At 44.8% G+C, this 52318-nt stretch overlaps 2 protein-coding genes, 1 non-coding gene and 1 pseudogene across 8 annotated transcripts; 3 read left to right on the top strand and 1 right to left on the bottom strand.

Annotated features, from left to right (window-relative positions):
• Positions 1–4817: 4817 nt before the first annotated feature.
• Positions 4818–6239, top strand: Abhd16b (abhydrolase domain containing 16B). Its single transcript, XM_004669463.1, has one exon. It carries the CDS (start codon positions 4818–4820, stop codon positions 6237–6239), a length of 1422 nt encoding a protein of 473 aa, XP_004669520.1.
• Positions 6240–10340: 4101 nt separating this feature from the next.
• Positions 10341–11650, top strand: LOC101596748 (annotated as a pseudogene).
• Positions 11651–13085: 1435 nt separating this feature from the next.
• Positions 13086–37395, top strand: Tpd52l2 (TPD52 like 2). Of its 6 annotated transcripts, none has more exons than XM_045157238.1 (9): positions 13086–13219; positions 20485–20630; positions 21944–22092; positions 22898–22957; positions 28723–28824; positions 32121–32147; positions 34111–34155; positions 36019–36067; positions 36701–37395. In XM_045157238.1, exons 1-9 carry the CDS (start codon positions 13201–13203, stop codon positions 36791–36793), a joined length of 690 nt encoding a protein of 229 aa, XP_045013173.1. In that variant the 5' UTR covers positions 13086–13200; the 3' UTR covers positions 36794–37395. The 6 variants fall into 6 exon arrangements, with proteins under 6 accessions (XP_045013173.1, XP_045013174.1, XP_045013176.1 ...); XM_045157239.1 differs by having other exon boundaries at positions 34114–34155; XM_045157241.1 differs by having other exon boundaries at positions 20554–20630.
• On the bottom strand, positions 18754–18860 carry LOC123463131. Its single transcript, XR_006638740.1, has one exon. It is a non-coding gene; the product is annotated as a U6 spliceosomal RNA (small nuclear RNA).
• Positions 37396–52318: the final 14923 nt, after the last annotated feature.

Raw genomic sequence — 52318 nt, forward strand, 5'->3', positions numbered from 1 at the left:
AGAAGGCAGAGGTCGAAGGATCCCTGTGAGTTTGAGGCCTCCCTAAAACTACATAGCGAATTCTGGATCAGGTTAGGCTACAATGAAACCCTAACTCGAAAAAACAAAATAGAGATGTTGGGGTTGAGGAGATGGCTCAGCAGTTTAAAGCCCAGATTTGTTTCATAGTTCCCGAGCACCACATAAAGCTGAGTGCAAAGTAGTGCATGTGTCTGGCATTCATTTACAGCAGCACAGGACCCTGGTGCACACACACATGCAAATAAATAAATTTATATATATATATATATATATATATATATATATATATATATATATATATATATAATTTCTTTTAAATTTATTTGGGTCGGTTGTCGTGGTACACAGCTTTAACCTCAGCACTTGGGAGACAGAGGTAGGAGGATCGCCATGAGTTCAAGGCCACTCTGAGCCTGCATAGTGAATTGTAGGTCAGCCTGGGCTAGAATGAGACCTTACCTCAATAAACCAAAACAAAAAAAAAAAAAAAAAATACACACACACACACACACATACACATTTGAGAGAGGCAGATGAGAAAGAGGGAGAGAGATAATGGGCATGCCAAGGCCTTCAGCTGCTGCAAATGAACTCCAGAAGTATGCACTACCTTGTACATTTAGTTTATATGAGTCCTGGGGAACTGAACCTGGGTCCTTTGGCTTTGTAGGCAAGTACCTTAGCATGTAAGCTATACTTCCAATCCTTTTCTTTTTAAACACTTGTTTTATTTATTTATTTATTTATTTATTTATTTATTTGAGAGCGACAGACACAGAGAGAAAGACAGATAGAGGGAGAGAGAGAGAATGGGCGCGCCAGGGCTTCCAGCCTCTGCAAACGAACTCCAGATGCGTGTGCCCCCTTGTGCATCTGGCTAACGTGGGACCTGGGGAAGCGAGCCTCGAACCAGGGTCCTTAGGTTTCACAGGCAAGCGCTTAACCGCTAAGCCATCTCTCCAGCCCTTTTTTTGTTTTTTTGAGGTAGGGTCTCACTGTAGCCCAGGCTGACCTGGAATTCACTCTGGAGTCTCAGGGTGGCCTCAAACTCACAGCAATCCTCCCACCTCTGTCTCCCGAGTGCTGGGATTAAAGGCGTGAGCCACCACACCTGGCCAATCCTTTTTTTATATATTTTTTATTAACAACTTCCATGATTGTAAACATCCCATGGTAATGCCCTCCCTCCCCCCCACTTTCCCCTTTGAAACTCCATTCTCCATCATATCCCCTCCCCCTCTCAGTCACTCTTATTTTGATGTCATGATCTTTTCCTCCTATTAAGATGGTCTTGTGTAGGTAGTGTCAGGCCATGGATATCCAGGCCATTTTGTGTCTGGGGGGAGCACATTGTAAGGAGTCCTACACTTTCTTTGGCTCTTACATTCTTTCTGCCACCTCTTCCACAATGGACCCTGAGCCTTGGAAGGTGTGATAGAGATATTGCAGTGCTGAGCACTCCTCTGTCACTTCTTCTCAGGACCATGATGCCTTCTGAGTCATCCCAAGGTCACTGCCATCTGAAAAGAGAAGATTCTCTACCAAAAGTGAGAGTAGCATTAATATATGGGTATGAACATTAAGAGAAGTGCCTACTGGGCAGTTTGATAAGCATAGTATATACATTTAGCCAGACAGAAGCAGACATTACACCCCTAGGGCTCATGACTACCCCAGTTTTAGGTTTTCAGTATCAGGAATGTATTCCCTCCCATGGAGCGTGCCTCCAGTTCAATTAGAGGACAGTTAATTTCCACCATGACAGACATGCCACTATTGCACTCATTGGCTCAGTTGGCCTGGCTAGCAAAATTTAAGATTTGCAGTGTCCATCATTGAGTATTTTCACTGGTGATTTCTCTTTCTCCCGTTGAACTGCATACAGAATGGCTTCTTCTAGCTTTCTGTCAGCTGGTCTACATGGAGGAGGTTATCAACTCAATTCCAGCAGGATTTCTCAGTGGCCTTGCAGCCCAAGTATGTGGAGTCTTCAGCAATAGAGGCTTACCATCTATTCCTGGTGGGAAACCAAGGGCCTCGGCAATGTCCTATAATTTTTTTGTTTAATATAGGATCTCGCCCTCGCCCAGGCTGACCTGGAATTCACTCTGTAGTCTCAGGGTGGTCTTAATTTCATGGCGATCATCCTACCTCTGCCTCCTAAGTGCTGAGATTAAAGATGTGCACAACTATGACTGGTTAAAAAAGTAAATTTTTAAAAAAAGGAGAGTGGAAGCCAGGCATGGTGACACACGCCTTTAATCCCAGCACTCAGGAGGAAGAGGTAGAAGGATCACCATGAGTTCAAAGCCATACTGAGACTACAGAATGAATTCCAGGTCAACCGGGGCTAGAGTGATACCCTACCTGAAAAAAAAAAAAAAAAAGAAAGAAAGAAAAAGAAAGGAGAGAGAGAGAGAGAGATGCTGGAGATATGGCTCAGTGGTTAAGGCTCTTGCCTGTGAAGCATAAGGACCCAGATTCAATTCTCCAGTACCCATGTAAGCCAGATGCACAGAGTGGCACATGTAGTCAGGCGGGGTGGTGCAAGCATTTAATCCTAGCACTTGGGAGGCAGAGGTAGGAGGATCACTATGAGTTCGAGGCCACCCTGACTACATAGTGAATTCTAGGTCAACCTGAACTAGAGCAAGACACTACCTCAAAAAGAGAGAGAGAGGGCTGGAGAGATGGCTTAGCAGTTAAGCGCTTGCCTGTGAAGCCTAAGGACCCTGGATCGAGGCTCGACTCCCCAGGACCCACGTTAGCCAGATGCACAAGGGGGCATACACATCTGGAATTCGTTTGCAGTGGCTGAAGGCCCTGGCACACCCATTCTTTCTCCCTCTCTCTATCTGCCTCTTTCTCTGTCTGTTGCTCTCAAATAAATAAATAAAAATATTTAAAAAAACAAAAGAGAGAGAGAGAACAGCAGGCATTGTGGCACATGCCTTTAATTTTTTAATCCTACCACTCAGGAGGCAGAGGTAGGAGGATCATCATTAGTTCAAGGCCAGACTATGACTACATAGTGAATTCTAGGTCAGCCTGAGCTACAGCAAGACCCTACCTCAAAAAAAAAAAAAAAAGAAATAAAGCAAAGTCATGGGGGCCACACTTGGAATACCGACTGAGGTAGGAGGATTGAGAGTTTGTGTATAGCCTGAGCTATGTATTGAGACTGTCTCACAAACATGAAAAACGTTTTGCTATTTATCTAAAATTCAACTTTAACTGAGTGTCCTGTATTTCATATGAAACTCCAGCTGTGTATGTAAGGAATACTCAGCATCCACAAATCATTCAGTTGATTGGACCTGCCCTCCTGCCCCCACTAAAAGAGAGAAGTATTCCTCAGCTACGTCCAAAGCTGCTGGGCTACCTTGGGCCAGGCAGTACCCTCAACCAGAAGTAGGAGTGCAGAAATGGTTTCTGGGGCCTGGAAACCACCTTCGTTAAAAACTTGAGGCCTCTCAGGTAGGCCTGGTCCTTGGGCTCAGGGTATCTGATTAGGTTTTCCTGGTCTTGGCATTTGTTCCAGAACTGGATCACTGTTAAACAAGTGCCTGAGCAATGCCCTATGCAGCCCCTAACTCTGTCTGCCCCTTGACCCTTAGATAGTCAGGCCCTGTCCAGTGCAGAAGAAAAAGGGGAACCCACTAGAATCCTAAAAAAGAGGAAGGTAGTTTGTGGGTTGGTTCGTGGTGGCGGGGTGGGGGGAGGCAGGGGCTCAATCAGGGGCTGAAAAGAGGAACTTTAGTTAGGAAGGATCTACCTGGAGAAGGTCATTGCTGCAGCTGGCCCAGTGAAAAGAGGATCCAGAAAAAGGTAGGAGGTAGTTGTGGGGATTCTGAGTCTACCTTCAGTCTCTTCTCTGAAAAGGCAAGGGTAGAGTGGTAGGAATCAAGCTATGAGAACATGCTACTATCCTTGTGTTGCAGTCCGGTTCGCATTGCTGGTAGAAATCACCCAACAAGAGTAGCTTCTGGGAAAAAGAGATTTATTTTGGCTTATAGGCTTGAGGGGAAGCTTCACGATGGCAGGGAAAAACGATGGCATGAGCAGAGGGTGGACATCACCCCCTGGCCAACAGAAGGTGGACAACAGCAACAGGAGGGTGTGCCAAACACTGGCAAGGGGAAACTGGCTTTAATACCCATAAGCCCGCCCCCAACAATACACTCCCTCCAGGAGGCATTAATTCCCAAATATCCATCAGCTGGGAACCTAGCATTCAGAACACCTAAGTTTATGGGGGACACCTGAATCAAACCACCACACCTTGTTTCAGTAGCAGCTCTGTTCTGACCTGGGTTCTTGCTGTGAGATGAAAACCAATGGATTCCAAGGCTGAAGATAGGTGTGTACTACCCAAAGCAAGCTTAGCACAGGTGTGGGAAATCCTGCTTTTGTAGTGTCCCTCAACCCCAATATGGGAATGGTCAAGGTAGTTCATTTCTGGCCCGCTTGGCTGTCTATCTTCAGTCAATGAGGTAGTAGAGCTGCATGTGCTAAAAAGATTGAACCCTTTGTGAGCCCATTATCCCAGCATCACTTCTCCCAGCAACAGTGACTCACAAAGCCAATCAGTACTGGAGAGATGCAGCCTCCCCTCAGCCAGGAAAGACCCAGGTCATAAAGGCCACTGGGGCCTACCCAGAGGTGGCATGTCACTAGATAGTGTGCACAGCTTTCATAGCTGCCCGCTGGGCTGGGCCTGCTGTTGCCACCCCAGTCCCTGGACTGGGCCTCTGAACTTTGGAGCTAATGTGTAGTGGCACAGACCCTCAGTGCCCATGTGTGTCATCTGCTTTGTGAAGGCACTGGTACATGTGTTCAAGATCTACTTGACAGCAAACTACACCTACAACTTCCGCAGCTGGCCAGTAGACTTCCGCTGGGATGACGTGAGAGCCACAGGAGCAGGTGGCAGTGGTCACCGTGCACTGACATGTGCAGCAGCCGCAGCAGGAGTGTGGCTACTGCATGATGCTGCGTTGGGTGGGGATGTGCTTGGGAGGCCACGCAGGGCTCGTAGCCAGGTTCAGTGCCTCCTGCAACAGATCCGAGAACTGCCTAGCCAGCTTGCCAGCTATGCACTAGCCCACTCGCTGGGCCGCTGGCTTGTGTATCCTGGCTCCATGTTCCTGATGACACGTGCCCTTCTGCCTCTGTTGCAGCAGGGCCAAGAGCGCCTCGTGGAACGCTATCATGGGCGTCGCGCCAAGCTGGTGGCCTGTGATGGCAATGAGATCGACACCATGTTCATGGATCGCCGCCAGCACCCAGGCAGCAATGGCCGTGGCCTGCGCCTGGTTATCTGCTGTGAAGGCAATGCTGGATTTTATGAGATGGGTTGCCTATCTGCGCCACTGGAGGCTGGCTACTCGGTGCTAGGATGGAACCACCCAGGCTTTGGGGGCAGCACAGGTGCACCATTCCCTCAACACGATGCCAATGCAATGGATGTAGTGGTCAAGTATGCACTGCACCGTCTACACTTCCCCCCAGAGCATGTGGTGATTTATGGTTGGTCTATCGGTGGCTTCACAGCAACCTGGGCCACCATGACTTATCCAGAGCTGGGTGCACTAGTGTTGGATGCCACCTTTGATGACCTCGTGCCACTTGCACTGAAGGTAATGCCCCACAGTTGGAAAGGGCTGGTGGTACGCACTGTACGGGAGCACTTCAACCTCAATGTTGCTGAGCAGCTGTGTTGCTACCCAGGGCCAGTACTGCTGCTCCGTCGCACACAGGATGATGTGGTCAGTACCTCAAGCCATCTGCCCACCCTGCCATCCCAAGACATGGAGGGTGATGTGGAGGGCAACCGTGGCAACGAGCTGCTGCTGCGCCTGCTGCAGCATCGATACCCATCTGTGATGGCCTGTGAGGGCCGTACAGTAGTGACACGCTGGCTACGCACCAGCAGCCTGGCTCAAGAGGCTGCTTTTTATGCCCGCTACCGTGTGGATGATGAGTGGTGCGTGGCAATGCTGCGTTCTTATCGTGAACGCTGCCAGAAGGAATTGGTGGAAACTAGGGCCTGGGGTCCACATGGACCTACTTTTCCCTGGCTTGTGGGCCAAGGCTTGAGCTTGAGGCGTCGCCGACAACTTGCACTCTTCTTGGCTCGCCGACACCTCAAGAATCTGGAGGCAACACACTGCAGCCCACTGGAGCCAGAGGACTTCCAGTTGCCCTGGGGATTATAGCCAGTGGTCCATGTAGCTCATGTGTTTGGGCACTTGCACACCTTCCAGGCCTCCTGTCCATTTTCCTCTCTATACTCCCACAGAAATGCTAGCCCTGCTGGAGATCCTGATCTGGTGTTCAAGAGGGTGGGCTGTATATCTGGATTGTGTTCCTCTTCACTGCAGCATTAGGACCTTCTCTCTATTTTCCCCTTCTTCCTTCCTTTCTCTTCCTCTGCTTTTGGATTCCTGTGCCAGTTCCCAAAGGGAATGTAAAGATGAACCTGACCCAACTTATGTCATGCTGTGTTATGGTGTCTGATCATGGGCAAAGGCTGTGTATCCACAGGGAGGTACTCTTTACCTGGCCTGGGTTCCAGAGTGGTTCCTGGGCAGAGGAGTGTTCAAGTCAGTCTTAGTTGGGAAAGGAGAGCCCTGGCACTCTAAGGCCATATTGTAGTTCTCAGCAACTGCTACTGTGCAAGTTTCCCTTCTCACTTCCAAATTCTGTGGAGGAAAGGGGTTGAATCTCAGAGGTACTGCAGATTTGCGGGAATAGTAAACAGGGTGGTCTGGGTCCTAGAGACCTTGATCACATGTTACTGAGTGTCTCCTTGGACCAGGCCATAGCTTTGTTCATGGATCAAGAGTAAAAAACAAAATAAGACAAGTCTCTAATCACACTGTCTGCAATGTAGTCATTTCATGAAGCAGGGACTACTGGTTGTCCCTACCATTTCCAGCCCTGGGGACAAGGGTTGGTGAGGTTGGGATGAGCAAGCCATTAAGTGAAGAAGACATTATCAGGGAGCTTGAAACAGGATACTGTCATACTGGAAAAGATCCCCTCCCCCCTTGGGAAAGGAAACAGCAGGTTTCTAGAAAACAGTACCTGTAGGAAACTGTCTGGAAAAGGGCAGATGTGTGTGTGTGTGTGTGTGTGTGTGTGTGTGTGTGTGTAAAATTACTTTAGCCTCAGTTTCCTTACATGTAAACTGGGAGTGAGGCTACCAGTGCCGGCTCACTTGTTGCTATGAAAAGTGAGAAAACATCTGGATACAAGCACAGGTTTGGGTTAGCAGGCACATGAGGGCTCTTGGCAAAGTCCAATGCTACTTAGTGTGAAGTTTGAAAACAGTGGACTGTTCATGACCTCAGACTATCAGCGTTCCAATCCACATGCCGACTATCCCAACCCTGGACCAAGCACATTGCAGCCCCAGAGCAGCATGGGATACTCAGCTACCTCCCAGCAGCCTCCACAGTACTCACATCAGATGCATCGGTACTGAGCTGCGATGGAACATTGTTGATGCACTGTTGCTAATGCTGCAGGGCTGATGTGCAGCTTGCTTCGGGAACCTGGTGTGGCGGTGAGAATGTACTGTACCACCACATCTTCAAAATGTCCAGCAGCCATGTGCCACCAGCTGTCACAGATTGGGATAGTAGCTTCCAAGTTGTCCCTCATTTTGGAGTTAGACTTGAGAAGAAAGTGCTAGCACAGTGTGTGTTGTGGATTCGCTGCTTCCCTAGTTCACTAGACAAGGCTCAGACTAACCAGTGCATCTCTCTCAGTGACAGTCTGTAGCAGTGAAGCTGTGAGATGTACTGGGGGCGAGCATTTGTCCTCCGCGTGCTGACTTTGAGTGCAGCACCCCCATCCAACCAGTAGTACAGACAGACACAAAGTTGAACTGGTACTTGAAACATACAGTTTATGTTAGCTCAACAGAATAACTGAAACTCAAAGATTATTTGGTACACCTTCCTTTTTAGTGTCTTAACAGTGGCCTGATTCATTTTCTACATTAATCAGTGTTTTTTGAGCAAGAATATTGCTTGGATTTTTTTTTAAGTACAGAAAAAAAAAAAAACACCACATAGTTTTTACTGAAAGGTTTCAAAACTCCCAAAGATTAATTTCAGACTTACAAGTTTGTTTTTATTTTTAATTTATGACTTGACTGGTATTAAAGCTGCTATTTGAGAGTAATTAAATATGTTGTCATTGATATAAACCCGTTTGGTTCAGCAAACAACCTAGAATGATTGTAATAGACGGTGTTTATTTTTCCGGTTGGTGTTGCTGATTTGTGAGCATGCTTTAAGGTGAAGAAAGCATGAATGATAAATTCCTTAAAAAGGTGCGGCATCCAATTCAGATTTTTTTTGGTCCTGATTTTAAAGTTGGTTAGTGTAGTGCTATTAAAATTTTGTTCCGTCAACTTTCTTTCTTAAAACTTGTCCGCACGATACTTAGGGTGCCCTTACTTCAGCAGAGGAGAAGGAGTAGGAGAGCCTTAGAATTTTTGAGGGAAAAAACCCTATAACATACAATGTACTGTATCAAACTATTTTACATGAATGACACAAGTATTCTGAATAAAAAAATTAATCAAAAATTGTTAAAAACAAGCTGTTATGTAATAAATTTTTTTTTCATAAATCAAAAAAAAAAAAAAAAGAAAGAAAGAAAGAAAGAAAGAAAGAAAGAAAGAAAGAAAGAAAGAAAGAAAACAGACTTGGAAGCCCTGCTCAGCAGTCAGAAACTTGCTGGAGGGCAGCGGCGCCTGCAGGGCAAGAGAAGGAACCACAGTATCTCTTGTTTTTCTTTCTTTTCTTTTTCTTTCTCTCTCTCTCTCTCTCTCTCTCTCTCTTTTTTTGTTTTTGTTTTTGTTTTTGTTTTTTTGAGGTAGGGTTTCACTCTAGCCCAGGCTGACCTGGAATTCACTATGTAGTCCCAGGGTGGCCTCAAACTCACAGTGATCCTCCTACCTTTGCCTCTCGAGTGCTGGGGTTCAAGGCATGCACTACCACGCCCGGTTCCTTCCTTTCTTCCTTCCCTCCTTCCTTCCTTCCTCCCTCCCTCCTTTCTTTCTTCCTTTATTTCTTTCCGAGGTAAGGTCTGTAGTGTAGGCTGACCTGGAATTTACTATGTAGTCTCAGAGTGGCCTCGAGCTCATAGCGAGATCCTCATAACTCTGTGGCATCTTGTGCATTTGGCTTTATGTGGGTAGTGGAGAATCAAACTGGGGTCATTAGGCTTTGCAGGTAAGCACCTTAACCACTAAGCCATCTCTCCAGCCAGGTATCTGTTATTTTCTTTCTTTATTTTTATTTTTTGGTTCTTCGAGGTAGGGTCTCACTCTGATCCAGGCTGACCTGGAATTAACTATGTAGTCTCAGGGTGGCCTGGAACTCACCACGATCCTACCTTTACTGAGTGCTGTGATTAAAGGTGTGCGTCACCACACCTGGCTTCTGTTGTTTTCTAAGTGTGACCCTCAGACAACAAACTCTCCCATGAAAAAGGCATTGGGAATATAGTTGTTGGTAGTGCGGCCTCCTAGTATGCTTGAAGCCTTGGATTTGGGCTCCAGCCTGTAATACCAGCACTGGAGAAGTGGAGGCAGGACAGGTCATCCTCTGCTACACAGGGAGTGTTCTCTCTCTCTCTCTCTCTCTCGCACACACACGTCCCCATTAAAAGGGCAGACTATATATATATATAACCAGGCCTGGTGCGCATGCCTTTAATCCCAGCACTTGGGAGGTTTAGGAAGGAGGATCACTCTAAATTCCAGGCCAGCCTGGGACTACAGAATGAGTTCCAGGTCAGCTTGGGCTACAGTGAGACCCTACCTACCTTGAAAGAGAAAGAGAAAAAGAAAGGAAGGAAGGAGAAGGGAGGGAGGGAGGGAGGGGGAAGGAAAGGGAAGAGAGGAGTGGGAGAAGGTGAGGGAAAGGGAAAGAGAAAGGAAGGAAGGAAGGAAGGAAGGAAGGAAGGAAGGAAGGAAGGAAGGAAGGAAGGAAGGAGGGAAGTTTAAGCGCATGCCTTTAATCCCAGCACTTGGGAAGCAGAGGCAGGAGGATCGCCGTGAGTTCGAGGCCACCCTGAGAATACAGCGTGAATTCCAGGTCAGCCTAGTCTAGAGTGAAACCCTCCCTTGAAAACAAAAAGTGTAGCGATTCTGCTTAGAGGTTAAGACATTTGGCAGAGCCGAGAATGGGAGCCGAGCGCAGCGTCTGAACCGTACACCGATCTCCTCTCCGCGCTTTCTCTCCACCTCGCTCTCGCCGCCTGCCCACCTTCCTTCCCACCGGCCCACGGCTGCCCAGAACGCCTTCCACCATGGCCACCTCAGCAAGTTCCAACTTGAACAAAGGCATCAAGCAGATGTACATGGCCCTGCCTCAAGGCGAGAAAGTCCAAGCCATGTATGTCTGGATCGATGGTAAAGGAGAAGGGCTGTACTGCAAGACCCGCACCCTGGACTGTGAGCCCAAGTGTGTAGAAGAGTTGCTGGAATGGAATTTTGATGGCTCTAGCACTTTCCAGTCTGAAGGCTCCAACAGTGACATGTACCTCCTCCCAGTTGCCATGTTCCGTGACCCTTTCTGCAAGGATCCCAACAAGCTGATGTTCTGTGAAGTTTTCAAGTATAATCGGAAGCCTGCCGAGACCAATTTAAGGCACACCTGTAAGCGGATCATGGACATGGTCAGCAACCAGCACCCCTGGTTTGGAATGGAGCAGGAATACACTCTCATGGGGACGGATGGGCACCCCTTTGGTTGGCCTTCCAATGGCTTCCCTGAGCCCCAAGGCCCGTATTACTGTGGCGTGGGAGCTGACAAAGCCTATGGCAGAGACATCGTGGAGGCTCACTACCGGGCCTGCTTGTATGCTGGAGTCAAGATCACGGGAACAAATGCCGAGATCATGCCTGCCCAGTGGGAATTCCAAATTGGACCCTGTGAAGGAATCCGCATGGGAGATCACCTGTGGGTGGCCCGCTTTATCACATCGTGTATGTGAAGACTTTGGCGTGATAGCAACCTTTGACCCTAAGCCCATTCCTGGGAACTGGAACAGCGCAGGCTGCCATACCAACTTCAGCACGAAGGCCATGCGGGAGGAGAAAGGCCTGAAGTACATTGAGGAGGCCATTGAGAAACTCAGCAAGCGGCACCAGTACCACATCCGTGCCTACGATCCCAAGGGAGGCCTGGACAATGCCCGGCGCCTGACTGGCTTCCACGAGACCTCCAACATCAACGACTTTTCCGCCGGTGTTGCCAACCGCAGCGCCAGCATCCGCATTCCCCAGTCTGTTGGCCAGGAGAAGAGGGGTTATTTCGAAGACCGGTGCCCTTCTGCCAACTGCGACCCCTTTGCAGTGACAGAGGCCATCATCCGTACGTGTCTTCTCAACGAGACTGGCGACGAGCCCTTCCAGTACAAAAACTAAGGGGACGATGCTTCCAGCGACTGAGCCCTTCCCAGCTCTTCATCCCACTGCAACTCTCCCTCTCCCTGGTGTCTTAATTATCCTCATTACTCAAAAGTGGGATTTCAAGGTCTTTTTATTCCTCATGCCCAGTGAACCTTGCTTTTCCTTGGTCAGGATAGAGGGGTCAAGTTCTTAATCTCCCATGTACCCGGCCCCCATTTTCTTCCTTTCTAATGTGTGGGTGGGCGCAGGGAAAGGTGGTGACTGCTTCTCTCTGGAAGTGTCCTTGTTCGGTAGATGTCACCTCCGCACAAAGCAGCGTGTGAAGGAGGGGAGAACTTCCTCTAAAGGACAGCTGGAAGGGCAGGCTGACTACTTATGATGGCATGTCTCCTTCAATTCTTAAGATTAAACCAACTCTCACTAGTGGAGGTTAGGAGAAGAGCAAGAACTGGGGGTTAGTTTACCTCTTGTGTTTCTCTTGCTTGGAGCCACCCACACCTTTCACAAACAGCAGCTCAGCAACAACAGATGGCTGTCCTACCTTAAGAGAAGAAAAGTTCTTTACTGCTTGGTCCTCCATTTATAACACAAAGCAAAAGTAGTATTTTTATATTTAAATGTAAAAACAAAAAAATTATATAAGGGTTGTGGATATGTGTGTTTTTCTAAAGAAAACAAACGTCCTGGTCACTGGGTGCCAAATGTGAGGTAAATTATTTGGTTCAAGGGTCCCCTTTGTAAGTAAAGGAAGTAGCAGTGGGGAACATAGTACTAGAAAAATTGGTTATTTGGGACTGTTCCTCATTTTACCAGGATTTCCCTGCCCTTTTGTTGCAGGCGATAGGTACACATTACTTGCAGTCTCTGAGCCCCGTGTCTAACTCTAGAAGACACACACGCACTTGTCCACACGTGGGTTTAGAAGTATGAGTTGGCTGGTCAACTTTGTTACTGACAAGGGGGTGTTGGGGTTATTTTTTGGTGGGATTTTAGCATGTCACTAAAGCAGGCCTTTTGATATATTAAATTTTTTAAAGCAAAACAAGTTTTAGATTTTAATCAGATTTGTAGGGTTTCTAAGTCTAGTTTTACAGAATTGCCTGTTTGCTTCAACTGTCTTTCCATTTGCTTCTTGGTGGAGCTGGGGACAGACCTGGAGTTAAAACACTTGTAATTTTGTATCCTAGTGTCTTGTTCTCCCAGCAAAATGTTCTTGTTTGTTAAAATTCCTAGGGAGTAGTCTTTCCTATCATAATAAACACGCGCCGCCCTGAAAAAAAAAAAAAGACATTTGCCTGTGAAGCCAAAGGACCCAGGTTCGATTCCCCAGAACCCACATAAGCCAGCTGCACAGGTGGCACATGCTTGGAGTTCGTTTACTGTGACTCAAGGCTCTGGAGCGCCCATTGTCTCTCTCAAATAAATAAAATTGAATTAAAAACAAAAAACCACCCCGGGAGGGAGCCTTGATGCAAAACAAAAACAAAAAGCTGTCAACAGTCAGCCGGAGGCGGGCCAGAGGACGCTGTCATTGGATACCGCTTAAGTGAGGGTGGGGCGGAAGCGGACTGGAGTTTAAGCGGAAGTGAGCCGGCGCGCCGCAGATACGTATTGCCGCCGGCGCCAGGCGGGTCTGCGTTTCGCGTGTGCGCCAGTGGCGACTCCCAGGGCTGCGAGCTGGTCTCCCGTGGTGCCTGCGGTTCCGGTAACGACGCCAGTTGCGGCCCTTCCGCCGCCGGAACATGGACTCCGCCGGCCAAGGTACCCGCTGAGCCCGGCGCCTTGGCCGCCGATGGGCCCTGTCTTCCAGCCTTCGCGGGAGTCGCGTCTCGGCCCCTTGGTCCCCCAGCCTCTTCCTGCCCAGGCCGTGCACTCTTGACCTCGAGGCTCCAATGGTTGTGGTGTGCGTCACGCTCCTCATCACAGTCCATTTTTCTCGGAGCTGAGCTCAAGCGTTGTGGACGGCTTCCTACCATGAAAGAGGTGCAGTCTTCACGTTGAGTGCAGCGTCCCTTGGGTGGCAACACTGTGTAGCCTAATCCACTTGGGAGTTGCCTCATGGGAGTAAGATGGAATGAGTCAGGGGCACACCCAATTCCCCAGAACAGACACGCGGGACCAGTGCGAGGTGGCCACAGAAGGGTGTGACGTAGGTCCAGGAGATTAAAATCCTGAGAAGATAGTGCAAATTTGTCCTCCATTCTGAGGGTTCTAGAGTGGGGACGCTGGGTTCCTGCAGTGACATAGATACACTGGGTAAGTTCAGGAAGTTTACCTACAGTTTGGCCTGCATTACTATATTAACTGAGCATTAGAATTTCTGGGTTCTGATACAGTCAAGATTTTTCTACCTTAAAGTTACCAGCTTATTTGAATCTAGGATGCTTTTTACTATTTTACTTGCATCTTTTTTTTTTTTTTAAAGGTGGACTGATTTTTATTATAACTTTGTTTTATATAGGATCTTCAGTGACCCAGGCTGGCCTCAAATTGGCTATGTAGCTAAGGATGATCATGAACTCCTCCCCAAGCACTGGGATTACAGGCAGGCACCACCTATGCCTGGGTGGAACCCAGGGCTTCATGCAAGCAGTCCTCCAACTGAGCCACATAACCAGCCCATTTTTGAATGTGGTTAGCAGCCTGGCTTATGCTTCTCGGTGCTCCTATATATTTTGCGAAGCAAAAGAAAGCATGACTTTCAGCTCCCACAGAACCACAGGAAAGCCAGCACCACAGTGTACTGTGGCTGACTTTGGGCAAGCACCTTGGTTATTCCAAACCCTGATTTCTCATCTCATTTAAGTCCTGCTGAGTTTCAAAAGCATCCTTTGACCAAATGGCAGTCCTCTGGTCTATTCAGAAGCTGAAGGATCAGGAAAGGTCAGGCAGCCCAGAGCTTACTTGCATCTTTCTTTCTTTCTTTGGTTTTTCGAGGTAGGGCCTCACACTGGCCCAGGCTAACCTGGATTTCACTGTGTAGTCTCAGGGTGGCCTTGAACTCATAGCAATCCTCCCACCTCTGCCTCCCAAGTGCTGGGATTAAAGGTGTGTTCCACCATGCCTGCCTTACTTGTATCTTTTTTTTTTTTAAATTTTTTTGCTTATTTATTTATTTAAGAGCGACAGACAGAAAGAGGCAGATAGAGAGAGAGAATGGGCACGCCAGGGCCTCCAGCCACTGCAGACGAACTCCAGACTCATGCGCCCCCTTGTGCATCTGGCAAACGTGGGTCCTGGGGAATTGAGCCTCGAACCGAGGTCCTGAGGCTTCACAGGCAAGCGCTTAACCTCTAAGCCATCACTCCAGCCCTTAACTTGTATCTTTAAGTCAAGTAAGCATCGCAAGGCAATAGATTCTGTTCACTGGAATAACAAGGCTAGGGATGTGACTCAGTGGTAGAGCCCTTGTCTAGTATGTGTCGGCACCACAATAAAAAGAAAAAAAGACACTGAGCATGTGCTGGCACCATACACTATTCTAAACCTGCTTTTCTTCTATTTTTTTGTTTCATTTCACTTTTGAGGTAGGGTCTCACTCTAGCCCAGGCTGACTTGGATGGAATTCACTATATAGTGTCATGGTGGCCTTGAACTCATAGCCATCTTCCTACCTCTGCCTCCTGAGTGCTGTGATTAAAGGTGTATGCCACCATGCCCAGCCTTGCCTTTTCATTTTCTTCTTTTTTTAAAGCATGTTAAATTAATTAGTTAATTTTTAAACTTAAAAAAAATCCATTTTGAGAGAGAAAATAAGAGGGAGACAGAGAGAGAATGAACATGCCAGGGCATCAGGCCACTGTAAAAACTCCAAACACATGTGCCCCCTTGTGCATCTGGTTTACGTGGGTGCTGGGGAATCGAACCTGAGTCATTAGGCTTCACAGGCAAGCATCTTTTTTTTTTTTTAATTTTTTTTTTTTATTTGACAGCAACAGAGAGAGAAAGAGGCAGATAGAATGGGCACACCAGGGCCTCCAGCCACTGCAGACGAACTCGAGATGCATGCTCCACCTTGTGCACCTAGCTTATGTGGGTCCCGGGGAGTAGAGCCTCAAACCAGGGTCCTTAGGCTTCACAGGCAAGCGCTTAACCACTAAACCATCTTTCCATCCCCAGGCAAGCATCTTAATCACTAAACCATCTCTCCAACCTATTTATTTATTAGAGAGAGAAAGAGGCAGATAAGGAGAAATGGGTGTACCAGGGCCTCTAGCCACTGCAAATGAACTCCAGACGTATGTGCCACCTTGTGCATTTGACTTTACTTGGGTACTGCAGAGGTACCTGGTACCCAAGGTACTTGGGTCCTTTGGCTTTACAGCTAAGTTATCTTCAGCCTCTGGTTTTTTTTTTTTTTTTTTTTTTTTTCTTTTTTCTTTTTGGCTTTTCAAGGTAGGGTCTCACTCTAGCTCAGGCTAACCTGGAATTCACTATGTAGTCTCAGGCTGTCCTCGAACTCTTGGTGATCCTCCTACCTCTGCCTCCTGAGTGCTGGGATTAAAGGCTACAATACCACACCCAGCTACTATTGCTTTTTTAACACAGGAAGACAAATATAGAGGTTTTTTTTTTTTGTTTTTTTTTTTTCGAGATAGGGTCTCACTCTGGTACAGGCTGACCTGGAATTCACTATAGAGTCTCAGGGTGGCCTTGAACTCACGGCGATCCTCCTACCTCTGCCTCCTGAGTGCTGGGATTAAAGGTGTTGGCCACCATGCCTGGCAGCCCTGATTTTTAACTGAAATCAACCTACATGACTTCATTTGTATGCACGGTGTTGAATCTACTCCAAATGTCAGTAAGTGCCTTAAAAATCTCTATATTTGCCGGGCGTGGTGGCGCACGCCTTTAATCCCAGCACTTGGGAGGCAGAGGTAGGAGGATCACCGAGAGTTCGAGGCCACCCTGAGACTCTATAGTGAATTCCAGGTCAGCCTGGGCTAGAGTGAGACCCTACCTCGAAAAACCAAAAAAAAAAAAAAAAAAAAAATCAGGGCTGGGGGAAATTTCTTAGCAGTTGAAGGTACTTGCTTGCAAAGCTTGACAGCTTGGGCTCAATCCCCATCCCCCAACATACCACCCATGAATAGCTTGATGCAAGACATGGCACAAGTGTCTGGAGACCTTGGAATGCCCATACACATATGCACAAATAAATAAATTTTGCTGGGCATGGTGGCGCATGTCTTCAATCCCAGCACTTGGGAGGCAGAGGTAGGAGGATCGCCGTGAGTTCAAGGCCACCCTGAGACTCTATAGTGAATTCCAGGTCAGCCTGTACCAGAGTGAGACCCTATCTCGAAAAACCAAAAAAAAAAAAAAAAAAAAAAAAAAAACCCTCTATATGTGACCCTCCTACCTTAGTCTCTTGAGTCTGGAACTAAAGGCATGTGCTGTAGCATCTGGCTTTTAAGTGAAATGTTTAAAAAAAAATTAGAGTTAGGCTGGACATAGTGGCACATGCCAACAATTTTAGCACCTGATAGGCTTACACACAAATAATATAAATAAAATAACCGCTTAAAAACGAGAGCCCTAGGGCTGGAGAGATGGCTTAGCAGTTAAGGCATTTGCCTGCAAACCAAAGGACCCCAGTTCAATTCCCCAGGACCCATTTAAGCTTAAGGAGGTGCATATGTCTGGAGTTTTTTTTGCAGTGGCTGGAGGCTCTGGCGTACCCATTCTCTCTCTCTCAAATAAATAAGTAATATATATATATATATTTAAAAAGCCCTAATCCCAGCAGTTGGGAGGCAGAGGTAGGAAGGTCGCCATGAGTTCAAGGCCACCATGAGACTACATAGCCAGGTTAGTCTGGACTAGAGTGAGACCCTACCTGGAATTTCCCCCCCCTTCCCCCCCCCCCCCCGCAAAGGAAGAGAGTTAACAAAAAATCAGAATCATTTGATTAAAAATATATGTATGAGGGCTGGAGAGATTGCTTAGTGGCTAAGGTGCTTGCCTGTAAACCCTAAAGACCTATGTTTGATCTCTTCAGATCCCTTGTAAATCATGTACAAAGATGATGCAAGCTCAAATTTACACATGTGCACTAGGTGGCATAAGTCTCTAGAGTTCAATAGCAGTGGCTGAGTCCCTGGCATGACAATTCTCTCTCTCTCCAAAAAAAATAAATGTGGGCTAGGCATGGTGGCACACATTGACTTTCATCCCAACACTCAAGACTTAGATGCAGGAGGATTGCTGTGAATTTAAGGCCAACCTGGGACTACAGAACTAGAGTGAGACCTTACCTTGTGGGGGGAGAAAAAAAAAGTTTGTATGTGTGTAGATAGAGGTGGAGGGAGAGGGGCTGGGAAATAGCTCAGTGGTTAAAGGTGATTGCTTGTAAAGCCTGTTGGCCCCAGTTCAATTCCCTAGTACCCACCTAAAAGGCCAGATGTAGAAGTGGCTTTAAAAATTTTTTCTTTCTTTCTTTATTTATTTTTATTAATGTTTTCCATGATTATAAAAAATATCCCATGGTAATTCCCCCCCCCCACTTTCCCCTTTTATTTTTATTTATTTATGAGAGCGACAGAGAAAGACAGAGGCAAAGAGAGAGAATGGGCGAGCCAGGGCCTCCAGCCACTGCAAACGAACTCCAGACGCGTGCGCACCCTTGTGCATCTGGCTAACGTGGGTCCTAGAGAATCGAGCCTTGAACTGCGGTTCTTAGGCTTCATAGGCAAGTGCTTAACCGCTAAGTTATCTCTCCAGCCCCACAAGTGGCTTTTATTTATTTATTTATTTTTTATGAGTTCTGTATGCAGCAAATACAGGCAGTGTGGTACCATTGTGGCCTACACAAGTGGCTTAAATTTTTTTTTTTTTTTTTTTTTTTGCAGTGGCAAGAAGCCCTGGCACACCCATTTTTTCTCTCTCTTCTCTCTGCTCATGTGGTGGTGAACACCTTTAATCCCAGCACTCAGGAGGCTGAGGTAGGATTGCTATGAGTTTGAGGCCAGCCTAGGGTAACAGAGTGAGTTTTAGGTCAACCTGGGATAGAGAAAGAAAAAAGAAAAGAAAAAGAAAAAAAGAAAAGGTGGTATATGCCTTTTTAGTCCCTGCACTCAGGAGGCAGAGGTAGGAGGATCGCTATGAATTGAAGGCCACCATGAGAGTACTTAGTAAATTTCAGGCCAGTCTGGGCTAGAATGAGACCCTACCTCAAAAGAACAAAACAAATTGTGTGTGTGTATGTGTGTGCGTGCGTGTGCATGCTATGTATGTCAAGAAAACACAAAACTCTGCAGTATGGACATGATGGGAATAAGATGCAGACAGCTACTTTTTTTAAGGAACGCTTTGGGTATTTGTGTGTCATCCTTGCACAGGGGCCATGCTAATCTTCGCTATATTGTTCCATTTTTAGTGTATGTGCTTCTGAAGCGAGAACAAAGATTGGCAATCTTTTTTCTTTTTCTTTTCTCTCTCTTTTTTTTTTTCTTTTGAGGTAGGGTCTCACTCTAGCCCAGGCTGACTTGGAATTCATTATATAGTCTCAGGTTTGCCTAGAACTCATAGTAATCCTCCTGCCTCTTGCCTCCGGAGTGTTGGGATTAAAGGCATGCACCACCACCATGCCTGGCTGATAGCTACTTTTTTTTTTTTTTTAACTTTATTGCATGAATATGTTGTATCGGTCATGCTCCCATCAGGATATTCTTTTTTAAAAAACAAAACATTTATTTATTTGCAAGCAGAGAGAGATAGAAGAGAGACAGTGTGGGTACTCCAGGGCCTCCAGTCACTTATAATTTATTCTTTTTTTCTGTAATTTATTTTTGAACATACCAAACATCATCATAAACCTGTTTATTCATGAAAAGCATTAGTTAAGAAGAGAATATTGACTGGACCTAGTGGTGCAGATGGGTAATCACAGCTACTTTGGAGGCTGAAGCAAGATGAAAATCAGCCAGGCATGTGGTACATGCCTTTAATCCCAGCACTGGGGAGGCAGAGATAGGAGTATCACTGTGAGTTCAAGGCCAGCCTAGAAGTACAGAGTGAATTCCAGGTCATCTTGGGCTAGAGTGAGACCCTACCTTGAAGGGGGGGGGGGAGGAAAAGAAAAAATGGCAAATTCAAGGCAATTCGGTGAAACACTGTCTGAAAATTAAAAATGTAGCTTTGTGGTAGAGCACTTGCCTAGCATATGTGAGACTCTAGGTTCATTTTCTAGTAAAATGCACACATAGGCACATGTAAGATGTTTTCAGTGCTGATTGTATAAGAATACTAAATGAGGGCTGGAGAGAGAGTGGTTAAAGGCACTTACTTGCAATTGCTTACAAAGCCTAGTACCCATGTAAAATCAGATGCAGTAAGTGTCAAATGCATCTGGAGTTGTTTTTGCAGTGGCAGGAAGCCCTGCATGCCCATACTCTGTCTACCCCACTCTTGGATAGTTTTTTTTTCCCTTTTTTCTGTTTTTTAATTTTTCAAGGTAAGGTCTCACTAGCTGAGGCTGACCTGGAATTCACTGTGTAGTTTCAGGGTGACCTTGAGTTCACAGTGATCCTCCTACCTTTTATTATTTATTTAAGAGAGAGAGAGAGGCAGATAGAGAATGGGCATGCCAGGGCCTTCAGCTGATGCTAATGAACTCCAGACACATGTGGCACCTTGTGCATCTGGCTTACATGGATTCTGGGGAATCAAACCCTTTGGCTTTGCAGGCAAGCACCTTAACCACTAAGCCATCCCTCTTGCCTGCACTGCTTCCTTTTAAGCAAATTTCCTGCTGCAGAAGATACTATTCTCATAGGAGAAACTAGAGTTGGGATTTAGTCTCTTGGGCAAGAATTTCTTATGACTTTGTAACAAGGTAGTATTGAATTTGTGTCTTAGGTGCCAAAGGTAGCTGCCCTCCATCCAGTGCCCAGACTGTCTTCATAGGCCTTTAGAGAGAAGGTGGTTTTGGTCTCTCTTAGCCACCTGTCCTTCTACCTTTGCTTATTTCCTAGGTGGAGTAATAGCTTATTTGACCCTTTCTGATGTCATTTTGTTTTTGGCAGATATCAACCTGAATTCTCCTAACAAAGGTATGCTGTCTGATTTCATGACTGATGTCCCTGTTGACCCAGGTGTTCCCTCCCGGACTTCTGCTGTGGAAGGTCTGACAGAGGTGGAAGAGGAAGAGCTTCAAGCTGAGCTTGTCAAGGTGCTGCAGCTTTGCTGTCTATTTTGGGGTGACCATGAGTCAGGGTCCTCTTGGGTCAGTGAGGGGAACACTCCTTATGCTTAGGAGGAATTGATGGGGTATGTAATCCACCTGCTCCTTCTACCCAGTAAATACAGGCTATCTCTTTGTATATGCATGACTCCAGGAAGTAGATCTGAGTCATCTAGCAGAGCAGGCAGGACCTGATCACATCCCTTTATGTGTTTCATGAGGAGATTTCAGTGATGCCTCTGAACTTGCTATCTGTTGGAAATACCACTTAATTTTTTGTTGTTGTTTTTTTGAGGTGGGGTCTCATTCTAGTTCAGGCTGGCCTCAAACCCATAGCCATCCTCCTCCCTCTGCCTGCTAAGTGCTAGGATTAAAGACATGCATTACCATGCCCTCAACACTTTTTTTTTCCTCCTGGTTTTTTGAGTTAGGGTCTTGCTCTGGCTCTAGCCCAGGCTGTCCTTGAATTTATACCTCTGCTTCCCAAGTGCTGGGATTAAAGGCATGGACCACCATGCCTGAATATTTTTTTAAAATGTTATTTATTATAAGGAAGATCATGTGGTCCAATAAATATTTAAGAACTCACTATGTACCTGAAAAAAAAATATTTTTATTTATTTATTAGAGAGACACAGAATGGACACACCAGGGACTCTAGCCACTGCAAAGGAACTCCACGCACATATACCACCTGTGCATCTGGTTTTACATGGATACTGGGGAATCAAGCCTGGGTCCTTTGGCTTTGCTGGCAAGTGCCTTAATCACTAAGCCATCTCTCCAGTCCCAATTATTATTATTATTTTGTTTCTGTTTTTGTTTTTTCAAGGTAGGGTCTTCCTCTAGCTCAGGCTGACCTGGAATTTACTATGTAGTCTTAGGATGGCTTTAAATTCACAGCAATCTTTCTACCTCTGCCTTCTGAGTGCTGGGATTAAAGGCATGTGCCACCATGCCCAGCAGCCCAAATTAAAAAAAAAAATTATCAGGAGGCAGAAGTATGAGGATCACTGTGAGTTCAAGGCCACCCTGAGAGTACATAATGAATTCCAGGTCAGCCTGGACTAGAGTGAAACTACCTCAAAATTTTTTTTTCTTTTAATTTATTTCCAAAAAGAGAATATAAATGAGCATGCCAGAGCTTCTAGCCATTGCAGATGAATTCCAGATGCATGTGTCACTTTGGGTATCTGGCTTTATGTGGGCCACTGGGGAATCAAGCCCAGGTTATTAGGCTTTGCAGGCAAGCACCTTAACTGCTGAGCTATCTCTCTATCCCTCAGCTGTATCTTTTACAGGTGGAAGAAGAAATTGTCACTCTTCGTCAGGTACTGGCAGCCAAGGAGAGACACTGTGGAGAACTGAAAAGGAGGTTGGGCCTCTCTACCTTAGGAGAGCTGAAGCAGAACCTGTCTAGAAGTTGGCATGATGTGCAGGTCTCTACTGCGTAGGTACCAGCCCCATGGTGGGGATATCCCTATTGGCTAAAAAAAGTGGACAAGAGGGGTCTGCTTATTTTTGTAGATGGAGTGTGTGATCCTTGGAGATGAGATGCCTTATAGCAAGGGGATTGAGTGAGTCTGCTAAGAACAGGTTAACTCTAGGCATTAATTTAGGGATTGTGCCTGTGTGAGAGCATGGAGCTATGAATGGAGTTTGGAAAGGTGGGTGGATATACTAGCTGACACTAGATGGTTGTCCAAGCAGAAATGACAAGAAGAAAACATGTTTCAAGGCTCAGATTGGTCAGAGCACCAATAAGGTCCTCAGAGTGACTTTTCTGTGTCTGCAGAAGTTAACACCAGTACTTATGAGTGTAACATGGTTACAGCACAGGACCTCTGACCTACATGTGATGCAACTCTTAAAATTTGGGCTATATTGCCTTTTGCCATGCTTATGGCTACATTTTCCCTCTGATAAACTCTCTTAAACCTCACTTGCACAGACCTTAGGGTGTTGTAGGCTTTGAGTCCCAGAAGGTAACAATCATAGCATTTGGGGGTGATGGGCTGGGCCTTCCTGGGAGCCTTCTCAAAAGACCATATGCTTCTGAGGTATTATGGGAAAGGGCATGGTCAGCTTTGTCCTGTCAGGGCCTATACAGGTTTGGTGGAGGTCCTCAGCTATCTTTAGTAGACTACAGAACAGACCTTCCAGGTGGTGGTTTTGTCTTTCTTGGAGTCTCACCTGCAACCTGAAGCCTGAGTTGAAATCATTCTAAATATTCACTATAGACTTTCTGTTTTTAGCTATGTGAAAACTTCTGAGAAACTTGGAGAATGGAATGAGAAAGTGACCCAGTCTGACCTGTGAGTGTCCATCCTGTCAGTGCCCTCCCTCACTGTTTATCCTTTGAACTAACCTTTTTGGTGCTTGCTGTTTTGCTTTCTTCTCCAAAGTACAAATAAAAGTATGCTTTAAGCTCATACAGAACAGAGTATACAATAGCTGAAAGAGATCAATTCAATCACCATTATGGATGGGAGGTCCCTGAGGTAGGCAGGCAGTTTCTGAGTATTAATGCTGCTTGCCTTTTGGCAAAGATCAAAGTAGTTAATACAGCTTTGATTTTGCTTGTTTGCTTGTTTTGAAGCAGGGTCTCACTTCAGCCTGGGCTGACTTGGGACTAACTCAGTAGCTTAGGCTGGCCTTGAACTCATGGCTATTCTTGTACCTCAGCCTCCCAGGTGTTGGGATTAAAGGTGTGTACCACCAAGCCTGTCTCTGAATTGTTTTCCCCTTTTTCTATTTTTAAAATCTTTTTTTTAATGATACAGTTTTAAACATTTTATTTATCTATTTTATTTATTTATTTGAGAGAGAGAGAGAGAATGGGCATGCCAGGGCCTCCAGCCACTGCAAACAAACTCCAGATGCATGTGCCACCATGTGCATCTGGCTTATGTGGGATCTGGAGAATCGAACCTGGGTCTGTAGGCAGGCATATGCCTTAACTACTAAGCTACCTCTCCATCCCCTTTTTCTATTTTTAGAAAACTACTATTTGTGTGCGCATGTATGAGCATGTGTGTTATGGTGTCCATGTGGAGGTCCGTGGATATCAGGGTGTTGGGCCTCTTGTACCTTTGTTTGAGACAGGGTCTCTAATTTTTTTTTGTTTTTGTTTTTGGCTTTTTGAGGTAGGGTCCCACTCTAGCCCAGGCTGACCTGAAATTAACTATGTAGTCTCAGGGTGTCCTTGAACTCATGGCGAGCCTATCTCTGCCTCTTGAGTGCGGGGATTAAAGGCATGTGCTACCCTGACTGGCTAGGGTGTCACATTTTTTTTGCCTCTGGAAAGGCTAGACTTGCTGGCCCTGAGCTTCAAGATTTTCCTCGCTCCAGCTCCTTTTGCTGTAGGAACATTTGGGATTACAGATGAGTTCAGGCTTGTTTATGTGGATGCTGGGAATATGAACTTTAGCCAGCAGACTTGTGGAGCAAGTACCTTTCATCACTGAGTCATCTTCCCACCCCTTGATTCTTGTTTGTATGTTTGTATTGTATCCACCCACAGATTCAGCTGTAGCTATTGAGGTTTAAGGGATTAATGGGGTGAGGAGCCATCCATGCTGGTAGGCTCATACAGTCCTGTGTTCTGGGGATGTGTCATTGTCAACCACATGAGAGCAGAAATTATTCATGGGTATTGGTGTATGCCTGTCAATTGTAGTTCTGTTTTGAGATTTTTTTTTTTGGGGGGGGGTTGAGATAGGTTCTTGCTGTAGCTCAGGCTGACCTGGAATTCACTATGTAGTCTCAGGCTGGCCTTGAACTCATGGCAATCCTCCTCCTACTGCCTCCTGAGTGCTGGGATTAAAGGTATGTACTGTCATGCTAGGCTATTTTTAAATTTTTATTTATTTATTTGAGAGCGACAGCATCTGGCTAACGTGGGACCTGGGGAACCGAGCCTCGAACCGGGGTCCTTAGGCTTCACAGGCAAGCGCTTAACCGCTAAGCCATCTCTCCAGCCCTATTTTGAGATCTTTAAGTTAGGTAACAGTGTATCATTTATCTTTGTTTCAATCTGACTATAATGCCTTTGAACTGGATAAGGTAATATTTAAGTAGTCTCTTTTTGGGGGGGCGGGAGGGTTTCAAGGTAAGGTCTCACTCTAGCTCAGGCTGACTTGGATTTCATTATGTAGTCTCAGGGTGGCCTCAAACTCCTGTGCCTCCCTGGTGCTGGGATTAAAGGTTTACGCCACCACACCTGGTTTGAGTAGTCTCTTATTTAGTAAGACATACTGTCATAGTTAACATAAAACATAGATAGAAGGTCCTAGGCCCAAAGAAATGCTAAGTTTGTCTCAAAAGTGCCTGGGGAGTGGGTGTGGTGGCACATGCCTTTAATTCCAGCATTTAGGAAGAGGAGGATAGCTGTGAGGTTGAGGCTAGCCTGAGACTACATAATGAATGTAGGTCACCCTGGGCTGGAGTAAGACTCTACCTCCAACCCCCGCCCCCCAAAAAACAAAGAAACAGTGCTTATGGGACCATCTTTGGTTCCTATACATGTGAGCCCTTAGGGTTTGGTGTCATATGGGAGGCAGGTACAGGAAACTTTTGGTTGAATGTGTACTTTACTGAAATGTGTACTTTTGCCTTAGGTATCCCATGAGCATTGGGCATTGCCTTCAGAACTGCACTAGACAGTGATTTTGCTGAAAGCTGATATGCCCTAGGTAGGGAAAGTATATGTTTTTTGTGCTGCTCAGCCCCTGGACAAGCTCACAGTGCAGATTCAGTCTGAAAATCTTTGAAAAATCTATGATATTGTGTGGGAAATCATCTGACATAAAGCTTCTGGGATAATATCTCAAATAAAAGAGTTGAGGACATTTGCAATTCTGACCCCCTTGAGAGAAACCTATGGTTTTGTGTGGAAGTATGGCTGGTGGGACATACCTTTCCAAGTGCTTCCTCTGGCAAAGGTCTTTTTTCTGGAGCCTTATCCCAACTTTGGGGAAGAGCTATCATAATACTTCTGAGCTGCAAGCGTTTTTGTACTGACAGCCCAGGAGACTAGAGATACAACTAAAGATGCTACCAGCTCTGTGTCCTCTGTCTGGTTGTTACCTGTCTTGGATTAGACTTCAGGAGGTAGACTGTATGGAGGACTTGACTTTGTGGGGATTTTACAGGCAAAGTCCCATGGGCACAAGCTTCCTGACCTTCCTGACTGACATGGTTGTGGATTCCTTTTAGCCAGTAGCATCCCAGAGGACTGAAATAGTCAGTAGGAGTGAGTGACTATCCCTGTGGGCCTAGCCCTGAGAAGTTGTGCCGTACTTAGTCAGCTAAGATGCTGTGAGGGCCTTGCTTTCTCAGCTAGGGACTTCTCTATATGTGGGAGCAGCCATGTTCTGTGGGTCATGAAGCCTTGTATTCCTTTTACAGGCAGCTGCAGCTAGAAGCCTGATGTTGAGCATGGATCATATAAATTGTAGTTGCTAGTTGGTTCACTCTGAGTTCTTTTGGCCACAGGTGGCAGTACTACTAATGTGCCAGCCAGCATAAGGTGGCAGAGAACTCCCTGCTTCCAGTGTTGCAGCTCAAGAACAACATGGCCCTGGGATGAGTCTTACTGGAATAGTTGTCATGGCCAGGAAGCTACGTTCCTGTGGTCAGCCCAAGAGAGAGTAAGGGCAACCTCAAAAGGAAGACTCAGAGCTGGGCATGGTGGTACACACCTTTAATCCCAGTACTTGGGAGGCAGAGGTAGGAGGATTGCTGTGAGTTTGAGGCCACCCTGAGACTACATAGTAAATTCCAGGTCAGCCTAGGCTAGAGTGAAACCCTACCTTGAAAAACGAAAATAGAAGAGCTAGGTGTGGTGGTGCATGCCTTTAATCCCAGCACTTGGGAGGCAGAGGTAGGAGGATTGCTGTGAGTTTGAAGCTACCCTGAGACTACATAGTAAATTCCAGGTCAGCCTAGGCTAGAGTGAAACCCTACCTTGAAAAACCAAAATTGAAGAGTTGGGTGTGGTGGCGCATGCCTTTAATCCCAGCACTTGGGAGGCAGAAGTAGGAGGATCACTGAGAGTTTGAGGAGACCCTGAGACTACATAGTGAATCCAGGTCAGTCTGAGCTAGAGTGAGACCCTACCTCAAAAAACCAAAAAAAAAAAAAAAAAAAAAAAGGAAGACTGAGGGAAGAGAAAAAAAGCACATCTATTAGATCTCACTTACTGTCATGGGCTTTTCTAAGAGGTAACTCAAGAAGGATGGCCAATGGGCTGGAGAGATGGCTTAGTGGTTAAACACTTGCCTGTGCAGCCTAAGGACCCCTGTTCGAGGCTCAGTTCCCCAGGACTCACATTAGCCAGATGCACAAGGGGGCGCACACATCTGGAGTTCCCTTGCAGTGGATGGAGGCCCTGGCACGCTCATTCTCTCTCTCTGTCTCTCTCTGCCTGTAAAAAAAAAAAAAAAAAAAAAAAAAAGAAGGATGGCCAAGGCCTGGAGAGATGGCTTAGCAGTTAAGACACTTGCCTGAGAATCCTGAGGACCCAGGTTCGATTCCCCAGTACCCATGTAAGCACAAGGTGGTGCATGTGTTGAGTTTGTTTGCAGTGGTGTGCCCATTCTCTATCTGCCCCTTTTTCTCTCAAGTAAATAAATAAAATATGAGGAAAAAAAAAGGCCTGGTGGCACACGCCTTACTTGGGAGGCAGAGGTAGGAGGATTGCTGTGAGTTCAAGGCTACCCTGAGACTACATAATGAATTCCAGGTCAGCCTGAGCTAAAAAACAAAATAAATAAGTAAAAATGAAAAGAAAATTATTTATTTGCAAGTAGAGAGAGTGAGAAAGAAAAAGAATGGGCACACCAGAGCCTCTAGCTGCTGCAAACAAACTCTAGATGATAGGCAACTTTGTACATCTGGCTTTATGTGGGTACTGGGGAATCAAACCCAGGTCATTCAGCTTTGCAGGCAAATGCCTTAAGTGCTTAGCCATCTCTCCAGCCCCCCACATCTGTCTTTGACTCAGCTTCAGGTTTCCCAGCTAAAAAACAAGCCGGGCATGGTGGCGCACGCCTTTCATCCCAGCACTCGGGAGGCAGAGGTAGAAGGAATGCCATGAGTTCAAGGCCACCCTGAGACTACATAGTGAATTCCAGGTCAGCCTGGACTAGAGTGAGACTACCTCAAAAGTAAATAAATAAATAAAGTTTCCATTCATTGAGAAGCTATGTCCCAAAGGCTTTGAATTCAGGATTGGTTATGGGCTTTGTCATGTTGGGGGCTGCCATGTGTTATGTTTGTGGTGGCAGCTATACAAAGGCTAACAATCTTAGGTGTTGGCTCTTAACATGGGTCCCATTGTATTCCTCCATTCCTGCACTCATCATGCTGGTGTTGAGCTTATGGGACATATGTCTTGGTATATGTGAGTGGACAAAGAGGAGAATGGGAGGGATGGGACTGGTGGTCTTCATTGTAGCCAAGGCTACATTCTTGTGGGACCTGAGAATGGGATGGTCCCATGTTCCTGAAGGACATTGCACAGGTAGTACCAGAAGTCATAAGACTCCTCAGTCTGAATAAGCATCTTTACAGGTGCTAGCCTACATTGAGGACATGCCACATGGGTGCAGATGAGCTTCTGTTTTCTCCACTCAGAAGATTGTCTTATGTGGGAAGAGAAAAGGGATTATTTGAGTTTGAATTGACCTGGTCAAGGGAGCTGAGGACTTTACTCTGATGCTTCAGCATTACCTGCCCAGGTATGTAGCCAGACCCAGTGCCTCTGTGTGGCGTGTTTTCTCTGTAGTGGGCAGATTGTGCATTTTCTAAGCAGTTAGAGGTGCTCTGAGAATAGAAAAGAGTGGGCTAAGTCTCAGGTTAGACTTAGACAAAGCTGAATTATAAGACTGAACTGAACTATAGAGGTCCCTGGAGGCAGAGGAGGTAAGGCATGCCTCTGCCACTCAGTGAATGCTCACCACCTGCCAGACTTCTCTCTGCCTCTTCCTTTGGAGTTCTCCCTCTGCTTTGTTTCTTTGTTGATGAGTTGTGTCTGCCCTTGCTTTTTGGTTGTTTGACCAGTGTGTCTCCCTCCTAGCTACAAGAAGACCCAGGAAACCCTCTCACAGGCAGGACAGAAGACATCTGCTGCCCTGTCCACCATGGGCTCTGCCATCAGCAGGAAGCTTGGAGACATGAGGTAAGCAGCTGGAGGTTCTGTATGAAGCCTGCTTCCCAGGGTTCAGACATACAGCACAACACCCTGGACATAGGCACAACACCCTGGACCAGTCTGCATTTGGATCTTTGCATCCTCTGACTACTGCTGTCTGCCTTTGGGCATTTTTGTTCCCATACCCAGTTCTTACTCTCTTTTTACTTTGTTTAGATTCTAAACTTTTTAGAGCTTCACTGGAGATATGAGGCAAGGTGGAACAGTTGGTACTGATAGTAATGGCTGTGATCCATCTTGGTTGGCTTGGTCTTGTATGGTCTCTGTGGAAGCACAGGACATGATCTTGTTTCTTTACTGCTACTGTGACTAGGAGTAAAGCTTCCATTTTCTCCTTAGAGGACTAACCCTGTGATGTGAAGTCTTAGAGCCATGGCAGGTAGTTACAAGGGTCCCTGTGGTATGCTGTTGGGATGACCCTGTTTTCTTGCCCAGCCTCACTAGTTTGGCATGTGTGGGCCAGCCAGGGCAAGCAGGGGATACCAGGACAAAGTCAGAGGAACTAGTTCTCTCCTGTTGTCTAGTTGTATTCACGGTGCCCAAAGGGCTTCCTATTTGTTGATGTTTCTTCCCCTGGGGAAAGCATTTCTGTTAGTTTTTGTAGTAGTGTTGTAAATTCTGACCTTTCAGGGTGATGATAGATCTCCCTTATCTCACCAAGAGTCACATTGGTTTTGGCAGCTCAATAGCCTCCTGGTTTAAGGTCAATGGCTAAGAGCTCAATGATTCTTTTTTTTTTTTTTAATTTTTTCTCAATTTTTATTAACATTCCATGATTATAAAAACTATCCCTTGGTAATATCCTCCCTCTCCCCACTTTCCCCTTTGAAATTTTATTCTCCATCATACCCCCTCCCCATCTCAATCAGTCTCTTTTATTTTGATGTCATGATCTTTTCTTCCTCTTATGATGGTCTTGTGTAGGTAGTGTCAGGCACTATGAGTTTATGGATACCCAGGCCATTTTATGTCTGGAGAGAGCACGTTGTAAGGAGTCCTACCCTTCCTTTGGCTCTTACATTCTTTCTGCCACCTCTTCCGCATTAGACCCTGAGCCTTGGAAGGTGTGATTGAGATGTTACTCAGTACTCCAGTCACTTCTTTCCAGCACTATGATACCTTCTGAGTCATCCCAAGGTCACTCCCATCTGAAAAGAGAAGATTCTCTACTCAAAGTGAGAGTAGCATTAATATAAGGGTAAAATATTAAGAGAAGTGCTTACTGGGCAATTTGATAAGCATAGTATATACATTTTTCCAGACATCAGCAGATATTACACCCTAGGGCTCATGACACCCCCTGTTTTAAGTTTTCAGTATCAGGGCTATATTCTCCGCCCCCCCCTCCCCCATGGAGCGTGCCTCCAGTCCAATTGGAGGGCAGTTGGTTTCCACCATGACAGACGTGCCACTATTGCACCCATTGGCTCATTTGGCCTGAATGGCCAATTGTAAGTCTTGCAGTGTCCACTGTTGAGTATCTTCACTGGTGGTATCTCTTTCTCCCATTGAACTACATGTAGACTGGCTTCTTCCAGCTTTCTGTCAGCTGGTCTACATGGTGGAGGTTATCAGCTCAGTTCCAGCAGGATTTCTCAGTGGCCTTGAAGCCCAAGTATGTGGAGTCTTCAGCAATAGGGTCTTGCCATCTATTCCTGGTGGGAAACCAAGGGCCTCGGCAATGGCCTATAATGTTTTGGGGGCATCAGCGACCTCCCTGGCCAACAACTCACTGGAGGTATCCCATCCCTGGCACTGAAAATTTTCTAACAACGATCTATGGGTCCTGAGTGTTCCATTGTCCGAAACCGGAGGATTCCATATGATTTATTTGCATCCTCTTAGATTTTGATTGAGAATGTAAGTCAGGCTCATGAGGCTAACAGCAGCATGAGCTTAGGGGTGGTGAATGTCCATGATGGACCTGTCCTGGGTCTACCCTGGCCTGAGAGTCTTCTGGTGTACTCTGAGTCTGAGGTAATAAGGGAGGAAAGGAAACTGATTTTCACTCAGTGAATGGTTTATAACAAGATCACCATGGTCTTAGTGACTTTGGGTTGGTCTTCTATTTCTGCATATGGAATGGTGAGTACATTCTTCAGTGGGTACCCTTGTTGGGAGTGGCCTGGTTGTACTATGGATGAGTGGCAAGCATCCACCCTTGGACATGTATGTTTCCAAGTTGTCCCCTGTCTGTGGTGACACATCCTAGAGCTGAAGTGCTTGCCCTCAATGTGTTTTAGGTCCTCTTATGGTACTTGTATTCCTTTCAGCTAAAGAGCCCCATCTAGGTGGCATACATACTGTGCTACATCTCACATCCCTTTACATGTTTCACTAGGCCACTTGCTGTCTTTAGCCCTCCTCTTCCCCCCGCCCCCCCAAGGTAGGGTCTCGCTCTTGCCCAGGCTGACCTGGAATTCACTATGTAGTCTCAGGGTGGCCTCAAACTCATGGCGATCCTCCTACCTCTGCCTCCCTCGTGCTGGAATTAAAAGATGTGCACCACCACACCTGGATTTTTCTTTAGATGAAAAATTTTTTTTATTCATTTTCAAGAGAGAGAGAGGATGGTCATACCAAGGTCTCATGTCACTGAAAAGGAACTCCATAATCATATGCCACTTTGTACATCTGGCTTTACGTGGGTACTGGGAAATTGAATCCAGGCTGGCAGTCTTTACAACTAAGTACCTTTAGCCACTGAGATGTCTCCTCAGTGCTATCCCTCCTTTTGTCTTCTCTCCTTTAACCTCTGATAGTATGGCCTCTTATATGTGATCGTGCCCAGGAGTATGGTGCCATGGGCCACATAGTTGCCGGCTGTGTTCTCGTATGAGCATTTTGTGGACTCAAGATAGAGCTGCATATCCTGCTATCCCTGCCAATGTAAGCACTAAAGAGGCATTCATAGGATTGGAGAGATGGCTTATTAGTTAATGTACTTGCCTGCAAAGCCAAAGAACCTAGGTTCAGTTCCCCCAGAACTCACATAAGCCAGATTCACAAAGTGGCACATGTGTCTGGAGTTCATTTGCAGTGGCTGGAAGCCCTGGTGTACCCATTCTCTCTCTGAAATTTAAAAATAATGATAAGAAGAAGAAGCAGCACATTTATAGAATGTCTTTCTTCATGCTATCCTTTGCTTAACTTTCTGGAGCTTGAGCAGAGAGGCCTGGGATGTTGTGTGGTTGGGTTGTATGGCACTAGCCTCCTTTGCTTAATGCCCTTCCTTTCTTCTTTCCTTCTGTTGCCATTTTCAGGGCTCATCCGTTCTCACATTCCTTTAGGTAAGATGACCCTTGACATGACCTGTGGACATTTCTCTGGATTAAGGCAGGGTAGACTGTGGTAGGCCAGTGGGAGGCTGTGTTGGGTATAGGTGGGTAATCAGATACAGTGCAAGCCCCTTTTCCCTCAGGAAGCACTTGGCAGACAGCTGCTGCTTTCATAAAGCAAGGTTTGTACAGTGACTTCATCTCTTGCCTGCCCAACTTGTCTGTCCCCTTTGTGTGCTTCATCTCTGGTGTGTTTAGACTACCTATTACTGGGATATAGTAAGTGACTTTACCTCACACAGCAAAATGTGTCTCAAGTATCCATATTTGGGTTTATTTCAGAAAAGAAGCACTTCCACATAGGAGATGTTGCTAGTCCTGCCCCTCTGCTTACCTTCCTTTCAGATGTAAGCCTTGCTTACTGAGAGCAGTCCTGTCCCTCTGGCTGAGTTTTGTTTATTACGTGAGAGCCCTTAGATGTTCTGTCCTTGGATACTCATTCTGACACCTATAGCATTGCCATATTGTAGGCACTGAGAGTTCTAGACATAAACCCAAAGCGATCTATGACTTAGCTGGCCGTGGTGGCAAATACCTTTATCCCAGCACTTGGTAAGCAGAGGTAGGATTGCTGAGTTTGAGACCAGCCTGGGATTACAGAGTGAGTTCCAGTCAGCCTGAGTTAAAGTAAGAACCTACCTCAGAAAAAAACAACAATAAGAAATATTTTGGGGTTGGAGAGATGACTTAGCAGTTAAAGCACTTACCTGTGAAGCTATGGACCCAGGTTAAACTCACCAGAATCCACATAAACCAGACGCACAAAGTGCTGTATGTGCCCAAGATCATATCTACCCACAAGGTGGCACATGTGTCTGGAGTGTGATTACAGTGGTTAGAGGCCCTTGTGCACCAACTCTCGTTCTCGCTCTCTCACAAACACATACATGTAAAATAATAATAATAATTTTACTTAATTTGCCTTGGGTGTGTTTGCAAAAATATCATTCATCTTGCTGTAAGGACATATGAAGATTATGTAGACCAAATGTTTCCAGAAAATCTTAGACCTAGGTCTCCAAATTGTTTCACCTTGTTTTGTTTGTTTGTTTTGGTGTTGGGTTTTGGAGAGTTAGGGTCTTGCTATAGCCCAGGCTGACCTGGAATTCACTATGTAATCTCAGGCTGGCCTCAAGCTCTCAGTGATCCTCCTACCTCAGCCTCCCAATGCTGGGATTAAAGGTGTGAGCCACCCCACATTTTTTTTTTTTTTTTTTTTTTTTTAGTTAGGATCTCACTCAAGCTGGGCTGACTTGGCACTCACTCTGAACTCCCAAGCTGACCTCAAACTCACATCTATCCTCCTTCCTACCTCTGCCTCCCAAGTTCTGGGACTAAAGGTGTGTGCCACCATACCTCACTTCCATTTCCCTATTTTATTTTATGTTTTTGAGGCAAGCCCAACAGGCTGGATTTTTTTTTTTTAATGGTTGAAGGCGAGTTTGAGGGGGAGAGAAAGAGAGGGAGGGAGGGGGAGAGAGAGAGAATTCATGTGCCAGAGTCTGCAGCCACTGTAGTCAAACTCCAGACTTTGCACATGCATCACCTTGTGCGTCTGGCTTACTTGGGATCTGGGAAGTTGAACATGGATTTTTAGGCTTCACAGGCAAGCATATTAACCACTAACCACTCCAGCCCATTTCCCTGTTTTAATACTTTCCTTCATTGGTACCATGTTGCCTAATAGTAGCAGCATGGATACCCTCTGTGGATCCTGGAGAGCCTAGGATAGTTTTCCTTCTGGTTATTGTGTGGAGAGGGCCAGCAGCTATTCCAGCTATGCTGGGAATAGAGTCCTGTCTCATCCCCCCAGTGAGAAATTATTTGTATGTGAGTCAGGCTGACACAGATGTGGGCTAGTTTGGTACCACAGGCTAACTCTTGCTTCCTTCTTTGCTTTTAATATGCTTCCAAGCAGCAGCTACTCCATCCGCCACTCAATAAGTATGCCGGTCATGAGGTAATGTATGCCCACTTCATTTGCTCCAGAAATGTGTCTGGGTGGGGATGGACAATACTAGTCACACTTCCCACTTAGTAAATCCCCTCAGTCCAGGATTCTATTCCCCTATCAGCTACCTGTCCATCAAAGACAGAAAGACTAAATTAATGAGGAAGAACTCATGGGAATGAGACTTCTGAGGCCTCCAGAAGTGACTGTTTTATGACATTAAGTTCTATCCTGAGCTTAATCAGACACTGGCCCTGGATGCCTATGGGATCATCAGGGAGTGGTGGAGAGGCTAACACATAGATCTGGAAACTCACAGGTGGGTTTCTGTAGGCCTCTTGTTTCAGTGTCCAAAAGGAACATTTGTACTGTGGTCTGTTGTTCCTCACCTGCTTGGCCAGGCACAGCACCTCAGCAGAATCCATCTCTGTCAGGGACAGTCTGGTTGTATGAGGGCCAGTAGAATGGGGGCTAATCTAGTTGCTCTCTGCCCTCTGTTATTTCAGAACTGTTTGTGATTTTCCTTTCTCTTTTTTCTGAGGTAGGGTTTCACATTAGCTCAGACTGACTTGGAATTCACTGTGTAGTCTCATGCTGGCCTTAAACTCATGGCAATCCTCCTACCTCTGCCTCACGAGTGCTGGGATTAAAGGTGTGCGCCACCACACCTGGATGTGATTTTCCTTTTATTCAACTTCTCTGAAAAATATGTTTGAAGAGTCCTAGGGCTTCCTATACTCATAGTGCAAAAAAGCCAACGGTACCTTTTTTTTTTTTTCTTGGTTTTTTGAGGTAGGGTCTCACTGTGGTTCAGGCTGACCTGGAATTCACTATGGAGTCTCAGGGTGGCCTCGAACTCAACGGCGATCTCCTACCTCTGCCTCCTGAGTGCTGGGATTAAAAGTGTGTGCCACCACACCTGGCCCTTTTTCTTTTTTTCTTTGGTGATGTAAAGGATGAACCCAGAGCCTGGTGTACTCAAGGCAAATCCCCACCACCAAGCTGTACTGCAGGTCAGCAAGGGGTGTCCACCGAGAATGCAAAAGGGATCATGCACACTATAATGAGGGTTTGCAGTGTTCCTGTGTGACATCTGGGCCTGACTTGAAGATCCTCTGAATTGACTCTGGTGGACTTTGCAGGGGCATTGCACTCCATTTATGCTCTGTCACATTTTAAAAAGATTTTTTATATTTATTTATTTGAGAGGGAAAGAGAGAGAGAGGCAGATACAGAATGAGTCCACCAGGACCTCTAGCAAATGGACTCCAGATGCATGTGCCTCTTTGTGCATCTGGCTTAGGTAGGTACTGGGGAATGAGATCTGGGTCCTTAGGCTTCCAAGGCAAGTGACATTACTGCTAAGCTCCTATGTCACTTTTTTTTTTTTTTTTTTTTTTGGTCATTGTTTTTCGAGGTAGGGTCTCACTGTAGCTCATGCTGACCAGGAATTCACTATGTAGTCTCAGGGTGGTCTTGAACTCATGCTGATCCTCCTACCTCTGCCTCCCAAGTGCTGGGATTAAGGCGTGTGCCACCATGCACAGCTCTCCTCTGTCACATTTTAAAACTATTTATTTACTTATTTGAAATAGAGAGATAAAATGGGTGCACCAGGGCCTCTAGCCACCGTAAATGAACTCCAGACGCATGTGCCGCCTTGTGCATCTGGCTTATGTGGGTACTGGGGAATTGAACCTGGATCCTCAGGCTTTGCAGGCAAGTGCCTTAACTGCTAAGCCATCTCTCTAGCACTGTGTCACATTTTTTCAGTATGTGCTCTAGTTGGACAATCCCTGAGTCCTTTCAGGTTGAGGAAAGTGGTACTGTAGTTGTTCTTCATACCAACACCTGTTCCTTCTCTCTTTAAAGGAACTCTTCAACCTTCAAGTCATTTGAAGACCGAGTGGGAACCATAAAGGTAACTACCCTGGTGTGGGTTCTCTGAAAGCATGTGTGTGGCCTGTCAGATCAGCCTCTTTATTATTACTGACTTAATTATTGCAGGAACTCATGCAGAGGTCTTTTATATCTGTTAGGCCATTGTTGTAGTGATGATTTTTTTTTTCAAGGTAGGGTTTTTCTCTAGCCCAGGCTGACCTGGAATTCACTATGTAATCTTAAGGTGGCCTTGAACTCACGGTGAATCCTCCTACCTCTGCCTCCCGAGTGCTGGGATTAAAAGCATGTGCCACCATGCCTGGCTTTTTAGTAATGATATTCTTGTGGAACTTGGGTGAGGTCTCAGAACCAGGGCACTCAGACAACGTATTCACCCACTAGGGTCACTCTGTACCCCTACAGTCACCTTTTTCCTCTCTTTTAACCCCAAACCCTAATCTGTTCTCCTTCTTTATAGTTTTTATGATTTTCAAGAATTAATAATTCCCATAGGGACCCATACAGGCTGGTGCCTATCAGTGATTTGTTTATTTTCCTTGCTGAGTACTGTTCATGTTGCATAAACCTGTATAGAGAATTGAGCATGGGCTAAGGACCTACCCTGTGTGTGCTGTGTCTTAGGTTTCCTTTCTTGATCTTTTCTCTTCTGTAGTCTAAGGTTGTGGGTGGCAGAGAGAATGGCAGCGATAACCTCCCTTCCCCGACGAGTGGTGACCAGCCCCTGACGGATCACGCACCTTTCTAAGCATGTAATAGCTCACCAGCCACAGAACATATGGAAGTACATCATCATCATCATCACAACTGCAACTGCATGATGGAGCAACCAGCCAGGGCCAATGAATAGCTGGATTTGAGGACAGCCATGCCCATTTACATGCAGATGTGGCAGCTGCCTTGGCATGAATTAGAGAACAGTCTTGTACATAGATATTTTACACTGAAGTTCATAGGTTGAAGCAGATCGCTGTGCCATCCTTTCCAGGGCCAAGGAAGTAGACAGGGTTGAGGGGCTTGTGGGGGGGTATTGAATAAAAGTCCATGCTTTGGAAGTCTCTTTAACTTACCTGAGGGGAAGGAGAAGTGTCAGGAGTATTAAGTGGCACTTCCCTTACTCCAAAAGAAAACATTCACCTGGGATGCACTGCTGTCCATATTCTGAAACCTTATAAAGGAAATATCATTAGTCTTAACTGTTTAAATAATAACCTGGCTTTGACAGAAGCAGATTCACTTTTTTAAATGGAATGGACTACACAAAAATTAATTAGGCGAAACAGCTTTAACCTTATCGTTGGAGAATATTTCTTTGAACTCAAGCTAAAATTAAAGCCTTATATTGCCTTATGTTCATTTGTTTAATCTATATATATACACATGCATATATATACATGTGTATGTATGTGTATATATATATGTATGTGTGTGTGTATATATATGAATGAATGGAGGTTCTTTGATGGGTTTTAAGTAATATGTAGAATTTTATATCTGGCCTGTAACACATTCTCTGTAGCAGGCAGTGTGTTTGATTTCATTAAAATATCTCATAGTGTATAAAAGTAGGTTCTTTCAAAAACTGGCAGGTTCCACTAGTGCCCCACTCTGGCCCACAGGTCTTCTGTGCTTGATGTAGCAGAAGAGTAAAGAGAAGGGAAAGTCTCTCTTTAGTGCCCTTTGAACAAGATGTGTCCAGCCAAGTGCTGCTTTATAGACTGCTGGCATGGGTCTGATCCATTGTTCCCACCTGCCTGTTCACCACACAGAAGGTAAATGAGAAGCAGAACTAGCCCTGCAGGTCAGGTAGAAGATGTGGTTTTGTGATCAGCCAGAATTCTGCTGTAACCTTTTCTCAGGAGCTACAGTTTCAATTTTTTTCTGTTGCCACATCCTGTAGCCTCTCTCTTGCCAAGGCCCTGTGTGTTAGAAGGCATAGCCTGGGGAGGAGGGGCAGCACTGTGCCTTAGTGGCTCTTAGCAGGGAAGAGACCTTGTTTGCTGTGTGCACATCTTTGTACTCCCTTGTGTGTGGGGGGGTCTGCTCAGCTCAGTGTTTGGTTTGATAGAATGTGATTCATCAATGGTTCCTGGATTCTTTAGGTGCCCTAGGAAAACTGCAGTACACACAGGACAAGGATGCAAGGGCTGAGGCAGAATACCACTTGGTGTCCTTTTTCCAGGGTTAGAAATTCAGTGTGAGGTGGCAGGAGTGCAGGACACTAATGTATCTTCCTAGAAGGCATAACAAGCAACTTGTCAATAAAGCGTTCCTTTGGGGGAAAATCCTTGTCTACTTGTTTGGTGTGTCTTTTAGGACCATTGACAAGAGTGGAGTAAACTAGCACAGAAGTCATTGCTTTCATAAGTCACACCTCTGGGAGAAGCAGATAAGAGACAATCACCAGTATAAATTTAAAATTTTGTTTTGTTTTTTCAAGGCAGGGTGTCACTCTAGCCCAGGCTGACCTGGAATTCACTATGTAGTCTCAGGGTGGCCTTGAACACATAGCAGATCCTCCTACCTTAGCCTCCCAAGTGCTGGGATTAAAGGTATGCGCTATCATGCCTGCCAATGTTTTTTTTTAATTAATTAATTTACTTGCAAGCAGATAAGAGACAGAGGGAGAGATTGGGCGCACCAGGGTCTCTAGCTGCTGCAGACAAGCTAGATGCATGGGCCACTGTGTCCATCTGGCTATATGTGGGTACCACTGTGTCCATCTGGCTATATGTGGGTACTGGGAAATCAAACCCTGGCCATTAGGTTTCACAAGCAAGTGCTTTAACTGCTAAGCCATCTCTCCAGCCCCAAACTTGGCCTCAAACTCACAGCAACCCTCCTTTAATCCCAGCCTCCCAAGAGCTGAAATTAAAGGTGTGTGCAGGATGCTTGGTCTAAAATTTTTCTTTTTTAACTCTTTTTGTTGTTTCAAGGTAGGGTCTCACTCCAGCCCAGGCTGACCTGGAATTCACTATGTAGTCTCACAGTGGCCTCAAACTCACAGCAATCCTATCTCTGCCTCCCAAGTGCTGGGAGTAAAGGCGTGTACCACCACTCCCAACAGCTTTTTAAAATATGTATTTTATTTGACAGCAAGAGAAAGGGGCAGATAGAATGGGTGTGCCAGGGCCTCCAGCCACTGTAAACAAACTCCAGATGCATGTACCACCTTGTGCATCTGGCTTACGTGGGTACTGGGGAAATTGAACTTGAGTCCTTATGCTTTGCAGGCAAGTGCCTTGACTGCTAAACCATCTCTCCAGCCCCTAAAACTTTTAAAAATATTTATTTGAGAGAGAATGAATAGGCAAGTCAGGGCCTCTAGCCACTGCAAATGAACTCCAGATGCATGAGCCACCTTGTGCATCGGGCTTATGTGGGTAGTGGGAAATCAAATGTGGGTCATTAGGCTTCGCAGGCAAATGCCTTAACTGCTATCTCTCCTGACAAGGATCCTGTCAGGTAGGCACTTTAAAGGGCTTGCAGTTCATTGTCAAGAAGCCCCACTAAAGGGGCCTGCCTGTCTTCATCAGTATCTAGCTCAATTAATTATAGTTGAACTACGAACAAACGAGGCCCCAGTGGAAGAAGCCGGGTCTCAGTCTTCGTGCGTGGCAACTGGATTTGAGCCTACTACCTGGTTTCTGAATCTGCTCCCTGCAGTTCTGGACCAGGGGCTGGGCGTGCATCTCGGTGGTAGAGCGCTTACCTAGCATGTGCAGGGGCCTGGGTTCTATCCCTAGCACTACAAAATAGTAATAATGGTAAATAAGTAAAATAACACTCTGGACCAATGGGGGCCTCTTGTCCCAGAAACAGCAACCCCCCCTCTTCGCTCCCTGAGCTCATTTCCCACCTTCATTATCTTCATAGCCTCACCCCCTCCCCACTCAGCACATTCCTAGTACCCTCTTGTACAAGACAAGCTTCATACACACAGGCCTTGGGGGCTGGAGAGATGCCTCAGCTGTTAAAGGTGCTTCTCTGACAGCCAGGGTTCGATTCCCCAGTACCCATATAAAGCCAGATGTGCAAAGTGGCACATGCATCTGGAGTTGGTTTGCACTGGCAAGGTACCCTTGTACATCCATTCTCCCTCTCCTTCCCTCCTTCTCTTTCTCTCTCTGCTTGCAAATTGCAAATAAATAAAACAAAATAGTTTTGAAAGGCCTTGGAAAAAAAAAATTATAGTTGAACTAGTGTGGTGTAGAGCAAAAGTCTTTGGGAAGGCCCTGTGCTGGGCCCTTGTTGTGAAATTGGGTTGTATCCAGCTGCAAGGAGCTCACTCACCTGGCAGAAATGGGTATTGGAAAGTCTAGCAGCCTAAGGACTATGGAGATTGTCACCACTACTTAGGAGACATGATCTGTAGATGAGGGACCATTTGAAATAATGGTGAGTAACTGAAGCTGTCAAAGGGTGAGTGAACAAGGCATGTTGTTGGCCTAGATCAGAAAGGCTGAGTTGCATGGGTGGAATAGGATGTGGCCTACAGGCTGGTCAGATCCAAACAGCAGTGGTAGCAGCTAGGTATTGTCTGAAGCTTCAGTTCCCATTGGCTACCACAGAGAAACATATCTGTGAAGGCTGTTTAGTGCATGACTGAATATGTCACTAATTGGGGTCCCTGGGTAATGCAGTAATTCCTTGGTTTCAAAAGTGAAAACTAGGGCTGGATAGATGGCTTAGCAGTTGTGGCACATGCCTGCAAAGCCTAAGGATGCAGGTTCAATTCTGCAGGTCTCATATAAGCCAGATGCCCACAGTGGTGCATGCATCTGGAGTTTGTTTGCAGTGGCTGGATGCCCTGGTGCATTCTCCCTCTCTGTGTCTAATACATAAAAAAAAAAAGCAAATTTTTTTTTTAAAAAGTGAAAACTAGGACTAGAGGGGTGGCTAAGTGGTTGAAGGTGCTTGCTTGCAAATTTGACAGCCTAGGTTTGATTTCCCAGTAGCCATGTAAAGCCAGATACACAAAGTATTGCATGCATCTAGAGCTTATTAGCAGTGACAGGAGGCCCTGGCCATGCCCATTCTTCATTCTCTCTCCTTGCAAATAAATGACAAATAATAATAATAATAAAAAACTTGCCAGGCATAGTGCTGTATACCTTTAATCCTAGTACTTAGGAGGCAGAGGTAGGAGGATTGCCATGAGTTTGAGGCCATCCTGAGACCACAGAGTGAATTCCAGTTCAGCCTGGGCTAGAATAAGACCATACGCCCCCCCCCCAAAAAAAAATCAAATAAGGGCTGGAGAGATGGTTTAGTGTTTAAGGTGCTTACCTGTGAAGCCTGAGGGCCCAGGTTTGATCTTCCAGCTCCCATGTAAGCCAGATGCACAGGGTGGCACATGTGTCTGGAGTTCGTTGGCAGTGGCTAGAGGCCCTAGCATAAATAAAAACTAGTGGAGTTGCAAAGGGAAAGTGCGGGGAGGGGTTTCCATGGTTTATTGTCTATAATTATGGAAGTTGTCAATTAAAAAGAAATAAAAACTAAGGCTGGCTGTAGTGGCACATGCCTTTAATCTCAGCACTTAGTAGTAGAGGATTGCTGTGAGTTCAAGGGCAAGCCTGGGACTACAGAGTGAGTTCCAGGTCACCCTGGGCTGAGTGAGACCTTACCTTTGAAAAAAACTGAAACAAAACTAGATATGGGCTGGGGAAATGGCTTAGTGGTTAAGGCGTTTGCCTGCAAAACCTAAGGACCCAGGTTTGATTTCCCAGGACCCACGTAAGCCATATACACAAGGGGGCACATGTGTCTGGAGCTGGAAGCCCTGGCCTGCCCATTCTCTCTGCCTCTTCCTCTCTCAAATAAAAAAAAGTATAAGCCAGGTGTGGTGGCACACACATTTAATCCCAGCACTCGGGAGGCAGAGGTAGGAGGAGCACCGTGAGTTCAAGGCCACCCTGAGACTACAGAGTTAATTCCAGTCAGCCTGGACCAGAGTGAGACCCTACCTTGAAAAACCAAAAAAAAAAAAGTGTGTGTGTATACACACACACACATATATATATACACATGCATACATACACACACACACACACACACACACACACATATATATATATATATAACTAGATACAGAGGGGTGCAAAACAGGTTCACATTCCCCTCCTACTCTTGGTGATTTATTACTTGTGCATTGTCCTTGTCTTGTGATTCTTCATACAGAAACACAAAAATATGTATGCTCCTCAAGAAATCTGCAGCAGCCTGGGCTAGGGTGAGACCCTACCTCGAAGAAGGAAAAAAAAAGAAAGAAATAGGCAGAACCACTTGTTGATGAAAGGTTTCCTCTAAGTTGTTTGGGTTACAGTAAGATGAGGTATGGTACAGGTGGGTTTTTTTGGTTTTTGTTGTTGTTTTTCTTGTTGTTTTCCAAGGTGGTGTCTCACTCTAGCCCAGGATGACTTGGAATTTACTAGGTAGTTTCAGGCTGGCCTTGAACTCATAGCAATCCTCCTATCTCAGCCTCCCAAATGCTGGGATTAAACTCGTGCATCACCATGCCCAGCTCTGGTGCAGTTGTTTGCTTTGTTTTTAAATGTAATATATTTTATTTATTTATTTGAGAGAAAATGGACGTGCCAGGGCCTCCAGCCACTGCAAACAAACTCCAGATGCATGTGCCCCCTTGTGCATGTGGGTCCTGGCTTATGTGGCTTATGTGGGTCCTGGAGAATTGAACTGGGATCCTTTGGCCTTGCAGACAAATGCCTTAACAGGTAAGCCATCTCTCCAGCCCCTCTGGTGCAGTTTTTTAAGAAGATCGAGAACTGAAATGAGTGGGTGGAGCTATGGCACATCTACTGGAGAGGAGCAGCCATACCTGAAGCCTCAGAATGAGGATGGTTCCTTGATCAGAAAAAATAATCACTTAGCACAGAGCCTGATGCATCAGAGGTAAATATTAGGACCCCTTCCAACTCCAACAGTGCTGCCAACACTTTTCAGGCATTTTTCTGCCTTATGATTGTCAGGAGGGCATCTTGCTCTTTTTTTTTTTTTTCTAAAGTAGGGTTTCACTCTAGGCCAGGTTGACCTGCAATTCACTCTAGTCCCAGGCTGGCCTCCAAATCTCAGCAGTCCTACCTTTGCCTCTCCAGTGATAGGATTAAAGGTGTGCACCACCATGCCTGGTTATCCGTTTTTTTTTTTTTTGGGGTCTCACTCTAGTCCAGGCTGACCTGGAATTTGCTATGTAGTCTCAAGGTGGCCTTAAACTCACAGTGATCCTCCCGGGTGCTGGAATTAAAAGCATGCACTACCATGCCTGGCTTTCATAATGGTTGGCTCAGTTATGAACATTTGTGGTGTTTTTGTTTTTTTGAGGTAGTTTCATTCTAGCCCAAACTAATCTGGAATTTACTATGTATTGTCAGGATAGCTTCAAACCCATGGTGATCCTCCTACCTCTGCCTCCCCAGTGCTAAGATTAAAGGCATGTACCACCACACTTGGCTTCTTGGTTTTTCAGAGTAAGGTCTCACTCTAGCCCAGGCTGACCTGGAACTCACTATGTAGTCTCAGGGTGGTTTGACCTCATGCAGATCCTCCTACCTCTGCTGGGATTAAAGGTGTGCACCCAGCTTGTGATGTATGTCTTTTTACAAAATATTTTATTCATTTGTTTGAGACAGAGAAAGAGACAGAGAATGGGTGTGCCAGGGCCTGTATCCATTGCACATGAACTCCAGATACATGGTGCCACCTTGTGCATCTGGCTTACATGGGTACTGGGGAATCAAACTTGGGTCCTTTGGCTTTGCAGGCAAGTGCCTTAACCATTAAGCAATCTCTAGCCCTGTGGTATTTTTTTTTTATATACCATATTTTTGTAATTTTTACTCTCAGTAGCTATCAAGGCTTTTTTTGGTTTTTTTCGAGGTAGGGTCTCGACCTGGAACTCACTATGTAGTCTCAGGGTAGCCTTGAACTCACAACGACCCTCCTACCTCTCCTCCCAAGTGCTGGGATTAAAGGCGTGTGCTGTGCACCACCACTCCCAGCTTCAAGCAATTATTTGTGTGTGCTTTTGTGTAGCTTTTTTGTAAATATCTATTTTTTAATTATTTATTTATTTGAGAGAGAGAGAGAGAGAATGGGGCTCTGGCCTCTGCAAACAAAGTCCAGATGCATGTGCCACCTTGTGCATCTGGCTTACAGGGGACTAGGGAATCGAACCTGGGTCCCCAGGCTTCGCAAACAAGCACCTTAACTGCTAAGCCTTCTCTGCAGCCCACATCTTTTTTTTTTTTAATTTTTTTGTTTTTTTTTTTGAGGTAGGGTCTCACTCTAGCCCAGGCTGACCTGGAATTCACTATGGAGTCTCAGGGTGGCCTCGAACTCACGGCAATCCTCCTACCTCTGCCTCCCGAGTGCTGGGATTAAAGGCGTGCGCCACCACACCCGGCAGCCCACATCTTTTGTATGTGTATATGGTTATATACATGTACATGCACATGTGCTCATAGGCATGTAGAAGGCAGAAGGTAACATCCAGTGTCCTATTGCTCACGTGCATTTCCTTGAGATGGACCCTCTCACTGAATACTGAATTGTGATTTCAGTGATTTTCTATTTTAGCCTCCCACAGGACTAGGGTTACAGATGTCGGTACTGCAGCCCAGCTATTTACATGATTGTTGGGGAATAGAACTCAGATGGCCTCAGTCCTCATGCTTGCTTTAAGTGCTCTTAAGAGCCATCTTCTCAGCCCTTTTAAAAAATTTATTTGTGTATATATGTATGTGCTTATATATGGGCGTGCCAAGGGCTTTTTAAAAAATTTTATTTGTGGCTGGGCATGGTGATGCACGCCTTTAATCTCCCAGCACTCGGGAGGCAGAGGTAGGAGGATTGCCGTGAGTTCGAGGCCACCCTGAGACTCCATAGTGAATTACAGGTCAGCCTGGGCTAGAGTGAGACTCTTCCTCACAAAACAAACAACAACAACAAAAATTTTACTTGTGTTTTTTAAATTTTTATTTCATTTATAAGAAAGAGAGAATTGGCATGCCAGGGCCTCTAGCCACTGCAATCAAACTCTAGATATGTACACCAACTTGTGCACATATGTGACTTTGTGCGCATGTGTCACCTTGGACGTCTGGCTTACATGGGTTCTGAGGAATTGAACCTGGGTCCTTGGGCTTTGCAGGCAAGCGCCTTAACTGCTAAGCCATCTCTCCAGCCTGCCAGGGACTTTTTTTTTTTTTTTAGTGTTTCAAGGTAGGGTTTCACTGTAGTCCAGGCTGACCTGGAATTCACTCTGTATTCTCAGGGTGGCCTCAAACTCACGGCGATCCTCCTACTTCTGCCTCTCGAGTGCTGGGTTTAAAGGTATGCGCCACCATGCCCAGCTGCCGGGGACTTTTGATCCTGCACACTAATGCCAGATCTGTATGTCACTCTTAGCATCTGGCTTTATCTGGGGAATTGAACCCAAGCCAGTAGGCTTTGTTAACATGTACTTTTAACCACTGAACCATGTCCCCAGCCCCTGTATACATCTTTGAAAATTTATTTATCTGCATTTGCATGTATGTGCCCGTCTCTCTTACCAGTACAAATGAATGTCAGATGCACACATCACTTTGTGTTTACCTTTGACCTGGGTGTTGGAGAATTGAACCTGCACTGGCAGGCTTTGTGCCTTTAACCACTGAGCCATTTCCTCAGTCCATGTATCCATCTATAATGGCTAAATTCCATTTGGATGTGCTCAAGCATATGGAGGCTTCAGCAGTAGGGTATTACCATCTATTCCGGGTAGGAAACCAAAGGCCTTGGCAATGGCCTATAATGTTTTGCGGGCATCAGGGATCTCCCTGGCCAACAACCCACTGGAATATAACTCATCCCTGGCACTGAAAATTACCTAGCAACAATCTACGGTTCCTGAGTGTTCCATTGTCCAAAAAAGTAGGATTCCATATGAATTACTTATATCCTCTTAGATTTTGATTAGCTGTCCATCCACCTTTCCTTTACTCAATCTCTTCCCCAGACCTCATTTTGGGCCTTTTCACCCTCATTAATCTATTCTTCTACTTACATATATACAATACCATCCTATTAAATACCCCCCTCCCTTCCTTTCTCCTTTCTATCTCTTTTCTAGCTTACTGGCCTCTGCTACTGAGTTTTTTTCTTCTCACACAGAAGCCTTGTCATCTGTGGCTAGGATCCACATATGAGAGAGAACATGCTCTTGGCTTTCTGGGCCTGGTTACCTCACTTAGTATAATCCTTTCCAGATCCATTGATTTTCCTGCAAATTTTATAACTCTATTTTTCTTTACTGCTGAGTAGAACTCCATTGTATAAATGTGCCATATATTCATTCTCCATTCATTAGTTGAGGGACATCTAGGCTGGTTCCATCTCCCAGTTATTGTGAATTGAGCAACAATAAATATGGTAGAGCTCGTACTTCTAAGGAAATGAGTTCTTAGGATATATGCCTAGGAGTGCTGTAGCTGGATCATATGGTAGATCAATTTTTAGCTGTCTTAGGACCCTCCACACTGATTTCCACAATGGCTGGACTAGATTGCATTCCCTCCATCAATGTAGAAGGGATCCTCTTTTTCCACATCCCCCCATCATTTATGATCATTTGTTTTCATGATGGTAGCCAATCTGACAGGAGTGAGACGGAATCTCAACGTAGTTTTAATCTGCATTTCCCTGATGACTAGGGATGTAGAACACATTTTTTTAGATGCTTATATACCATTCGTAGTTCTTCTTTTGAGAACTCTCTATTTAGCTCCATAGCCCATTTTTTAATTGGCTTGTTTGATTTCTTGTTATTTAACTTTTTGAGTTCTTTGTATATCCTAGATATTAATCCTCTATCAGATGTATAGCTGACAAAGATATTTTCCCATTCTGTAGGTTGCCTCTTTGCTTTATTCACAGTGTCCTTTGCTGTACAAAATCTTTGTAATTTCGGGCTGGAGAGATGGCTTAACGGTTAAGTGCTTGCCTATGAAGCCTAAGGACCCCGTTTCGAGGCTCCATTCCCCAGGACCCATGTTAGCCAGATGCACAAGGGGGCGCATGCGTCTGGAGTTTGTTTGCAGTGGCTGGAAGCCCTGGCACGCCCATTCTCTCTCTTGCTCTCTGCCTCTTTCTGTCACTCTCAAATTAAAAAAAAAAAAATTGTAATTTCATGAGGCCCCAGCGGTTAATCTGTGGCTTTATTGCCTGAGCAGTTGGGGTTATATTCAGAAAGTATATGCCAAGGCCAATATGTTGAAGGGTTTCCCCTACTTTTTCCTCTAGCAGTTTCAGAGTTTCAAGTCTGATGTTAAGGTCTTTAATCCATTTGGATTTAATTCTTGTGCATGGACAGAGAGAAGAATCTATTTTCATCTTTCTACAGATAAATGTCCAGTTTTCCCAGCAACATTTGCTGAAGAGGCTATCTTTTCTCCAATGAGTATTTTTGGCATTTTTATTGAATATAAGGTGGCTATAGCTATCTGAACTTGCATCTGGGTCCTCTATTCTGTTCCATTGATCTACATGTCTGCTTTTGTGCCAGTATAATGCTATTTTTGTTACTATGGCTCTGTAGTATAGGTTAAAATCAGCTGTGGTGATACCTCCTGCCTTATTTTTGTTGCTCAGTATTACTTCAGATATTCAAGGTCTTTTGTGATTCCAAATGAATTTTTGGATTGTTTTTCTATTTCCCTGAAGAATGCCATTGGAATTTGGATGAGCATTGCATTATATGGATAGATTGTTTGGTAAGATTGCCATTTTCACAACATTGATTCTTCCAATCCAGGAACAAGGGATGTTTTTCCATTTCCTAGTGTCTTCTGCAATTTCTCATTTGAGTGTTTTAAAGTTTTCTTTGTAGAGGTCCTTTACTTCCTTGGTTAGGTTTATTCTAAGGTACTTTATTTTCTTTGATGCAATTGTGAATGGGAGTTATTCTCTAATTTCATCCTGTGTTTGTTGTTAGCATATAGGAATGCTACTGATTTCAGTGTATTTATATTGTATCCTGCTACATGGCTGTAGGTGTTTATCAGCTCTAACAGTTTGCTGGGAGAATCTTTAGGGTCCTTTATATATAGACTCATGTCATCTGCAAATAATGATAATTTGATCTTTTCCTTTCCAATTTGTACCCCTTTTATGTGTGTCTCTTTCCTTATTGCTATGGCTAAGACTAACCCTATTTTAAAAAGTGGGGAAAGTGGACACCCTTGTGTTTTTGATTTTAGTGGAAAAGCTTCCAGTTTTTCCCCATTGCTAATATGTTGGCTGTAGGCTTGCCATAAATAGCCTTTATTATATTGAGATATGATCCTTCTATTCCTAGTCTGTGTAGGACTTTTGTCATGAAGGGATGTTGGACTTGGTCAAATGCTTTTTCTGAGTCTAATGAGATGATCATATGATTTTTGTCCTTCAGTCCATTTATATAATGTATTACATTTATTGATTTGCAAATGTTGAACCATCCCTGCATCTCTGGGATAAAGCCTACTTGGTCAGGGTGAATGATCCTTCTGATATACTCTTGTATTCTGTTTGCCAATATTTTGTTGAGAATTTTGCATCTATGTTCATGAGGGAGATTGGTCTGTAATTTTCTTTTTTTGTTCTATCTTTGCCTGGTTTTGGTATCAGGGTGATGCTGGCTTCATAGAAGGAATTTGGTAGGATTCCTTCTTTTTTATTTTAAGGAGAAGCTTAAGAAGCAATGGCGTTAGTTCTTCCCTGAAGGTCTGGTAAAATTCAGCAGTGAATCCATCTGGGCCTGGACTTTTTTTAGTTGAGAGATTTTTGATTAAACTGTTCAGATCTCCATGCATGTTATAAGTCTATTTAAGTGATTAATCTCATCTTGATTTAATTTAGGTAGGTCATAGAAATAAAGGAAATCATCCATTTCTTTAAGATTTTCATACTTTGTGGAGTATATGCTTTTATAGTATATTCCTATGATTTATTGAAATTCTCTGGCATCTATTGTGATACTACCTTTTTCATCTCTAATTTTATTAATTTGTGTCTCTTCTCTCTGTCTTTCAGTCAGATTTGCTAAGGGTTTATCAATCTTGTTTATCCTTTCAAAGAACCAACTCTTTGTTTTATTGATTCTTTGGATTGTTTTGTTGGTGGTGGTGGTGGTTTCTATTTCATTAATTTCTGCCCTAATCTTTATTATTTCTTCCCTTCTACTGATTTTTGATTTGCCTTGTTCTTCTTTATCCAAGGCTTTAAGGTGAAGCATTAGGTGGTTTACTTGCGACCTTTCTAATTTCTTTTCTTTTCTTTTTTTTTTTTTTTGTTTGGTTTTTTGAGGTAGGGTTTCACTCTAGCCCAGGCTGACCTGTAATTCACTATGGAGTCTCAGGGTCTAATTTCTTAATATAGGCACTTGAAGCTATAAATTTACCTCTTAGGACTGCCTTCATTGTGTCCCAGAGATTTTGGTATGTTGTGTTCTCATTATTGTTTGCTCTATAAATTTTTTGGTCTCCTTGATTTCTTATTGATCCATTCATCATTTAGTAGTGTGTTGTTTAATTTCCATGATTTTGTGTATGCTTTATAGCCTTTCTTGCTATTGGTTTTTAGTTTGATTCCATTGTGGTCAGATAAAATGCAAAGAATTATTTCAATTTTCCTATATTTGTTAAGATTTGCTTTGTATCCTAATATATGGTCTATTTGAATGTTCCATGTGCTGCTGTAAAGAATGTATATTCTGCAGCATTTGGATGAAATGTCCTGTAGATATCTGTTAGGTCCATTCCTTCTATGGCCTCATTTAGTCCAGATGCCTGTCTGTTTATTTTTTTCCCAGGATGACCTGTCAATTGATGAGAGTGGGGTGTTGAAGTCACCCACTACCACTGTGTTTGGTGTTATCTGTCACCAAAGTACTAATAGCGTTTGTTTGATGAAGTTGGGAGCCCCCATGTTAGGTGCATATATGTTTAGGATTGTAATGTCCTGTTCGAGTGTGCCTTTAATCAATATAAAGTGACCTTCCTGCCAGGTGTGGTGGTGCACGCCTTTAATACCAGCACTCGGGAGGCAAAGGTAGGAGGATCACCATGAGTTCGAGGCCACCCTGAGAATACAGAGTGAATCCCAGGTCAGCCTGGGCTAGAGTGAGACCCTACCTCGAAAAACCAAAAAAAAAAAATTAAAATAAAACAAAGTGACCTTCCTTATGTTTTTTAACTAATGTTGGACTGAAGTCTACCTTGTCAGATATTAGGATAGCAACCCCTGCTTGTTTTCTAGGTCCATTTGCTTGGAACACTGTTTTCCAACCTTTCACCCTAAGATAGTGTCCATCCTTTGTAGAAAGGTGGGTTTCTTGGAGGCAGCAAATTGAAGGATCCTGGTTTTTAACCCAGTTTGAAAACCTATGTCTTTTGGTTGGGGCATTGAGGCCATTGATATTAAGAGATAATATTGAAAGGTATGTATTCATTTTTGCAACTTTGTTGGTAGTTCTTCCAGTTTTACCTTTGTTCTCGTGTGTTAACTAGTATTTGAGTATTGTTTGTTGTTTTTTTTTTTTTTTTCCCAGTTCCTTATATGTGTGCTTTTCTTTCTCTTCAGCATGGAGGGTTCTCTCAAGTATTTTCTGTAGAGCTGGTTTTGTCTTCAAATACTTTAGCTTGCTTTTGTCATGGAATGTCCTTATTTCTCTGTATTTGAATGGATAGTTTGGCAGGATAAAGTAACCTTGGTTGACAGTTGTTATCTTTCAGGACTTGGAATACATCACTCCACACGCTTTTGGCTTTTAAAGTTTGTGTTGAGTAATCTGCTGTAATCCTGATAGGCTTGCCTTTGTAGGTAACTTGATTTTTCTCTCTGACTGCTTTCAATATTTTTCTTTGGTTTGTGTGTTTGGTAGTTTGATTATAATATGGCAAGGAGAGGTTCTTTCTGGGTTTTGTCTGGCTGGTGTTTTAAAGGATTCCTGTATCTCCATTGACACCTCTTTCCCAATTTGGGGGCAGTTTTCTTCTATGATTTTGTTGAAGACACCTACTATACCTTTGGAGAGAAATTCTTCTTCTACTATGCCCTGAATTCTTTTTTTAAAAAATATTTTATTTTTATTTATTTACTTATTTGACAGAGAAAGAGAAATGTGAGAGAGAGATAGAGAGAATAGGCATGCCAGGGCCTCCAGCCACTGCAAACAAACTCCAGACGCGTGTGCCCCCTTGTGCATCTGGCTAATGTGGGTCCTGGGGAATCAAACCTGGGTCCTTTGGCTTTTCAGGCAAATGCCTTAACCGCTAAGCCATCCCTCCAGCCCCTCCTGAATTCTTATGTTTTCATAGTGTCCCAAATATCTTGAAATTCCCATTCATACTTTTCTGTTAGTCTTTCTCTTTGTTGGACTGTACTAGATCTGCTACCTGGTCTTCTAGCTTAGATGTTCTGTCCTCTCCTTCATCCATTCTACTGGTGAGATTTTCTACAGTTTTTAATTTCATTAACTGTGTTCTTTATTGCTAGTAATTCTGACTGGTTTTCTTTATTATTTCTATTTCCTTATTTATGTCTAGTATTGACTTCGTTATTTCATTAAATTGGTGTCCTGTGTTTTCTTTGATTCCTTTGATTTCCTCTTTCATTCCTTTGATTTCTTCTTTGACTTCTTTGTACATATTTACAATCATTCTTTTGAAATCTTTCTCAGGAATTTCTTCTAACTCATTCTCACTGGAGGTCATTTCTGATGCATTAATACTTTTTGGTGGATTTATATTGCCTTGATTTTTGGTATTTCTTAAGACTCTCAGAGTATCTATAAAAGTGTTCCTAGGGGTTGGGTTAGCCTGTATTCAAGTAGGCTGAGTGGAACAAAATACAGATAGAATCTTTTTTTTTTTTAATATTTTTTGTTCATTTTTTATTTATTTATTTGAGAGTGACAGACATAGGGAGAAAGACAGATGGAGAGAGAGAGAGAGAGTGGGCGCGCCAGGGCTTCCAGCCTCTGCAAACAAACTCCAGACGTGTGCGCCCCCTTGTGCATCTGGCTAACGTGGGACCTGGGGAACCAAGCCTTGAACTGGGGTTTTTAGGCTTCACAGGCAAGCGCTTAACCGCTAAGCCATCTCTCCAGCCTACAGATAGATTCTAAAATTAAAACAATGTACACATTCAATGAAAAACAGCACCGAGTATTTATGTAAGAGTAGGTATTATAACAACCAGATCCTCTATCAACAAAGAGGTTAAGATTTCTGGT

This window comes from Jaculus jaculus, chromosome 8 (assembly GCF_020740685.1).
Source record: "Jaculus jaculus isolate mJacJac1 chromosome 8, mJacJac1.mat.Y.cur, whole genome shotgun sequence".
NCBI lineage: Eukaryota > Metazoa > Chordata > Mammalia > Rodentia > Dipodidae > Jaculus > Jaculus jaculus.

What these genes read in the sequence shown, in the direction of transcription:
- Abhd16b (XM_004669463.1), top strand. Translation starts at nt 4,818, where the DNA reads ATGTGTGTCATCTGCTTTGTGAAGGCACTGGTACATGTGTTCAAGATC.
- Tpd52l2 (XM_045157238.1), top strand. An exon ending in ATAAGTATGCCGGTCATGAG is followed by an intron (nt 34,156 to 36,018) that starts GTAATGTATGCC and finishes CTCTCTTTAAAG; the next exon opens with GAACTCTTCAACCTTCAAGT. An exon ending in ACCGAGTGGGAACCATAAAG is followed by an intron (nt 36,068 to 36,700) that starts GTAACTACCCTG and finishes TCTCTTCTGTAG; the next exon opens with TCTAAGGTTGTGGGTGGCAG.